Source organism: Thermobia domestica, chromosome 7 (assembly GCF_964235325.1).
Source record: "Thermobia domestica chromosome 7, izTheDome1.hap1.1, whole genome shotgun sequence".
In the NCBI taxonomy this organism is placed as follows: Eukaryota; Metazoa; Arthropoda; class Insecta; order Zygentoma; family Lepismatidae; genus Thermobia; species Thermobia domestica.
In genome coordinates this window covers 297,905,202-297,977,290 of record NC_137460.1, presented here as the reverse complement: position 1 = coordinate 297,977,290, position 72,089 = coordinate 297,905,202, and the positions used below count along the sequence as shown (strand labels likewise).

At 34.7% G+C, this 72,089-nt stretch overlaps 1 long non-coding RNA gene across 1 annotated transcript; it reads right to left on the bottom strand.

Moving 5' to 3' along the window:
• Positions 1-47,141: 47,141 nt before the first annotated feature.
• Positions 47,142-56,237, bottom strand: LOC145689099 (uncharacterized). Its single transcript, XR_014132096.1, has 3 exons — positions 56,096-56,237; positions 50,217-50,355; positions 47,142-47,576 (listed from the first exon to the last, which is right to left on the bottom strand). It is a non-coding gene; the product is annotated as an uncharacterized LOC145689099 (long non-coding RNA).
• Between the last annotated feature and the right edge of the window lie 15,852 nt (positions 56,238-72,089).

Sequence of the window (72,089 nt, the reverse complement as noted above, 5' to 3'; positions counted from 1 at the left end):
GGCAAATCCGCCGTTTGCATGCGTGGGAGCCAATTTTTTAGTTTATCATCAGTGATTGTACGATATTTTCATACGCCTTCGTGTAAAATATATTTTCTAATATTGTGCAGAAATCAGCAGTGAAGTGACTAGTACAAATGTGTTAGCATCTTAACATTCGTTTGTAATTTTAGTTTTGTGTGACAAACTCTGGCTCCAAATGATTGAAAAGGAAGGAATAATTGTGCCTGCTTGGACGATCACTTATTACTATCACCAGAGGACTCCAGAGGACCATTGGGATTATAAGACGTGGAACGTCTGAGATCGCTATAACTGCAATGCCCGTGAAGGAGTTGAGCGGTCGAAGATAATTGTAAGTGAAATCTTAATTTATCAATTGTGCCACACGGCCACCTGTGTTCAAAGAAAATAAGATAAAGAGGGAAATAAAAGAAGTTAAAACGGTCGTAAACATATACAGTAAAATCTATAGTAAAAGTAACCTTTTCATGTTTTTTTTTTTTTAATTTGTATGAATTACATTCAGTATTATTAGATTTTCTATACAGTTTAATCAGTTTTGTGATTTGCACCGCAAGATAATTTTAGTTTTTTAATATCTGAGCTTAATTTCATCATTTGCTCACTTTTCCATCTTTACGATATCTACGCTTTGTCTACCGTTCTCCCCAGCTTCAATTTATGATAAAACGTAGGTACGGAAGAAATCTTCATTTGCCGTAGCAAAGCTGGGATAAACGGAATAAACAAGTGACAGAGAGAAGAGGGATATGTAAACTTTTGGGAAAAAGGTGAAAATCAACGTGAACGTTACGATTATATTTACAAGATTCTAACAACGACAAAAAACACGGTCTCAAGGCCACAGGAATAACCCATGCAGTCAAAAGAAAGAAATAGAAGTATAAAAGTATTTGACCAAAGCTTGCCTCCACTAATCACTGGCCAATAAAATTTAAGATATCTACAAGATATACAGAAAACAAATTATTAATAACAAAACAATGTGTTTTGAGAGTAAAGTATAGCTTGTATCAAGCGATATTTGAACACGGATTATTTCAGAAAATAACACGACATAGTTCCGATGTATTCCTGCGAGAGCTTGCACATATGATTTTGCAAGTTTTATTTACACTGCACGAACATTACCTTACAAAGCTACGAAATGTCATTCTCGCATGGATTATTGGTGAGGACACCCCCTTCAAGAGGTAGAACTGGCTTCGTAGATTTATGAAATCAACTTTCTAATCATTCTCAAGGGAGTAGTGTAGATATCGTAAATTTGGAAGATCACTATTTAAATCATCGGTTCCTTCCTGTTCCCCCCAACCATAGGTAGGTGGGCAACATGGAAATTATGAAATTTTTCTCTACCATGGAAGATCAGTTTTAAAACTTGATAACGTCTCTTCATCTTAACTGTCAACATACTATATTCTTAGTCTTCGTTTTCCTGGTATTCCTTTTGCATTTCCCGCCATCAGCATGGTGATAAAATCGGAGTGCGGAATAAGATGGCCAAGCATGCTCTTTTTCCTTATTATTTTCATAATTTGTTGTTCTTCACTAGCGTCCCTTAGTCCTTGTTTATTTTTTTTTCGGTCCATGTTATACGCAACATTGTGAGCCAATACCAAATTTGAAGTGCTTCTATCTTGGATATTTTAGCTTTTCTCAATGCAGATCCTCGATTAATCCTACATATATATAGACGGAACAGTAATTTCTCAAGATTGTGGATTAACTTTTGCCTGTCCTTGATTTACAGATCCAAGGATTTTTTTCTGAAGCCACATGTTTAGCCATAGACATCTAAAAACCATAAATAAAATAAAAAATTGAAATGGAACCGCGGGCAATTATATGGCAATGTGCAGTTATATGGCTGTTTTGAGCATACAACTTAGATTGTGCCCCTACTTGGATAGCGTGTGAGACTCATTCTAAATATTCTCCGTTCGATTAACCTACAGTTTGTTTTTCAATGAATTAAGCACTATAGATTATGTTCGCTATTGATACTAAAAGCGATTTATTCCATAAGGGAAAAGAAAAACCCAAACAGAAAGATGGGGCAGGAGGGAAATCCAGACTGTCCATGCTTAAGGGTTAAAACTTCGTTGTTCTGTCCATCTTTCTCTGTCTCAGCATAATGCACATTATTATATTCATTTTGTTTGCAATAATTTTCATCTCTTAGAACTCAACGTGAATCAAATTTATCCTATCTATCTAGTGCTTCTCTAAGTGATGCCGAAATATGCATTCTTTCTTGCTCCAATTGGAGAAATATCCTGGCGTGTCATGTTCGGTGTCCAGCTATAAGACATACACTGAAACAATGAACCTGGATGAAGGAGCTACTATATCTTAGAACGCCAACCTATTTAAATGTTAGCTGACTAGGACAGGTAATAAAAAAATATTAAAAAGAAATAAGTGAACATTTAAGAAATCATTGTAAAAATTCCGACTAGTAATGTAGCTAAACGCAATCATCAAAAGAAAATGCATAACATGTTGAAAATTAACCATAAAAGGAAAAATTGGAATAATACATTCCGACTATTAAAATCAGGAATGAGGAAAGAGACGATGGAAATTGTTACAGGTCATGGTTTCTGTAATGTTTATACTAGAAGATTAAATATCGAATATGATTAAACATGTTACTGCATGGTAGACCAAACGCCGGACTAACCTATCGGCCATGGGTTTACGCTCCCTACAAACAACGGCTTTTGGGCCAAATATAGTGAAATGCCACATGATCGTTTTTCTCAAGTTTTTCTGAGTTCAGATATAAAACAATCAATCTATGTGAGTACTCCATCTTTGAATTATGCTATATTCAACTTTTCAATTTGGAATTTATGCTAAAATTTGTACATGTTTAAATATTTGATTCTGTAGCTATATTTTGCACATTTCAAGTTGGTAGCATTGTTATCCTGGATGTGAAGGCCTGAATCAGAAATATTCGATTAAACTTTTCTATGCAAACGTTATAGAATTGCCTTCTGCCAATTTTGATGACTCACTACGGTACTTGTGTTTCGAGCAGGTGTGTTTCCAAGCCTAGTAACTTATTGTGAAATAGCTATCATTTTTTCTTTTTTTGGAAAAAGAATATAAGATGAATATTGTGTAGAACATGTAACGTACACTGTATGAATAGTGTATAGAAGCTGTACCATATAAAAGATGTAAAGAGTAGTTACCAACCTTATCTCTCAAGATTTGTGTGTTTTTAAGATTCCTAAAGGCAAAGGTTTCATGATAAATTCAAGATCGAAACATAATAGCGTCTGGAGGAAAGTAAGATCATTATGTCGTTTCATTAAGTTTCTGGTTTCAAGTTTGTTAAAGTTCAGTTCTGCGCTTAAATACAACTACTATTAATGCGAATACAGTTACTATTTCTCCGGACATTCCTGACTGGGTATGTGCTGTCATCTCATTATATTATTGCCACTTCGCATACTGTCAAATGGGCTGAATAGAAACATGGGAGTCAATAGAAACAAAACTCCCAGATTAGTTTTGGATTTATCTGAACGATAAATTAATCAACAAAACTGAAATTTCTTAACATAGTCTTATATGGCTAAAGTGTTCACAGCAGACACAAAAAGTTTTAGTGAGTTGGGAACACTGAGGTAACGGCAGCAGCGTTAATATGTTACTGAAATCCTACACGGTATTTTGGCGCTCCACAAACTTTCTTGGCAAGAATGACATTTTCATATTTGTTGCATTTAAACATAAGCCAATTTTGTAGTTTGTTGTTTCATTTAACCCTCGAGAACTCGCAGCGCAGTCTTTTCGATCACACCTATAAATATTCTTTGATTTTGTTTAGTGACTTTGAGAAAACTTCCCCTCACCTCCTCTAATCCTTCCCCAGACTGTATTGTTGCAACACACCACCGCTTTTGGCAAGTATACAATTCATTTAAAAATATGTAATTCATTCCTGAACGTCAAATTTACAGCGCGGTCATTTCGACGGGTGCGAGTTCTCGCGTGACGGTCTGTGCGCGAGTGCTGAAGGGTTAAAGAGGTTCATAGTAAACGTTTTCTTTTCGTAAATTATTTGTAATCAAAATTTAACTTTACTAGGTTATTGTTACGATGTTTAATTAATGGTGTGAATAGAAACACTTCTTGCGGAGTGGAAAATTTTTGAGGAGCGGAAAAAAGGACCTGATAGGAATGAATCAACCATCTCTAAGAACAAATTTCCAAGGCTTCTCAAAAAAATGTGAGACAAACTGAAGGAGGTAAATATCAGGGCTGAATTTGAAAAGTGTGGAATTTTTCCCCTTTGTCGAAACCAAGTACTGAGGAAGCTGCCGAAAAGAGACACTGAACGAGAAGAAACGGAACAGCAAAGAGACATCTCAGACTGTAGACCGTTCCCTTATGGATCTTCTCAAGAACATGCGAGAAGATGAAAAATTAAACAACAGAAGAAGAGGGAACGAATAGATGTTGTTTCTGGTAAGAATTTTGGTTTGTATTCTGGAAATGATACACTTTCATCAAATCACAACTGGGCTCTCTTACTCCGACAGCAACGAAACGGATTTCTCACGAACAAGAAAGTTGATGCACGTGGAACAATCGTCATCAGAGAGCTCAGACTATTATTGTCTTCACGACAGTGACAAAGATGAGAAAATGTGAACATGGTGGGTATGTGGGAGTGTTTTATAACCCGTGTATTGTCGGAAAAGGAGTGAGACAACACTCCAGAAGACAACATTCCAGACAATCATGAACTAGATCATGGTTTTCTAAAGCTGGTGATTTTGCTGTGGTAAAGGTTTAAGGGAAGCTAAAATACTCGGTGAGGCTATTCGCTACCCAAGTGCGAAAATGTGAACATGGTTGATATGTCGGAGTGTTTTATAAGAGGAACAAAAACAATGAAATTTTTAGAAATTTCTGAAGAATCGTTCTTACTACATGAGGATATTCTGACGAAACTGTCGGGTCTTTTTAGGAGTTCGTCAGCACGCTTTAAGTATACGATAAGTTTCCCTAGTGATTTCAGTGGTTAACTCTTTTTTCAAATGTCATAAAAATTATACGGTCGTTTGTACCTACTTTGTATGTACATTGTATTGTTTTATAAGTTTGTAACTTATGTAATACTGGTCTTATTGAACTTATATCTTGCAGGTATCAAATAAATAGTTCGTATCAACAAATACGCTGTTTCTTTTTACCTTCCCAATAGTACAAAAGAAACAACAATGAAAATAAAGTAGTTGTTTCTATTCACCCCTAACCATGGGGTGAATAGAAACATTAAAAAAAATCAAGGTGAAGAAAAGTGGAGATGATAAATTAATATGACGTTTACTTAACTTCATTAGCATATTAAGACCGTTTTCTTGGAATAATCTGATAAGCGAAATCTTTAAAATCACCAAACTTATATACTCATATAGCCAAAAATGTGTTTATATTCACCCCATTTGACGGTACAGTTTTGATATTTCGTGACTTTTCACGTCACACTCAGTTAAAATATAAATTAGTTGTTTAACAAATTGTTCATTACTATAAACAATTAATAAAAATTTCATTTAAATTACCTTGAAGATTCTCATACTACTTGGAAACAAAATAGAAAATATCTATGTTGCAAGTGCTATGTTGCTACCTGCTAGTATCCTACGAGCTTTGAGCTCTCTGCAAGTGCTAATCGAACAAATGTCAAGAATGGAATATTTAGCTGGTAAATTATCCTCTCAGCCTTCCACTTTTTTTTCGTCAACTGACAATACTATTTGAAATGTAAAATTTAACTCTAATTTTTGAGGCTTCATACGTAAACTTCCTGATTTTATACGTAGTAGATCAGTGTTTACATCTTGAAGTGCAAAAATAAGGAACTGTCCAAAAAGGCAGTATGAAGTATGATAAAAGCTATTAATACACACAAGTACTGAGTACCACCAATCTCTGAACTAAGACGTCACACCAAAGGCATGAACAGTTCAAACAAGTGACTCACGCAGAAACAGTTCCGGGAAGTGACTAAACCTGTAAAAACCGATAAAAGTCACTGTTTTTGAGTCTAATCACAGACTTGCCGTTAAAAAAAATGCGATTTTGAGTGAGTTTCAGCCTGAAAGTTACAAACCGCGTAAATCTTGAACTGATTAGTGTTCGGATCATATTCTTGGACAAAGGAAATAACCAAATCAAATAAGTTTACAAAAATGATATTTTCTGTTCATCAGTTGGCACTTTTGTGGGACATATGTTAAACTATTAGAATGTGGTTCCAGAGTCGGTACCAGAAAATACATTATTTTCTTTACAAATATCGATAAATGCAAAGTAACGACCAATGTGCAAAGTAACCCCGTGTTACGGTATCCAGTAACCACTGAAAACGAAATGGAGTATCAAAATTCAATGTGTCAAATCATGACACGGAACCAGAAAAATGTTAGGGAATGAAGGAATCCATATAATTAAGAAATTACGTCCCTAATGTATTGTGGTACTTCGGAACACAAATAAGCAAGAAAAGAAAACATTTCAGAATGTTACCTATAAAATACTTAGGAACATTCAAGTACACATTCAACACGCAAGACATGTAAGTTTATCCTAAATGAAATGTTTTGCGCTATCCTCGTTTACCAACATTCTGCGTAATGCCCTAATCTGCATAGCAACCTTCTTTTTACTGGTCATCTAGCGCATGCTCGTTAGACTTGTTTTAACAGTAATTCATATATGATGTACGTTTACTATGCTCTTAAAGGGATCCTATATTGAGAAATGGAGGTCCATACCCTAGAAATACTTGCTGGGAATATAAAAAGTTGACTTCCTTGAAAGAAATGAATGCAAATATGAAATGGATTTGTGTATGGACCTCTACAATTAATGAACATCCATTGTTGGTAAACATATTCTTTATGTTGTATTTGGCTAATGTCTTTCTAAACCCTCCGGAGAATTGAGGCTAGACTCATTTGAGCTAAATCCTGAATAAAATTACAAACGTAGGGAGTAATAGACAGGAAAGTAACCTGAACAAACTAGTTATATTATCAGATAGCCAAGGTCGTGGGTTAGGTACACTTATGAACAACAAACTAAATAAGGTAAGAACAGTTAACTTTGTTAAGCCAGGAGCTCGATCTGAGCAAGTGTTGAAGGACTGCGTACAAGAAACAGAAAAACTCACAAAAGAGGATTATGTGTTAATAATCACTGGAACTAATGATGTATCTAAAAACGAAGCAAAGAGTGTAATAGCTGCTTATGAAAGTGTGTTAGGTGAATTAAGTAATACAAATGTTCTGGTTTGTACAGTCCCTCACCGGTACGACTTAATTGATAAATCATGTGTTAATTTAGAAGTGAGGAAAACCAATCAGGAAATTAGGAAATTATGTAAGAAATATACTAATGTACATGTTATCGATCTTGAGTCTCTCGACCGAACGCACCATACTCAGCATGGTCTACATTTAAACCGCAGAGGTAAGCTTTTCATTGTAGACAAGGTAAATCAATTAATAAGTAATAAGTAAAGTGCAAAATCATATAGTATAGTACAGTACAGAAATGGGAAAACAAAATCTTTAGCCTGCAAACAGGTTACTAGTAATACAAATGTAACCTCCAAATGCACAGTTGTAAAAGATACCTCTAGAGTTCTGAACACATTTCAGTTCTCCAACGTAAGTTTTAGTTTAGCTATGGGGAATGGATTGCTTGAAATGCGCAGTGAGGATAGCCAAATGTTATCAGTAGCAAAAAAGATGCTACACAATTTGGGGCGTACATCAGTAACACTAGTAAATCTTAATAGTGGAAAGACAGTACACAACCAAACATGTAACTTTAAAAAAAGGAGTACAGATACATCAACTGTGAGTTCGCAATCCATGGCTGCTTTCTTTAATGGTAACGCAGAAGGCAATGAAAACGTTTCGGAACAAAACAAAAACGTAAAAGGCAATGAAATCGTTTTGGAACACAACAAAAGTAACGCGGAAGTTATCCTACCAATTTCTCAATGCATGACACCACAAAAGAAACATACACATTCAACAGTAGGCGTCCCGAGTAGTAGTATGCGTGTGGCCAATCGACAAAGGCGATTACCCGAAAAACTCAGGAATAATGATTTTTTATGCGACGAGACTATAATATCACTTCTAAACTAGTTAATGGGGAACACGTATCTAAGTTAGATGAAAATCTAACCATCAAAGAGGTAACAAATGCTCCACTCATCGACATAAATACCTCTTCTAGGTCAGTATGCTATCAATCAAACCAATGTAATACAGTTGAACTAAAGGTACTACATCAGAATATACAATCCATTAGAAATAAAATAGATGAACTAGACATACTAATTAGAAACGACAGTGAGCTGATGAACCCAGATGTAATTTGTATTACCGAACACTGGTTGTGGGAAGGTAAAATAGAGTATACAGTCCTACCAAATTATATATGTGTTGTGGATTTTGCCGGACCTTCAGTAAGTGCGGTGGTGTTTTAATGTTTGTGAGAAAAATATTAAAGTATAAGGTAAAAAACAACAGCATGTATCTAAATGAGGAACAGACATTTAAGCATGCAGTGATAGAAATCGAAAAATTAGGATATAGGTTCATTATAATTGTCATGTATAGAACACCTGACAGCTCCTTTCCCCGTTTTATTGAAAAATTAGAACAACTGTTAACTCTAGTTAAGAAAGTAAACCAATCGTATTATGTGGGGATCTAAACATTGATTTCCTGACACCATCAAATCACCTAACATTATTATCAAACACTTTGCAATCCTTCGGCCTACAACATACTATAAACACTCCAACCCGCATTACAGAAAACTCAGGGCCTTATGCAGAGTCGTTTTGATGTATGATTAGCGTCATACTAAAAGCCTGACTACTGCAGGAAACATATGTTAGTCGAACGCTTTAGTATGGTACTAATAACGCGTCAAAACGACTCTGCATAAGGCGGTCAGAATCTTGTATAGATCAAATTATAATAGATAATGAAACTACTTCCTTTAAAGCAAATAATCTTAACACATCACTCTCCGACCATAATGCAGTTCAAATAAACATAACACTTCAACCCCAAGATCGGAAAATTGATAGAAAAGAATGTAAGTGGGCAAGAAACTTTCATGAAACGAACGTTAAGTACTTCCAATATCTTCTTAGCAAGGAAGACTGGACGGACACGTTACTAGAAAATGACGTAAACAATAAATACAGACAGTTCATTAATACCGTTAGGCACTATTTCGAAATAGCCTTTCCACTTAAGAAGATAAAGGTATATTCTCACAAAACTAGATGCAACTGGATAACACGAGGCATAGTTAATTCCTGCATGAGAAAGAAACAACTACATACAATTTTGAAAAGGACGAATAATAGGAAACTAAAAGAATATTTTAATAAATATAGAAATATTCTTAAAGGAGTAATAAAAGAAGCAAAGAAAATGCACACATCAAATAGGATATCTAAATCTGATAACAAGAACAAAACACTATGGCAAGTAGTAAACGAAGAATCAACCGCATCAAAACCGCAAAATATAGGAATTAAAAAAATAATACACCATGGCCAAGAAATAACAAATAAACACCATATTGCAAACCTACTTAATGATTTTTTTGCCAACAGTGTGAAAACATACTCAAGTTCTGAGTCTGAAAAGACGAACAACATAAATATTTTTTACATTACTAATAGTTATTTATTAGAATTAAAATAAGTCATAACAGTTTCAATAACTTAACGTTATCTTCTACAGACGTTAACCAGCAGAAAATTTTGATTTCTTCCTTATAAGCACATCTAAGAATACATAGATTATCTGTAGCTATCATATTTGTTCCAAAATAAACATCGGACAAATAAACAATATCATTCGGGTCTTTAACGATTTTGAGTAACAAAGTAGGCTAAAATCTGTAGATAATGTTGCTACCACTCCCAAATTTACCGGTATTAGCCATGATTTCCAACAATGTATATTTATCCAAACTGGATTCAAAACATTCTTCATGAACATAGTCAAAGTGGTTGTCAGCCTCCTCGGATATGTCTCCTTCCGTCTTATTGTGTGTTATAGAAGAAAAATCTCGTCCAGTTCTTTACCAGGAGGTAATGTGCCTAAGATCGATGACACATTCCCGCGCTGGATGGCGATGCTGATACGTTGGAAAAGGAATGCAGTAGCTCGGGGGTCACCAGTTTTGATTGCTATTCGATGACCAACTTCATTAATACATAAAATTATCTAGTAATTCTGTATCTATATACTTAATACCTACCACAGAGTTAGAAATAAGATCGATTATTAAAAAATGAAGATGAAAAGATCTTCTGGGCCCGACGATATTCCTTATTATTTGCTTAAAATGTGTGCCGAATATTTTCTTATACCGTTGACTGATATATGCAATTTCTCTCTTGAAACGGGAACATTTCCAGAAGATCTTAAACTTGCTAAAATAAGACCTATACACAAAAAAGGATCAACTGCTGACCCAGGAAATTATCGTCCTATCTCTATTCTATCTGTTTTCTCCAAAATTTTAGAAAAAGTTATGTATAACAGATTGGTGCCCTTTTTGGAAAAGAATAATATCTTCACGAAGAGCCAATTCGGGTTTAGGAAGTACAAATCAATTAACAATGCTGTAGTTGCTTTTCTAAGTGATATATATATAAAGCGAGATAACGAAGAAATAAAATATATGGAATTTTTCTGGATCTCACAAAAGCCTTTGACCTTGTTAATCACAAAATTTTATTGAATAAATTGCGTAGTTATGGTATTAGAGGTCATGCTAATTTATGGTTCCAGTCCTATTTGACTAACCGCATGCAATATGTAGAAATAGGTGCAACCAAGTCAGAGGTAAGACACATTAGGCACGGAGTTCCACAAGGATCAATATTAGGTCCTATACTTTTCCTTATATACATTAACGATCTTCCCGATTATATAGTTCCAAACAAAAGCGTACTTTTTGCGGATGATACAAACATTTTAGTTGAAATTCCAAATAATATTTGCACCGAGGATTTCATATTTAAGAACACGACAGATAAAATTACAGAATGGATAAAAGCAAACCAACTTAACTTAAATACAGCGAAAACAACTATAATGAGTTTCAATGAAGGAAAACTGAACTCTCTAAATATACATCAAATACGTATAGACGGGGAACTCATACAGGTATCTGACACTTGTAAATTTTTAGGGTTAAAATTAGACTCTAAGTTAACATGGGATGATCACGTGAATGATTTGTTGAGGAAACTAAGCGCGAAAATATATCTTATACGTAAAGTTAGTAAGATTCTAACTACAGAAACATTGAAAACAATTTATTTCGGATTGATCCAGTCAGTTCTATCGTATGGAATCATTTTCTGGGGTAATACCTGTTATGCGAAGAAAGTATTTACAATGCAGAAGAAAATGTTACGAATAATGTTATCAGTTCCGTTTCATACACCAATTAGACCACTGTTTCAGAAACTTAAAATATTACCATTGCCGTGTATATACATTCTCGAAACAACATCATTCATACATATGAATAAAAGTAACTTTCAACTCAATTCGGACCTACACCAATACAACACAAGAACAACCAATCATATTCATATACAAAATTTCCGCCTAACAAGAACTCAAAATTCGTTACACCACATAGGAATAAAACTTTATAATAAATTACCAGATCGTGTCAAACGAATGCCAAACTTGCAGTTTAAAAGGCACCTCAAGTTACTGTTACTTAAACATCTTTTCTATGGTTTAGATGAATATCTTCAGTGTGATCTTTCTTTGTAATGTAAATATTAAGATTTATTTGAATTTTGAAATATATAAAACAACATACAATTTATATTTTCTCTAAAAATACACTTTTAGTTTTATTGTTACGTATATATTTTGTATTATTATTATTATTATATATATTTTAAATAATTGTATTATTAATTGTAGCGTTTTCTCTTGTAATTATGATTATTATTAATTGTAATAGTAACTGTATCTGTTGACGAAGCCATGAATGCTAAGTTCTTACGGCGGAAATTGAAATAAATAAATAAATAAATAAATGTTTAATTTTTTTTCAATATAATACGTTCCACGTTTAATTTGGAAAATTTTAGGATGAATATCATTCTAGCGATTTGTTATTTTACAGAAGTCTCTATATAAATAAAACAATATCGTCGAGCACCTATATTTTAAATATGTGCAACAATTAGTGAGTAATATGTAATCAATAATAAAAGAATCAATTATTTATCAAGATATAAACTACGTAAGATTTGTATGAGTAGTAGTTTATATCTTGAAAAAAAATATTACTTTATATCTTTAAAAAAAAATCCCTTATTATTTGATATACAGCTAGTGTATGTGTGCCATGCCATTTCCAAATTGTAGATTACCAACTTACGTTCGAGATATCTCCGATATCTAAATACTTCTTGTGAAGCATTTCTTTTAACCGACAATTTTCCGAACCCTTGTAACCATATTGTCAATCCGAGCCAATTAGTATATGAAAATTGAACATTACCTTTCTGGCCGAACTGAATTTAAATGTTTTGTGGTTAATTGTTGGGAGTCATTAGAGTACCGGTACGACGCACAAGTTTCCTGAACCACTATTTTTCTTAGCGTTTCTATAGTAAGGGTGAGGGGGATAAGAGTACGCAGCGTCTAAGAGTGCGCGACCGTGTTTCCGGGGAATTGGTAGCACTGATCGAGATATCGAATGCATCACGTGATTGAGTGAGTCCCGCCAGTTGTATGGAAGTGTATTGAAATTGGTCGTCAGAATGCACAGAAGAAAAAGAAGTAAAGATTTGTTTTGAGAAGTAGAAAGTGGATCGATCTGGAACAACATAGAACAACATTAGCCAACTCAGGAGCCCCTGCGAAATGGACAACCGTACACCGTGAGCCCACGGTCTTTTACGACCTCCATTTTAGGGGTGAATTAAATCCCTTTTATGAGCACTTTTTAGGGGGTGTATTCGTTCTCTTTTACGAGCACTTTTTAAGGGGTGAACTCGTTCCCTTTTACGAGCCCCCTGGGAAATTGACCACCGTACAACGTGAGCCCATGGTCTTTTATGACCACATTTTAAGGGGTGAACTCGTTTCCTTTTATGAGCTTATTTTCCAACCCTTATTTTAACATAGCAGAAATTACACTGAGATTATGAACATACAGCAGAACAGATAATACATAAGAATACGTAACACACAAGGATGTACTAGTTCTCTTTTATGACCACTTTTTAAGGGGTGAACTCGTTCCAACCCCTATTTGAACATAGCAGAAATTACCTGAGACTATGAACATACAGCAGAACAGATAATACATAAGAATACGTAACACACAAGAGTGTACTAGTTCTCTTTTATGACCACTTTTTAAGGGGTGAACTCGTTCCCTTTTATGAGCACATTATCCAACCCTTATTTTAACATAGCAGAAATATAGCGAAGATTAAACATAGTCCATTTTAAAGGGTGAACTCGTTCTCTTTTATGAACACATTTTCCAACCCTTATTTTAACATAGCAGAGAATAGGGGTGTATTCGTTTTGGATTCCACCCTTAATTGAACATAGCAGAGAGTACGTTCCTTTTTAAGGGTGTATTCATTCTCTTTTATAACCACATTTTAGGGGGTGAACTCGTTCCCTTTCAACCCTTATTTTAACATAGCAGAACTAGTAAAAGAGTATGACTTATTTTCCAACCCTTAATTGAAGATAGGAAACGGGGGTGTATTCCATCCCTATTTGAACATAATGAACATAGCAGAGAATAGGGGTGTATTCGTTTTGGATTCCACCCTTAATTGAACATAGCAGAGAGTACGTTTCGTTTTAAGGGTGTACTGGTTCTAATGTAACATAGCAGTTGGTTTATTTTTCAACCCCTATTTGAGCATAGTCCATTTTTAAGGGGTAAACTCGTTCTAACCCTCTATAGTAAATATAATCATTTAAGGAGTGAACTTGTTCTAACCTATATTTGAATATAACAAAGATTATTTAAAGATTGCAGAGGAATGCGAAACTTCCGTGTTTTGTTATCAGTTACATAATAACTTCCGCCATATGTGGTTAATTCTCATTACGTCATTCATCCGGATTTTAAAAACATTGAACTAGTTTTTTCTTTAACAGACAATAACTTGTCATTCAACGATAGGAATCCCTGAACGTAATGTAATCAATCACAAAGGTATAAAAAAGAGGGGAATCCCCGAGCATGACTCATACCTATTGCGCAATATGACGTAATGCGGTCAGACAGGTATAAAAGACTGACCGACATGTTTTTTGTAATCACTTCCTGTTTAGTGTTTGAAGCGTAAAGTTCAGATATTTTTTGTGTGTGCGCGTTTATATTATTAGTGTGGTTTATTATTAGTGTGGTTTTGTTTTCTTTTGTAAGTAAGACATTTTATAATAATAATATTATATTATAAAAACTCAGTTCAGAATTATTATAGTAACTTTGAGTTAGTTAAAAAAATGGCAACAAAAAAGGTTAAATCAAATACTATCAATTCACCAACTGATACTCTATTTAATAATAATTTTAAAAAATCATTTTAAAACGTGATACTGATTTAAATGAGGATGGTGGATGTTTTTTAAACAATAAAAGAAAAGACTGTTTAGATATATTAAAACAGGAACAAGATAATTCATATTTTAAAGTAAATTTTTCTTTGGCTACAACTTTTGTAAAACCAGTAGATTTAGAAACATGTAGATTCTTTGGAAATAGTGGTAACGAAATTATTTTACCGTGTACAGATGTGAATTCTATAATAGAAAAACTATTTAATAAAATTTTAGTTGAACAAGAAAATAGAGCAATTAAGAAATCAAGGTGGTCTTTATGTTCTGAACCAAACCATCACCTAGAAATTAAAATCAGTAAATATGATCCTCTGTCCGCTTCTTCTTTTATAAAATTGTCTCAATGGATTTTATCCAAAAAGAATTGTGTTTTAAATGTTCAAAATAACGATAATAGAAGTTTTATGTATAGTATTCTAGCTGCGTTGCATCCCGCAAAAGATAATCCGCATCGTGTGAATAATTGCATACAATATATTAATACTTTATTACCGTTATTTGAAAAAACGAATATAAAATTTCCAGTCGAAATAGCACACATAAGCAAATTTGAACATATGTATAATTCTGTATTTACTAAGAAACAAATTTCTATTAATATATATGGCATTGATTATGATAATGAAACTATTTTCCCGTTACGTATGAGCGAAAACACGTGTAGATAAACGTATAGATTTACTATATTGTGAAGAAAATTGCAACAGTTATTATTGTCTTATAAAAAATATCAATGCGTTATTGAAGAGTCATAAAGAGAAAGCTTATGTAAAATTGCCTCAATGGATTTTATCCACAAAATGTGTTATAAATATTCAAAATAACGATAATAGATGTTTTATGTATAGTATTCTAGCTGCGTTGCATCCCGCAAAAGAACAACCAAATCGTGTAAATAACTACATACAATATATTAATACTTTATTACCATTATTTGAAAAAAACAATATAAAATTTCCAGTCGAAATAGAACACATAAGCAAATTTGAACATATGTATAATTCCGTATTTACGAAGGAACAAATTTCCATTAATATATATGGCATTAATTATGATAATAAAACAATTTATCCGTTACGTATAAGCGAAAATACAGGTGTATTTAAACATATAGATTTATTATATTTAAACTCTCATTATTGTTTAATTACAAATTTAAATGGTTTAGTCAGACATCAGTTAGGTAGTCATCAAACATTTATTTGTAGACGATGTTTAATATCTTTTTATAACAAATCAAAATTAGATGAACATGACAAACTATGTAAAGAACACACTCCAACCAAAATTAACATGCCGAAACAAGGAGAAGTTTTAAAATTTCGAAATTTGAAATTGTTATTACAGAATGATGTGTTAATAATTGCAGATATGGAAAGTTTATTAAAACTTATAAATAAACAAAGTGGATCTCATTCAATACAAATTCACCAACATATACCATGCAGTTTTGGTTATATTGTATATTGGAGTAACAACTTTATGAAATCAGATTTAGTTATTTATCGGGGAGAAAATGTATCGATGAAGTTTATGTCTGCTATGGAGAATGAATTAAGAAAAGTCATAAACATATTCGATCAACAAAAACCATTAATACCATTAAATAGTTCTCAGTTACAGGAGTTTAACCAATCCACTGTATGCTCGGTTTGCGATAGTAAATATACGAGTAACAATAGAAAAGTTAAACATCATAACTATTTAACTGGTCAGTATATTGCCACGGTGTGCAACAATTGCAATTTACAAATTAAACGTCAAAGTAATTTTATCCCTGTCTTCTTCCATAATTTGTCTGGGTATGATGCACATTTATTTGTGAAAGAATTAGGTTGCACCCCTGGAAATATTTCGGTAATTGCTGAAAGCACTGAGAAATACATAACATTCTCTAAGCACTTTAATTTTAATGGTAGACCTATCGAGTTACGTTTTGTAGACTTATTTAAATTCCTGCCGTACAGTCTCGAAAATTTGGTGTCAAAATTAAAACCTGAGCAATTTGTCTATACAAAGCAATATTTTTCCGATGATAAGTTTCCTTTAATTCTCCGTAAGGGAATTTATTTTTATGAATACATAACAAATTTAGATACATTTAAAGAAACTGAATTTCCTGGAAGAGAGGCGTTTAGTAGCCAATTGAATGGAACACAAATTTCCGAGACTTATTATCAATATGCAAAACTGATTTGGCGTGTGTTTAAATGTGAAACTTTAGGGAACTACCACGATCTATATTTAAAATGTGATGTACTTCTCACAGCAGATGTGTTGGAGAATTTTAGAAAGACATGTTTAAATGCTTTTTGCATTGATCCGATTAATTGTTTTACTGCACCTGGGTTGGCATGGCAAGCCATGTTATATAGAACAAAAATTGAACTTGAACTTTTATCAGATATCAATATGTATATGTTTGTAGAAAAATCGATTCGCGGAGGTATTACTCAAGCTGTGTTAAGGTATGCCAAAGCTAATAATCTTTACGTACATGATTTTGATGCGGAAAAAGAAAAATCTTATTTACTGTATATAGACATGAACAATCTGTACGGACTATCTATGATTGACTATTTACCATATGGTGGTTTTCGGTGGGAGGATAAAATTGACAATTGGCAAGATAAAAATAAAATTATCAATTGGCCCACGGATAGTGAATGGGTTTTTTTCTAGAAGTGGACTTAGAGTATCCAAATTATTTACACGAATACCATTCTGATTTTCCGTGTGCTCCCACTAATGAAGTTCCACCGAATGGTAAATACTCAAAATTACTATTGACACTTAAATCGAAATCGAATTATATCTTGCATTATAGAGTATTACAATTTTATCTAAAACAAGGTTTAATATTGGTAAAAGTACATAAAATATTATGGTTTCGTCAATCTAAATGGCTTGCATCTTATATTCAAGAAAATACTCAACGCCGTGCAAATGCTACAATTGAATTTGAAAAAGACTTCTATAAGTTATTAAATAATTCTATATACGGAAAGACAATGGAGAATGTACGAAAACGAATTGATATAAAATTAATTAACAATGAAAAAAGTGTAAAAAATTAGTAGCGCAAAATCAGTTTCAAAATTGGGTAAAATTGGCTGATAATTTGGCATTATTTCATATGGTAAAAAAACGGTAACTCTAAATAAACCAATTTACGTAGGAGCGACAGTTTTAGAATTATCAAAATTAGCAATATATAACTTGCATTATAATATAATGAAACCTCGATATGGGGATAAAATTAGAATTGCGTATATGGATACTGACTCTTTCATTTACTATATTAAAACTAACAATACTTATAACGATATAAAAGATATGATTGAGTATTTTGACACCTCAAATTTTCCTGAAAATAATTCTTTATATAGCACAAAAAATAAACACGTTTTGGGTAAAATGAAAGACGAATTAGGTGGAGTTCCTATGATTGAATATATTGGGTTACGAGCAAAAAATTATTCAATAAAAACTGGTGAAAATAAAGAATTGAAAAATGTAAAGGGATCAAGAAAAATGTAGTTAAAGAACAAATTACGTTTGACGATTATAAATCATGTATATTTAAAACGAAACGATTCATAAAACACAATTTGAAATTAAAAGCAAATACCATAATTTAACAACAAATCAGGTGACAAAATTAGCGTTAGATCCGTATGATGACAAGCGATGTATCCTTAATTGTAACATTCATACATTGCCATGGGGACATTATCAGTTACCATTGAAATATTGTAATAAGTGTAAAATGTAAAATAATTTTTTGAATCGAAAACAGCATAATGATAATCAATGTAAAATATGTAAATAATATTTTAGGAGAAATATATAGAAATGATGTCACAATCAGTTTGAGAACAAATAGTTGCAGAATTACATAAAAGTGCAAGACGAAACTATCCTCGAATACCCGTTATAACGAAAGGGATTCATGATTTATGGCAAGCTGATTTAGTTGAAATGAATAGTGGAAAATTGAAAGGTCTAGCAAAAATTAATCGAAATTACAAATATTTATTAACTGTGATAGATACATTCTCTAAATATGCTTGGGCTATTCCTGTGAAAAATAAAACTGGGAAAGAAATTACACAAGCATTTATAACAGTACTGAGAAAAGCAAACAAAAGCCCTAAATTTTTACAAACTGACAGGGGTCGAGTATTTTATAATTCAGAGTTTCAGAAGGCGATGAACCAAAATAACATTAAACATTATTCCACGTACAGTGATGTGAAAGCAAGTATTATTGAAAGATTTAATAGATCATTACGTAATTTAATGTGGAGACAATTTACACTGCAGGGAAATTATAAGTGGATTGGCATTCTGTCGGAATTACTACGTAAATATAATAATACTATTCATTCCACTATTAAAATGAAACCTATCGACGCTATTAAAAAAGAAAATGAAAAACATCTATTGACAAACATCTATTGCAAAAAGTTTTCTGTGATAAAAAGAAAAAGTAAATTTAAGATAGGTGAATATGTAAGAATTAGTAAACTTAAGCGTCCTGGTTTTGATAGAGGTTTTACACGCAATTGGAGTACAGAAATTTTTTGAATTGCTAAAGTTTTCTTCACTAATCCTCCGACATATCACTTAGTAGACTCAAATAATAAACCTATTGAAGGAAGATTTTACGGACACGAATTACAATTAACGAAATTCCCAAAAACATATTTAAATGAAAAAGTTTTGCGAAAGAAAAATAATAAGGCCTATGTGAAATGGTTAGGTCTGCCAAAAAGTGAAAATTCTTGGATTGATTTAAAACATACTATATTGTAAAAAAAAAGAGAAATCAACAATTTATAGGTGCAGCATGTCGTCACAAGTATTTCTTGTAGATTTTATAATTTCAAAAGGTGAATTTTATATTTTAAATTCTAGCAACACTGTAAATTTTCGTTGCTTAGTTAAATTGTCATCATCATCATCATCATCACGAGGTCTGTCAGTATCACAAGTTCTTCCACAAACGCTGTTTCTTATGTAAAGGAGAAAAGAAAACAAAATATTTAAAAACGCTATTTAAAATAAATGCAATATATCTGTAATAGAGATGGAATGGAAAATTCCTTTTACATGTATGGTAGCAGGTCCTACAGGTTGTGGAAAATCATATTTTGTTAAAACATTTCTTGACCATTATAGTAAGGTATTTAAAAATATTGTATGGTGTTATGGTGAATGGCAACCGTTGTATGATACTCTTTCAAACTGTACGTTTAAAGAAGGTTTACCTCAAAATAATGAATTTCAAGCACATGAGGGTCCACATCTTGTTATTATTGATGATTTAATGCGTGAGTGTGACCATCGGATTGTAGATATTTTTACTAAGGGTAGCCATCATAGAAATATAAGTGTAATATTTATAACACAGAATATTTTTCATCAACAAAAAGGAATGCGGGATATTTCGTTAAATTGTCATTATATTGTTTGTTTTAAAAATCCTAGAGACCAAGCTCAAATTAATTATCTCGCACGACAATTGTATCCAGGTAATACAAAATTTATTCAAGAAGCATATCAAGATGCAACTCGAATTGCACATGGTTATTTACTCTTTGATTTAAAACAAAATACTCCTGATGAGCAGCGAGTTCGAACAAATATCTTTCCAACAGATTCTTTTAATTATGTTTATGTACCAGTAAAAAAATAATTGTAATATGGTTTATATTCTAACAACTATTTAAGCTTTAATAGCCGTAAAAAGATGATTAGTAAGGAAAATGCACATTTGTTAAAACTTTTAGCAAAGTCAAAACCGAAAGCACGTAAGGCAATTTTACAAAATGCAGATCCTGATTTAATTCGCTCTATTTGTGAATGTTCCTATAACGTATTACAGGGAAATGTTCCATTAAATAAAACAGAGATAAATAAGCTAAAAAATATAAAAAAGGAACTGAGATATTTGGTGAAAAAAGGTCCGTCATTAAAACAAAAGAAAAAACGAATAATTATACAAAAAGGTGGTTTCTTACTGCATTGCTTGCACCTATTATTGGAGGTATACTATCTAGTTTAATTAAATAATTATGCAAAACGCACAAAAACTTATTTTAATCTCACCAGAAAAATTACATCATTATCAAACGATATCTAATCTTGATGATGAAATGAAAGAAATTTTAAATAATAAAAGTTTAAATGCAGAAGAAAAATGGACAAAATATAGAGAAGTCTTACAAAAATATTTAAATATAATTCAAAAACGGGCAGCAGTTACAACAACAGCAACAACTACTACTATTACTACTACGGAGGAAGAAGAAGAAGAGGATGAGGAGGAGGAGGAGGATGATGAAATAATATCTACTCTCCCTGAAATTTGTAAACGTAAAGCAAGACCTTTATTACGTAAATTGAAACAAAATCCAAATATTCAATGGGACGATAATGGAAATGTGAATATTAATAATAAATTAATTCCAGGTGCAAATATAGTGGATTTGATATCCAAATTTGTTAGATGTCGTAAGAAAAATATATCAGTTGCCGGCTGGAAACCTTTTGCTACATTATTAGCAAAAGCCAATATACCCTTAGAGTACATTGCTAATCCTCAACGAATAGCTTATATTAGAAAACTAACAGAAGACGAAGAGGACGAAGAGGATGGTCCTCCACCCCGTAAACGCAAATGGTGTACTTATAAGCAATAATACTAATATTCTATTGTAATCTATTGATATTTTTAAGTATATAGAAAGAAAGAAAGAAAGAAGAATGAGCCCTACCTTAATTATTACATACATCAAGCAGGAGGTAATTATAACGTGTATAGAGGTACAGCGTATCAAGAAGGTTATGGCATTGGTAGTTTTCTAGGAGGTTTATTTCGTACTGTATTTCCTTTATTAAAACAAGGTGCAAAAACTGTTGGTAAAGAATTGATACGTACAGGAATTAATGTAGCAGGAGATGTACTAGATAATAATAGACCTATTGAAGAGTCTTTGCATGATCGATGGCAAGAAGCTAAAACAAATTTTTAAAATAAAGCTCAAAATAAATTAAATCAGGTGTTGGAAGGATCTGGAAGAATAAAAAGAAAGAAAGTTCATTTTAGTGGTGGTGGTGTGAAACGGATAAAAAGATCCAAAGATATTTTTGATTGATTAATTATGGACCAAAGTGATAGTTTTTATCTCACACTTCCTAGCAATAGTTCTATGAAATATTTTCCTCAAAATACTCTTGCTTGTTATACTACTAAATTATATCAACCTATTGTGCTGGAGAAGGGAGTGTGGGAAACAGCTGTTGTTGAAGTACATTATACAAGTTCATTTCAGAATGTTTCCAAATATACAAATAATATTTATTATCGTCTCATGAATACAAAAAAACTGGAACATAACTCAAATCTTACCAGGCCACTATTATAATGTTGATGATATTCTATCTCAAATTAATCATAAAAGTGATATATTAAATTTACAATTAAAAGTCAAAGCATCAGTGAAACGAATTGAGGTTAATAGAGTAATAAAAGATCAAGAGAAGCATATACAAGTACGCCTATCTCCTGAACTAGCAGAATACTAGGTTTTGATAATATTCAACAAGAAGATATTGCAGTTGTTCATCATGCTCGTTATCCACCTGATTTACAAAAAGCGCTACCTACACTTATGTATATTTACAGTGATATTGTAGAACCACAAATGGTGGGTGACACCGTAGCTCCATTGTTACGTATTATAAATACAAATATTACAGATCATGGTATTAATAATGTACATATTTTTGATAATCCTCATTATGTCACCGTGCAACGTAAACAATTTGATCAAATTATTATTGATTTAAGAGATAGTACAGGTAATCCACTTCCTTTCCAATATGGCAGTGTATGTGTAAAATTACATTTTCGTAGACGTAATACGGTATGTTAAATTTTACCATGTGTGAATATTAATAGTAAGAAAACAGAAAAAATGCAGTGTGAGTGTATGAAATCAGAATTAGATTTATTTGCTGGTTTACCCACTCAAACCAGTATTATAGGTAATAAAATAGTTCCATATAAGCCTGTGGCTTCAATAGCTGATAATGCACCAATAGAATTTGTAGTCCCCGGTCATGGGGATGACTATATTGACTTACCGCACACAATGTTATATGTTAAAGGTAAAATTACTAAATCAGATGGTTCTAATTTAACTTCTGCCGATAAGAAAATCGGCCCTGTAAATGATTTTCTCAATGCAATGTTTAGTGAAGTGCAATTATATTTAAATAATCAAATTATTTCCTACTCTTCACATACATATCCATATCGATCGTATATTGAAAAACTACTAAATTATAATGCTGAAGCTAAAACAACGCATCTTCAAACATCAATGTGGTTTAAAGATACTGCAGGGCATATGGACAGTGTGGCCGATGCTAATGTAGGATTTAAACAACGTTTTCTTCTCACTGCTTTAAGTCAGTCATTTGAATTATTGGGTTATATTCATGCTGATATTTTCAATCAGGAGAAATTTTTACTGAATGGTGTACAATTGCGTATTAAACTAATTCCAGCTAAACCTACATTTTGTCTAATGGGTGATGCAGATGCTGATGGAAAAGTTGTAATTACAGATGCAACATTACTTATGAAAAAAGGTTGATGTATCACCAGCAGTTAAAATAGCACAAAATAAAGTATTACAAAATCCTAAATTTAGAATAAAATATCCTATAACAAAAGTGCAGGTGAAGACAGAAACTCTGCCACAAGGAATTATGGATAGTACACTTCCAGATCTGTTTTCAGGCATAGTGCCTAAACGTATTATTATTGGTTTTGTTACTAATACTGCTTTCAATGGTACTTATCAAACAAATCCATTCAATTTCCAACATTTTAATATGTCATTTTTTACACTGTATGTTGATGGAAATCCAATGCCCTTCAAACCTTTACAACCAGATTTTGATAATAAGCTATATGTACAAGCATATTCCACGTTATTTACAGGTTCAGGTATTTATTATTCTAATCAAGGTAATAATATTTCACTCGCCGAATATCCTAATGGTTATACTCTACTGGTGTTTGATTTAACTCATGATTCAAGCGCAAGTGCTGCATTTCATACTAGTCCGCAACGGCAAGGAAGTCTACGTTTAGAGGTTCATTTTAAAGAAGCACTGTCATCTCCTGTAACAACAATTATTTATGGTGAATTCTCTTCAGAATTAGAAATTGATTTCCAGAGAAAAATATGTATTAATTAAAGAAAATGTTAAATACAATTGAGCTTTATGAAGCATTACAACAAAATTTGCCTAAAGATCATTTTATTGGTGTATATGCTGCTGATGAGTTACCTTTGTTTATTCATACATTTCCAGCCGCCATAATTATAAATACTGATTCTAGTGATAAGCCTGGTGAACATTGGGTTGCAGTTTATATATCTAATATGTGTGTGGGAGAGTATTTCGATAGCTATGGTATACCTCCCTATATACAACATCATATAAGGTTTTTAAAACGAAACTGTCTGTATTATACATGGAATAATAGACGTATTCAAGGTGATTTATCTCAATTTTGTGGACATTACTGTTTCCTATATCTAGCATGTCGTGCATCTGGTTATTCATTGCACGATTTTTTAAACAAATTCTCACTTACCACTATTGATGCTAATGATATTATGCTTTATTCATTTATGAGAGTATGATGATGTTATTTTTTTAAACTCCGCCATTGCCGGTCCCAAGCCCTGGATGAGAAAGGAGGAGGGTTGGGGGTGTTGCTACCCCCGTAAAAGAAAATAATGTTACATTAAAATAGGGGTTGGAAACGAGTACACTTCTATTCTCTGCTATGTTCATTATGTTCAAATAGGGATGGAATACACCCCCGTTTCCTATCTTCAATTAAGGGTTGGAAAATAAGTCATACTCTTTTACTAGTTCTGCTATGTTAAAATAAGGGTTGAAAGGGAACGAGTTCACCCCCTAAAATGTGGTTATAAAAGAGAATGAATACACCCTTAAAAAGGAACGTACTCTCTGCTATGTTCAATTAAGGTTGGAATCCAAAACGAATACACCCCTATTCTCTGCTATGTTAAAATAAGGGTTGGAAAATGTGTTCATAAAAGAGAACGAGTTCACCCTTTAAAATGGACTATGTTTAATCTTCGCTATATTTCTGCTATGTTAAAATAAGGGTTGGAAAATGTGCTCATAAAAGGGAACGAGTTCACCCCTTAAAAAGTGGTCATAAAAGAGAACTAGTACACCCTTGTGTGTTACGTATTCTTATGTATTATCTGTTCTGCTGTATGTTCATAGTCTCAGTGTAATTTCTGCTATGTTCAAATAGGGGTTGGAACGAGTTCACCCCTTAAAAAGTGGTCATAAAAGAGAATTAGTACACCCTTGTGTGTTACGTATTCTTATGTATTATCTGTTCTGCTGTATGTTCATAGTCTCAGTGTAATTTCTGCTATGTTAAAATAAGGGTTGGAAAATAAGCTCATAAAAGGAAACGAGTTCACCCCTTAAAATGTGGTCATAAAAGACCATGGGCTCACGTTGTACGGTGGTCAATTTCCCAGGGGGCTCGTAAAAGGGAACGAGTTCACCCCTTAAAAAGTGCTCGTAAAAGAGAACGAATACACCCCTTAAAAAGTGCTCATAAAAGGGATTAAATTCACCCCTAAAATGGAGGTCGTAAAAGACCGTGGGCTCACGGTGTACGGTGGTCCATTTCCCAGGGGCTCCTGAGTTGGCTAATGTTGTTCTATGTTGTCCCAGATCGATCCATTTTCTACTACTGTTTTGCATACATTTGATGTAAGTTTATGATTTTGGAACGTAAGCTTTTTTTCTCTGTAGAATAGAAATTACACCAGGGTTGTTATATCACAAATAACTGTAATTCTCTTGTTAGTGCCAACACTTTGCTATGGAAGCAGCATAACATGGACTGTCACGTAGGGACGATTTTAGGAAGCAAGTGAGGTGCGGGTAAGAATCCGCATGCACGAGACGGGTAAGAGTCCGCATGCGTACTCTTGCCCATCACTCAATATGTTTCAGGTATATTGTCTCAGACTAAAAATTTGACTGTAATATTAAAAGCGATCTATTTCGGTTTTATTTTTCGAACTTACATGGAATGACCTAGATATTGCAACTACTAAATTAGGGGCGGGGTTTATGGCATTTAAAACTCTGCTGCTATTTTATTGTTCGCTATCATCTTTGAGCTTTAAGACAATTAACAAGTTATGTAACTTTGTTACAGGTATTAGAGAATGGGGAAGTATAAAAGAAAAACAGAACCGAAGTTGTATTTACCCAAGAACTATTGGAAGAGGCACGTCAAAGAATAGAACAAGGAGAGTCGAAGAGAAAAGTCGCGAGAGATATTGGCACTAAGGAAAGCACTTTAAGGAAGAGATTGAAAGTTGTAAGTTGAAACTGAAAATACTTGAAACATCTCTGAAGAGTAACTTATATACGAGGGTAAATCTAAAGTTATCCGTACTTTCGTTTCTTTAACGTAATATAAAATAGCACTTTTCCCATCAGTCCTCAAGTTTTCATATCCCATTGGTTGCACATCCTTGGGTGCATCACTTCCTACACGCCTATAGCACAACTACAAGGGTACCACATTGCAGCATGAGAGCGCAGAAGCCAGTGTCACCAACGTAAAAAAAAATATGGCGAAAGTGGGATATTTTTAGTTTTACGCTCGTAAATGTCAATGTTAACATCCCTTATTATCTACCTATATAAGTATAGTATAAAATACGAACTCTCGATTTTATTTTAAACATTCTATGATCAGTAAAATGTATTTCAACTAAACGTTGATAAGACACAATAAACCTCGGAGAAAAACGTTTGGGATGCCAGTTCTCACATCGAAACGGGAAGAAAGTTCCTCTAACAAGTTTTTGAAATGTGCATAATTATATCCTAAAGGTACCTTGTAACGCATTTATTGATGTTCAAACCACTGCTCTGATTGATCTAGCATTTATGATGTTTTGAAGACTAATTTGATTCTGTCTTAAGATAAGTTGTTGTGATCCAAGCATTACAGCGAATCGTGACCAAATTGTTGGCTACAATGGTTTCGCTGGAGACGGAGTCAGATGTCTCGGAATCGCCATAAACACTCGTCCCTTGACAATAGTGGTTAAATACCCACGAATGTATTTTAAGTTTATTACACCAGTGATATATTACAGAGAAGAATCGTAAGGATAATATACCTTAAAGTATATTAGATGATACAGAATAATGCTTTCAAAACTTGTGAGTATTAATAATTTCAAATAGAACACTCACAATGTTACATGCCTATACGTTGTATAAAACGTAAAAAAATACAGTTGTAATTAGTAAAGATAAATTGAATTATAAGCTTTGAATATCAGGCATCATTCAACTATTGTAATATTTAGAGCCAATTATAATTATGTTCAGTTTCTATTACGGTTTTCATAAGATAAAAGTACAAGACAAGTTAATTAACCCATTCAGACCTGGCGGTCACAATTGTGTACATTAAATTTCTATTGCATTAATTCTACTTAAAGCATTGTTGTGGGCATACAGGCCGATTGTTTACATTTGTGTAGCTTTGCTTCACTGTTATACAAGTAGCTGCTGCGCTCTAGTGAGTAGTATGTGATAAAAGTATTGTAAATAGTCCATGGTGTTGCAGTTTTATCAACAGGTACTACCTAGTCGATTTTATTACAATAATTAGAAGTTTATCGTTTGTGATCTATCTTTTTGAAGTGCTTGCGTGTGTTTGTTAATATCTGTTATCTTTTGTGGTAAAATTACAAATATGACAAGCAATTCGTTATAACTTTATTTGTTGTTGAAATATAATGTACACAATTGTGCCCAAGAGGATCGTAATGAACAGATGCGTTAACAATGAAAGCTCATTGAGTATGTGTTTTTGGGTGATAATATTAGTAAGAATTGGTTTGTTTTAGCTTCGATCGGACTTATATCAACGACATGAGACCAAAATTTTCTTATAAATTATATGGTACATTGAGGTAGTGTGTACACGAATTAGAATCATGGATAAACCATCTGGTAGCAGCCCATCTCTCTCCACGGAGAAAATTTTAGATGTGTTGGAGAAAGGTGACATTCCTGATTTCGATTTATCTGAAGATGAAACTGAGGAAGATTCACCGGTTATTTATTTTTAAAAAATATCAGTGTGACCGATAGCCTTCTAAATATTTAATGTACACAAATGTGTACAACGGGTCACAAATGCTATATAAAAACTAAAAATTTATATGACAGTTGAGTCCAGATGTACACATTTGTGCACATAAAATATCTGGAGGACTATGGGTAACAAAAACAAAATTTCAAGCAAAATGGCATCAGAAGACCCCAATGCGTTTAAAAACCACAACAAATAATTTTTTTCAAGCTTAAAAAAAATTCAGGTCTGAAGGGGTTAAGATGAATTGCTTATATTTTGTGTTTCCATCATTGTTCTTCCTCTGTTTAGGTTTACATTAAACATAATTTATTTTCTGTTCTGTTTCGTTTCAGGGTACTATTCCGGATTCCTTGGGAAGATTCCGCAATGTGTTTGATATGGAAATGAAGAAAGAATTAGCGACGTATATTCGACAAATGGATGAAAGTTTTTATGGCTTAACTCGCAGACCACTCATGGATTTAGCTTATGAATTCGCGGAAAAAATGGTATTCATTCCAGATTCAATGCAACTAAGAAGAGAGCAGGAAAAGACTGGCTGCTGAGTTTCTGTAAGAGGCAAAGTCTATCATTACGGACACCGGAACAATATAGTACTGCCAGAGCTGTTGGATTCAACGAAGTCCAATGCAAAAAGTTCTTTGCCAATCTAGAGAGATGCTACAAAGACTCAAAGTTTCCACCAAACAGAATTTTTAATGTAGATGAGACGGGTATTTTGACTGTTCCTAACAAATTACCTAAAGTGTATTCGGGGAAGGATAAACGCCATGTGAGCAAAGTTACATCTGCAGAGCGTGGTGAACTAGTGACATCCGTTTGCTGTGTTAGTGCTTCGGGTATATATATATATTCCTCCTGGGTTAATATTTCCCCGTAAAAGAATGAAGGCAGAATTGTTCTTTGGCGCCCCAACTGGAACTTTACAAATGGTGTCTGATAAAGGGCAAATGACAAGTGAGTTATTTATAACGTGGCTCGAACATTTTACTAACTACGTTAAGCCATCGCCAGACGACCCAGTTCTCCTAATTTTAGATAATCATGTATCTCATTGTTCTCTTGGTGCAGTACTGTTTTGTCGAGCTCACTATATTACTCTTCTATCGATTCCACCTCACGCGAGTTATAAAATGCAGCCACTGGACAAAGGATTTTTCTGCTCATTGAAAAATGCTTATGAGCAAGAAGCTGACAAGTGGCTAACATCTAATCCTGGAAAAGTGGTTACAGTAATGCAAGCTGCCAGGCTTTTCAACGCTGCGTATACAAGAGTAGCAAATGTTCAGAAAGTAGAAAATGCCTTCTCAGCAACTGGCATCTACCCTTTCAATCCTGATATATTTTCCGATGAAGACTTCGCCCCATCAGAGGTAACAAAAATTACAGTCACGGATGATGATAACGCTACTGAGTGCGAGAATCTTTTACCTGTTCAGTCTACAGATAAACATACCAATATGAATGATGACATAATTCAATCATCGTCTCAGACCAGCAAGCATTGTTCTGCATCGTCAAATTCTCCACAGCTCTCAACGTCTGGCAATTTCTGGAATCAGCCCTTCAAAGTCCATTTGCACAGAAGCGTCTCCACGTCAAAGTATTTTTGATGTGAGTCCATTACCAAGAGCTTCGATCACTAAGAAACGAAAATCTAGAGGGAAACAGTTTGAAATATTATCATCATCACCGTACAAGAACAAATAACTGCAGAAGATTACAGAAAACAAAGCGAACACTACCAAGAAAAAGAAAGATTTAGAAAAAGCAAGGTCAAAGTCCAACAAGACTCCAGAGGAAGAACAACTAACAGTTCCAGGACCATCCTCAACCCAATACATACCCGCACTCTTGTCCATTGTCTGCTCTCCTTCCGCTGTAGATAATATTACCTCTTTGTTGTCAGTCATCAGTTTGTTATATCTTTTAGATATACGTCAGGCGGTCAAAAGTGGCATATGTCCAAGTGATTTATCAATTCGTGATCCCGGACCACTTTCACATTCCAGATGGCTCACTTGTGCAAATAAGAGTTCTCAGACTATACATAAGTGAAGCAAATCCTTCAAATGAGTTAAAAACCATAGTGACTTTCATTTTGAAATCTTAGGTACCAGTGTGGTTTGAAATTAAAAACAGCAATACCTTCATAAGTGGACCTATTCATATATATAGAACAATTGAAACATCTCGATACTTGCCTGACAATTTGAAGCAAGTTGTTTCCCCGCCATTGAAAGGAACTCGTTCTTTACCCACCCCGAAAATATTTTAATAACCATGATTTTTGATGAGAGGAAGCACATTAGAGAACTAGGGCTTAGAAGAGTGTTGAAAGCCAGGCAGTCTGATTCGAAAGGAAAAACCATCAGAATATTTCTTACTCCAACTGTACATTTTGAAGCCTCAGATTACATTGACGTGATTGACTGGAGTGAAGCCAAGTATTCTTCTCCACCTCTTCTTCGAAAAGTTTCAAACGACGACATCAACTCTTTCATTCAACGAGGTGAAATACCAGATTGGGATATCAAGAAGTTCCCCTGCCATACGCAAGCCGTGGAGCGATGCGTGAAGCTAGTTACAGAAGTTTCGCTTAAACTATGCGGATCCAAATCAAGAGATGGCTACATTAGAGCAACGTTGAAATCCAGATCTTTGATGCCTGAGCTCAGAACAAAATCTGACTATAAAATCGCTTCAATTTTGTAAGTCTTTCAAAAAAGAAAAACAAATTTAAATATGTAAATATTGTAAATAGTACACACCTTTTATGGCTGGGTGGATGGGAAGAGTGTGGGTGAAACTCGAAGTGCAGCCTCCTCCTCTGGGTTGTTTTTATATATAAAAACAAGTGAAGAGCTGCACATTTGTGTTAGCTTTGGAAATTATATGTCATAATCTTGGAACTCTCTCATTAAAACATAAACATTATAAAACATATTAGAACGCATGTTATTACATCAGCACTATAAGGCATTAAAAATATCGCAGTTTATAATTTTTGATTTTTTTTTAAATACGAACAACAGACATTTTTCTTAAACTTCATGGGCTTTGCGCGATCGGAAGATATTCTCTAAAATCATAAAACAACTGTTTTTATTATTAAATAAGGCATGTTGTAACGTTTTATCACTATAGCGTAAAAAATACGAGAGTATTTTATTTTAATAAAGGTTACGAGAAAATTAAGTTTTTCATGTTTTTAAAAATTTTTCAGACGCATTGCGCGATCGGAAGATATTAACCGATTTCGACACTTCTTTTTTTTATTTTTCAAGTCATCACTAACCACAACTTTTCCGCGGTATAGCAACTCGGAAACTAAAAAAAAAAAAAAGCTTCTTTCGATCCACCCTAATCCATAGCTGTTGAGGTTTGTGACTTGAATTATGATATTCCCGATATCGTTCATATCAAAGTTTAGCATTATCGGCATGAAAGTTTAATGGGAGGGGTGAAAATTAAGAATTTCTAGTTGAAAGATATGAGTGTCTATTCAATAGTTTTTGAGGTCGTTGAAGTGAATAATGACACTCCAGATACCATTAAAGTCCAAGGCTTTATTCTTCGTTAGGGGCAAGTTTATTCATTTGCTTTTGCTGGAAATGGATTCATACTATTTTATTCCGATTCAAATACGTATTCCACTGGGAAAAACTAATCTCAAATATATCTTCGAAATATAAACCCATTCTCTCCGTTGAACACCGCGTATTTCAATTAGTAAACAAACAATTCAAGAAAGAAAAAAAATGAAATGAAATCTTTAAGTTTTACGTCCCATGATTATGCCGGCTAGGCTAAAGGAGATGGTGATTATGAGTAATGAATGAAATGGTGGAATGAAGAAAGTGGGAGGAAACGGGAGAACCCCGAGGAAACCCACGCACACGGTGTTTTTTCACCACAAAGTTTACTTGGCGGGGGCTGGGATCGAACCCGCGACCCCAAGCACCAGAGGTGAACGCTCTACTACTGAACCACTGCGGCCTTAATTCAAGAAAGAATTAGTATATTTAATGGAAATAGACATATGTATTTTTGAATGTTGTATATGAATTGCTAATTCATGCTTTATCTAGTAGAATATGGTGCACCCAGGGCATATTCTGAAGCAATAGACAGAACTATGGAAGGAATATTTTATTTAACTACTGTCAAATTTAGTGTGAAATAGTTTCACAGAATTTATTTCGAGACTATCGAGACGAGACTGAGACCGCTATTTGTGGATCGAAAGGAGACTAATACTGTAAGTAGCCTCGTATTCTCTCGTTTTGATACTAGTCCTACTTCGGGGTTAGTTCTCTGGTAACTGGTTGCGTGGTGCACCTACATAAGAAGTCGTATATTTAAAAGTTTGAGAACTTACCCCACCTCTACTTGACGGATCGTTCTAACTAAAACTATCAGGCCATTTATGTAATTTTGCGTTTAAGCACAGGTACTATGCTTATGCCAATTCTTTTCCTGGAACAGTGAATGAAAAATGTAACAGTTATAATGTTTATCGCGCATAATCCTGTACACATAAAATTCACTAGAGTGTCGGACTCCGTGGCGTAAATAGTTACTGCCTAGGTAAATTCATCAGCGAATTGACGTAACCTTCGACACACGCTTGGGACAGGACCACAGGAGTAACGCTGTTGTCTGCTTGCTCGCTTGCTGTTCTGTATTCTCCTTGGAGCCTAATGTGAAGTTACTATTTTCTCTTTACTTTCAACTGTCTTTGCTATTTCTAATTTAGATGTCTATTATATTAGTGGAATTTTATTCCGTCATGGAAACATATTACATTTCTTTTTAAATGCAAACAAAAAAGTCTATATAGACAAGTTTCCCCATACTCTAGACGTATTGTTCGTGGTGCGTTTTTCTTTTTTTTTTCTTAAATGGTATCCCCATTAGGCCTAATCCACTTGCGTTTGTCACTCAGAATTTCTTTACTGAACTTTTAATTCTCTCACTTCACCGCTTTCTTCATTTTTTTGTAAAATGTTCATTTGGAGGAACAACTTTTCAGTTGCTTGTTTTTATTCTAATGTATGTTCTAAATCGGATCAAATATTAAAACCTCTGGATCACACTTGCTAACAAATTCATTTTTTATGATATCTGTTAATTTTCTAATGATGTTCTTTCATTTGCAAATAAATTTTCCATTACACTCAACAAAATATTCGTGAGCTATTTTGATTGTGTGTAGAAGTTCCTTTGACGAAAATGTTAATGCTCGTTTTGAGATGAATTTTGTCTAGTTACACTGTAATCCCTGAAAAGTTTCTTTGACATAGAGCTGTGAATATTTTGACTTTAAATAGAAAGCTAGCTTCTAAGCTCTAAATTCAAAATTTTATTCTTCAAGATCATGCGTATTAAATGAATATATTTTAACTTCATTTCCATTTTCATCTTCTGGTAAAATTGAGTCAGCAGCTGTACTGTTTAGTGATGTCACCGGGCTTGGCTCCGCTCGGTTCAACTGAGCCATCGAGCCGGCTCTGTTGCGATGAACCATCGGCTTTGTACGGCTCGGCTCAGGTGAGCTATCGTCTCGGTTCGGCTCGACTCAGGTGAGCCAACGGTTCGACCCAGCTTGCTTGCGATGAGCCATCGGCTCAGTTCTGGTCAGTTCAGGTGAGCCATCGGCTCTGCTATGTTTACCCCAACTGAGCCGAGGGCTCGAGCCGGACCTGTTGGCTCGGCTAACTTCTCGACTCGGAGGTGACAGCCGTGAGCCCAGCCACTCGTACCGTTGACAACACTAGTTCCAGGAAACTACGATCTCAACCTTGAAACTCCAATTGCTCATTGACCTACACTCGGTTCGATTTCAAACTCTGAACTGCAACTACGATTCATCCTCCAAACTCCAACAATCAATCAATCTTCGTCAACCTCAACCTCTGAACACCAACTATGAATCGACCTCTACCTCCAGTCTGGAGGTTGAGGTCATATAAGCGTGAGTCCTATGTATGACTGTGTGGGACTGATACAATGCTAACTTGGGTGAAAACTCCCTGGTTTGTAGACCACGACCGAGTATTTATATGCAAGACCGAGACCAAGATCAAGTGTGCAAAAACAATTCCAAGACCAAGTCCGCAAGACACGGGCAAGAATGAGACTAACTTACAAGAGCCTTGCAGTCTTCAAACCTAAATACCTTTATAAATAGACGAAGAATACAAAGGTTTTATGTCTTAAGTTATCATTTTTTAAATTATGTTCTCTGTTTAATCTATGGGGATAGATGGGAGGTTAGGTGAATTTAAGTTCTTCTTAAACAAGAAAAAGTGATAATCGTAATCTTTTGAAATAACCCAACTGAGGAAATAATGATGGGTTTCCTATTGAATTCCCTATGTATATTGATAGAGTTTATCAACCCAAAAATTACTAAGAACGAAACGTATGGTACATGGGGCCCCAAATTGGATAATCAAAAGTTAAACAGGGTCAGGCCATTACTACTTCCAGTGGCGCATTTTATGGACTACCAAAGCTACCGGCGGTAGCTCTAGAATATTGCAAAATAAAGGTATTATAATAAAAAGTAATATATATTGATAATTGTATACTTTAGTATCTTCTTTCAATGATACAAGTTTCTGAGAAATATATAAATTTAGAAACATTCGGTAGTTAATTTGCACAGTGTGTGTCTCGCTACTTAGATGATCTTCGACTGGGCAACACAGCAGAAACCTACCTTCTCTTTCAGCAATAAACGTGTAGTTATCAGCGCATTCTTTTTTCCACCTCCAACAGCAGCTTGCGAACGGGCTGCAGGTATCACCAGTTGCCTACAGAGAAATCGGTTTCTTGGGCGTGTGCAAAAGGTAAAGGAAAGGTAGAGGTCGCTTGGAATTGTCATGGACATCGTGAACTTCGTTCCGTAGCGGTTTGCGTCAAAGCAAAACAAATTCTGTTTTACAGTATTTTGCGATAGTGGAACTACCTGTTATAATTACCTGTTACTTATTTGCGCTACGTTGTGAGGCTTTTACAAACTGAGGCTCCTCCTTCGTTGGCCAATCACCTATTTCAGCGTTCTTTTGCAAACTTTCATTTACTCTAATGGGTAGAGTTACCACTTATCGAAAGCAAAATATAGGAACACTTCACGCAGCACATGAAGCTAGAAATGTACGATCCTTTTTCCGTAATAACTAGTAAGATAAAAATAAGTATTTCTAATAAGCAAATCATATTTATCTATTTGATAAAATATAAGTATGCTCTAAGGTTTTCTGTTATTTTCGTGACTGTATAATAACGTGGAAACTAAACTATAATAATAATAATAATAATAATAATAATAATAATAATAATAATAATAATAATAATAAAACCAATATACGCCGACTTGGTGCTTATGGGCGAAAATCACAGAGCTGCCAAAATTGGAAAGACCTCAATATGTGGGAGAACCTACCAAATAGACTTGGACAACGGGTTGCACAACGGAATTCTCCATCCTTGACACATCAGGACCTGAAAACTGCAATCAGTGGAGAATGGAACAACTTACTCCTGAAATACACGAACTCTATAGTGGATAACATAGCAACTATATGGAATATGCCTTACTGTTCCGCTCAGGACCAGTCGGTATTAATGACAACTAACATTTCATGTTATTAGTCAATTTTTAAAAATTGTGTCTTTCCACAATGACGAATTCCTACCATATTTGATCGATCAATAAAACTAGCATAATATTGGCACTCATATTTTGGCCACTTACTGTACCCTGACTGTTATGAAAATAGTTAAAAATGAATTTGAGGCCCAAATATTACCAACCAGTATGTATCAACCAAAAATTACTCATACTTTGAAAAACAGTCACAATAATAAGGAAGTTACATTTGTATGTATCTTTTCAATAAAAGTATAAGTGCATATGTCCTTTTGTGTAGAAGAATGCATGATATTGTAATTCAATTTCTCCTAGATATTGGGTGATCTGTGATTATCACTTCAGCTCCCCTTACCAGTTCCCCAATTGTCTCACAATGCTTGATCAATACCAGAAAATCTAGCTCAGGATATAGAATCCGATAGTAGGTACGCCAATAGAAACACATTTGTGCAACAAGAAGAGGTTATTTTAAATTCCCATATAGATAAAGAATACTTTTTAGTAGTGATTTAGTATAAACACTTTGTTACGCAGTTAAAAATTGTCAAAGTCAAAATTGGATTCTATTGTTAGAATATAATGTATACACTGGTCTACTAGGAAGCTAAACATCATTTAGACTGGTAGCACTTTGTTTTGAATATCCAAGATGGCATCGGTAGTGACATTTACACAACATCGTAAAGGTAATAGGATAAACTTTGAAAGCAATCAAGCATTTAGGAATGGGCACGAGCGAGTTTTGTTAGAAACTCGACTCGACCTGAAAGATACATCTTTGAGCTCGACTCGAAAAATTTCCTCCAACTCGACTCGAATTTAGATCCAGTTTCGAGTCAAGTCGAGCCAAATCGAGCTGAATCCTATTTGTAGTTTCAAGCAACCTATATAGTCAATATAATTGCCAATAATATAATTAGACCGACAATATAATTAGACTACTACCACCACTACTACTACAACTTATTATTATTGTTATTATTAGAACAGGGTTTTTAATCATGAAAGATAGGCGATTTGTATCTGAATACTAAAAACTAGTTGACTGCCGATCTCCGTTGTGGAAAAGTCTAAATCTTCAGGAGGCAAGGACATTGTTCACGAGGTTCTGGGTTTGAGTTACGGAGGACGAAGTATATGGGCTCACGCCAAACATTGTTAAAAGTTACAGAAAGCTGGCCAAACATGTTCAAAACTGCTCGTCCCGGGTTTATGGTTCTCAATGGCTCGCCACACAGCCGATGGACTCGTTTAAACGAAGCTGGCTCGAGCCGATGGCTCATCTAAGCTGATTCAGTGGCTCATCCCAACTGCGTCAGCTAGAGCCTGCGGCTCATCTGAAGCGAGTCGATGGCTCGTCTCAAGCGTGCCGGGAGCTCCTCCGTGGCTAAGCGGTTAGCGTACGCGCCTTTGGCGTGGAAGGCCCGGATTCGATTCCCGGCGGGAGCTCATGTGGTTCGGATTCCACGTTAATCAGTAGAACCACGTCTCATATAGCCTCGCTGCTGAACGGGACGTTAAACTCAAAATCAACTCAATCAATCAACTCAAGCGTGCCGGCTTAAGCATCGCCTCAATTGAGACGAGCCGATGGCTCATCTCAACCCAGCCGGTTGACATCACTACCCGGATGGGCTCCTGCTTGGGTTCAAAACTTCGATCGTACAAGTCTCAGCCTTGATGTTAAGAAATACAGTATATACTTATTATATTGGTGCTCATGCCATTTGAGGCTGTCTCGTTATAAAAATATATTGTCTCATTGTCGAGACGAAAAGAGATGCGAATAGTGTCCCCTGTCATGAGCAACTGTAGATATATTCCACATTACTGCTTACATTTCTCACTGATTTCGCTTTTGAGTCTACTCAGGCCATGATTTCAAAACAAGTTAAAAAGAGCTAAAGAGCGAGCCATTTATCAAACTCGACACTACTCGAAACTCGACCTGGAAAAAAGTAACTCGACTCGAGAAAATTACCTTTGACTCCACTGGAAACTCGGGTCGAGTTTTATTTCAACTCGTGTCGATCCCGACAAGCATTACTAGCGAAGGGGAGCTGATGTGATGACCACGTACTTCCCCTATACGAATGTCAAAGCATAATAATAGGGTCTGCTCTTATTCACTCTTGTGCCACAGATTTTACATTATTATTATTATTATTATTATTATTATTATTATTATTATTATTATTATTATTATTATTATTATTATTATTATTTCACACAGAAAATTTATCTGTTACGTGTGCTAATCCTCAGGTCACTCAGCATTTCAATATGTACAAAATGTAATTTATAACTATATAACCCATCACCAAGTAAGACCTTGAAGTATTTGAGATGCAAAGGGCCCTTTCTAGGTTTGAAACTGAGCATAAACATTTTCTAAGGTGGTAGTGAGTTAGCTGGGAACTGAATGAATACACTGAACAGTGAGGTTGCAGCAGAAAGACCATACGCACCAACTTCTTCTTGCCAGTGTCACAATTATCATTCATTCATTTGTTCTTCTTGGAGAAGACTAGCACAATGTCTGTTGTACACCTGTGATGTAGACAGGGTTTAAAACCTGTTTAAGTATCTCGCACCAATTCCTCGCACACCGCTAAAAGGGATATAAACAGACACTACCTTGTTGCAAATCCAATGCCAATAACCTGATGGATAAACGCCTGTGTTCTTGCACCTGCCTTTGCATCTCGAATTGGCACCCATAAACAGTGTTTCAGACAACATTATCCGTTCTTGAATGGTTTATTGATCTTTATGCAATTCAGAGACACAAATTGATGATTTGTTCTTTGTGACAAGAATACAACATTTATAGAGATATATGTTGAAATAAAAGCTATAAAACTCAAAGATTTCTCAAAAGCTATAAATTTCAAGACTGTAAAAGCTGAAACACATCGGTTTTCATTTCTTCGTTCAAACGTATAACTCATTAAAATCAAATTTCTTTTAAAAATTGCTTGTTGACACCGCCTCAAGAATTTTCTTTATGATGCAACTAGGGGTGAATGAGTTTTCGTTACGATTTGTAGATATTAGCTTGAGTCTGTTGACGCGCCGTGTTATTAAAACTCCGTCAAACTGTCCTCTGTTGGTAGCTATGCGCCCCACGAATCCCGAGATAATGCGAAACTACAAAATAAAATTTGGCGACTACAAAGTTTAGGCACAGTATGGAACTGTCTAAAAATGGTTATTACTTTAAAGAAATTGATAGTGACAACCTACCTCCATAGGAAAGAAAGGAATGTATTCTTTGATCCGACAAGACGTTTGCAAACGAAATATCTCTCCCTCTTCATCTTTGTAAACGGAACCCAATCGGTATTACAAAGAAAATTTCATTTACCTTATTTCTCCCTTATTCCCCCTATATGTTTAACCCTTTGGGGAACCCATAGTCCAATTAGTACTATACGGGTGTTTCATGGTACATTGCGTTATAATTCTTCTGTTTGAGCTTTTTCGTCCGTTTTTTTTTTTTGTTTTCCAAGTCCATAGGCAATGTAGAAGACATTACGTACGGTTTCACACCTTTCCGCTTCCAGACATAGGAGGTGATGACGTCATAATTTTAAAATATATATTTTCCCTTATGAAGCCTATGTTCATGATTTTTTGGCGGGCTTATTTTTGCACGTCGAAGATTGAAATTTCGCACAAACATTCAGTGCACCGAGTAGAATTTATCAGATTTTTTCTCAGATTTCTGTGTTAAAACAGGGGGGATCCAGAGAGGCTAAAAGTTGAAAAAAGGATATTTTTACCCAAAAAATCCCGTTTTTCCTCATTTTTCCGCCTTAGATACATGATGGAGTCATACGTTAGTCATACCATGTGAAAGACAGTTCTATGCTGAAGAGAATGGTGTGCAAATCATGATCTTAGGGTAATTAGCGATGTGTCAGGGAATATTTATCAAAATATACTTCTCTACAGGGGAATATGTGACAGTTTCTGAATTTTTTTGGCGTTCTTATTTTTGGACGAAGAAGATTGAAATTGTGCACAAACATTCAGTCCAACGAGTAGTATTTACCAGATTTTTTCAGATTTCTGCGTTGAAACAGGGGGTCCAGAGGGGCTAAAAGTTGATAAAAGGGATATTTTTACCCAAAAATCCCGTTGTTCGTAATTTTCTCGCCTTAGATACATGATGGAGACACGTGAGTCATACCGTCTCAAAGGCAGTTCCATTCTGAAGAGAATGACTGTCGAATTATTATCCTCGGGTAATTAGAGATGTCTGATGGGATTTTTATCAAAATATAATTCTGTATAGGGAAAAATGGGACATGATCGGTATATTTTTTGCGAGCTTATTTTTTCACGTAGAAGATTCAACTTTTGCACAAACATTCAGTCCACCAAGTAGTATTTACCAGTTTTTTTCGATTTCTGCGTTAAAACAGTGGGGTCCAGAGGAGCAAAAGTTGAAAAGAGGGATATTTAGAGCAAAAAATCCCTTTCTTCGCGATGTTCCCGCCTTACATACATGATGGAAACACGTGAGTTTTACCGCCTGAAAGGCAGTTCTATTTTGAAAAGAATGATGGTCGAATTATTATCCTAGGATAATTAGAGATGTCTCAGGAAATTTTTTCCCTGAGATCATGGTGTTTTGCGGTAATTTGGGGCATTGTGGGGATTCTTGATAAAATTTCTCCCGCCCTTACTGTTCAAGATAGAAACTTGAAATTTGGTGCACACATTTAGTTTACCAAGTACTATTTATAAGATATTTCAGATCTCTAAGTTCACACAGAGCCGCTGCAGAGGGGCCCAAAGTGTGAGAAAAAAATTCCTTCCGAAATTTTCCGTTTGACATAAATTTTCCCTCTTCTGGTATATGATATGTGCATGCAAGTCCTACCATTTGAAAGCCAGCTTCATTCTGCAGGGAATGAGGTATGAACCATGATCCTAGGTTAAATAGTGACGATGCAGTAGCTGCTTGACTGAAAGTTTAAAAAATACCCCAAGAACCCAGGATCCCCAAAGGGTTAGTAAATAAATATTTTATATAAATGCACTGCACATCCATTTGTAAATATAGTTTACTGTTGAGACGTGGTTAAGTTGTGGGTATTTCTCGTAGTTTAAAAACTTGTGTTTTAACGTGTTTCTTTTGTGCTTTTTTCTGTTTATCAAGAGGAGATATCATATTCAAGTAAGTTTTATATTGTTATTGTTTTGCTGTATATTTGTATTGAGAGTGGAGGCAACACCCAGGAAATTTACATACATTTAACTGTTCGACACAAACCTATTTGCACAAGGATTGAAGCGGGAACCCTTTAGAAAATTGAGACACATTCCGCCTTATGCAGAGTCGTTTTGACAAATGATTAGCGCCATGCTAAACGCCCGACTTCTGCAGGAAGCATATGTAAGTCGAACGCTTTAGTATGGCACTAATCACAGGTCGGAAGGACTCTGCATATGGCTCATTGTCTTTCTTATGAAAATAATTAACGTGGTGTAGAATTGAAGTATGAACTCCCACCCCACCGTAGAAAACTCTGACACTGAGCCATTATGTTTTTAAACCAAGGGAAATCACCTTTGTATTAGCGGGCTCCCCACGAACGAGAGATATTTGCTTTAGAAAAGATTACTTGTGAGCGCTAGCGTTATCTATGTTTTAGTTTCGTATTGTTACACGCTTAATTCAAACTATATTGTTTGAACAGTACATCTTTTCTAGGTTTTGTGGAGAACCTAATCAAGGAAGACTGAAGGGTGAAACTATTGTTTTTATTATTATAACTAGGAATATGTGAAAATCTAAAACTTCATCATACTTTTCTAAGAATATTGAAATAGTTACGAAAAGAAGTTAGTCAGTCCTTTTAGAAAATTCTTCGTGATGTGACTTAAGAGTCGCCAATGATAGAGTTCATAGTTTAATGGGAAATCAAGTGTGAATTAGATTAATTATCCATTTTGCTTGCGAAAGAGGTTAGTTTTTTAAGAAAAGCATGGTGATGTGGCCGCCAATGACGGAGTTCATAGTTTATTTCAGACGCAAGTGTATTAAATTTGTCGGTCTCTTTTAAAAATGTTTGTTGACCTTTCTTAAGAACCCCCACTGATGCAGTTCATAGTTTACGGCAGAAACCAAGTGTGGAATTTGTCTGATTTTTTTATAACTGAAAGGGAGATTAAACAAAATTCCGTAGTGTCAATATGTTTCACTTTTTTTTTTTTAATTTTTAATGGATTTGTATGGAAACATTGTTCCTCTGGGTGATAATTATCTGGTTTCGTTTCTTTTTCTTAATTATTCAATGAACAATTTTTAATTTTGTGATTTACTAAAAAGTGTTGAAATGTAAATATAGAGGTTTCAGTGTCAGTGAAGCAGTTTCGCGAGATAGATTCGATTATTGTAAATTTTGCGTTGCGTTTGCGTTTAGGTAGATGTGCAGAATTTCCTGTAGATGTGTGGAACTTTCCCACAGTTAGACTCGAAAGAGAGAACCACGTTTGTTTATTTTTGATCATAGAACTATACGGTAGGCACCCCCTTTGGATTTGCGTTAGAATAGCATAGGCATCGCATATCTTGAGAAGGTAACGAATATCCATTTGTTTTCCAAGACATGAGGAATAAAGGTTTGTAATTTAGTAATAAAAATTGATGATAGATAATGTGTTATGGATTGTTTGTCTTTGGACAAGCATTGGTGAGAAACGCTTTGAAAATGTAAAAAATATTCCATTGCGTATTTTAAACATATGGGATGGTATTCAGAGAGAATTCGTTAATCTTTGGTTAGTCACAGGCTTGTTACATATTAGCTCTTTACTAAGGTAGGTACAATGCCTTGAATACTACTAAAAAGCTGATTTGAGTATGATTAACCCCAATACATCGAGTGAGAAAAATAAATATTGCAACTACAGAAAAGTAAATGATCGCAAACGTACTCTGTAAAAGAAAAATGAAAATACATGAAATACAAACCATTGTGTTCCACGTTAAACCATGGGTAAAACATTAGCCTCTGCTTTAGAGTAATTAGTCATATCGAATTTGATTAATACAATTTTGATAAGCATACGTTAGTAAGGTCATAGTATGGTTTTAACACGGTTTTAACTCTGCATAAGGCCAATGTAATCTTGTTACGCTTAGTTTTACAATATGAAAGAAAACGTAAGAAGAGCAGCCATTCATCGTTTTAAGAGAGGGACTTTACCCTTGCTTTAAAGAGTAAGTCCCCCTAGACTTTCCCATCACTGAACGCTATTTGTTTTATATTTGGTTTCCATAAAGCGAACACTTCTCGTTTCGCACTGAGAAGAGGAGACTATGCCCGTGGCAAAACTGCATTCTCCCGTAGACTTTTCCATTACTGAACGCTATTTTCTTTTTGCTAGATGAATTCCCCAAAGCGAACACTTCTTGTCTCGCACTGAGAGATGGGGACTTTACCCTTATTTGTTAGATAGTATCCCTAGGCTTTGCTTCACCAAAGAACATTCACTCCATTTTTTTGGTATTAGGGTTTCAAAGTGAACATTTACATCAATACCGCTAGAGGAGATATCCCCCGTAAATTATGTGGGTAGGGTCCCCCTAACTAAATATACATTGCGTTACTGAAAGACTGGTCTTCATGCCCCCTTATTAAACCCCATAGTTCAACTTCTTATGTTTACTCATATTGGTACTGCCGCAATACTTTGACGGAGTCTTAAGACCGTCAGAGCATACACACATATGTATTTGAGTATTGAAAAATGTTTGAATCGTATGGGTGAGAGAAAACTTAACGCATGGAAGACATATTTTGCTTTTGCTAGTATTAACTAGTGCATGACATTAAGATTGAAATAGTAAATATCTTCTAGGGCTTTACTACACACTGAAAACATATGTAATGCAAATATACTATACCTACCTTTTAATATATATATATATATATATATATATATATATATATATATATATATATATATATATATATATTGACAACAAATACTGTGCTTGGGTCTAAATATAGGGATGTAAAATATAAATAACACAGTATCCGTTGCTTCTACCTACTATCTGAAGCAGGTAGGAATATCTTAAACTCCTTCTATCTCCACCAACCTACAACGTAGGATTTTTATAGCACAGCATGCGAAAGGCGATACAATGATAATTACTACTGTTTATCTTTATGGTACTCATTTATTCAATTAGCGTTTAAAATAAAGTTTATAGGATGTTGTGATGTTTGATCTTTAAGTAAAACTGTTAACTCACATTTCATACAACTGTTTGTGAATTGGTCAACGCTAGAATATCAGAGATGTATTAAACATACCTCGATGGTCGGGACTCGAACCTCTGGCTACGAAGTTCGTCTTCTGACTTCCTCACAGTGGATGGATGTCCACTGGAACGTAGTTCACAGCTGATTCCAAATAGTGACTCTTATCGAGAATAATACTTGGAGACTATTCCAAGACTGCTCATGGAAACTCCTACCCACACAGCAATGAAATATTTTCAAAACGTTTCTAAAACGTACCATAATTTTCCTTCAGAAAATGTATCCTACTTCCCTTAAGGAAATATATTCCATATGTTGTTGAAAACATTTTCCAAATAATACTGAAAATATTTTCGCAATATACTCAAAAACGTTGTAGAAATATTTTATACGCCGTTAGAAAAGTTTTCCAAAAAATGTTTTCTGAATCATTTCCACACATTACTGAAAATGTATTTGAAACGTTTTATACAATGTTAACGGAATGGTTTTTAAAATGTTTCGCATGGAATATTTTAAAATCATTTGCCAATAACATTGAAAATCATTTGTCTAAAATAAAGAAATTTTTTCTAAATATTTTTAGAATGTATTTGGTACTTAGTTGAAATGTTTTAAGAAGATTTCTAATCCATTTTTAACAAAAATTAATGTTCTGTAAAATAACAATTTAAAAATATTTTCCACTCATACCAAAAAATATTTTCTATACATGACAAAAAATATTTAGTGGATATTTTCCGTACACCACAGAAAATATTTAGAGAATATTTTCTGTACATGACAAAATATTTAGAGAATATTTCCTGTACAAGACAGAAAATATTCAGAGAATATTAGGTACACATATAAAAAACATTTTCAAATTATTTTCCTTGGTGTTTTGTAACAGTAGAAAATGTTTAGAAAATAATAAACTAGTTTCATATATGAATTTGTGCTAAGAAAGAAAATATTTACGATTCATTTTTTAAATAGCAATTGATATGTTTTTGATTTGTTATTGTATGTAGTTTCAGAACGTACTTAAAATACTTTCTAACGAATTCTGGTTTTCACATAGAATATTTTAAATTATTTCTGAATATTTTTTCGTCATTACCACGATAACACCTACAGTTTGAAATACATTTCTTTCTTCAATACTGAAGGAAATGCATACTGAACAGTTTTCCAACTCTTGTAAGTTAAAATATCTGGATTTCATTTTTACAAATTGATGGAGTGGTAGAAGTCTGTGTATGTTGGAACCGGTTTAGAACACACGGAAACTTCTATCATCACATAAATTTGTGGAAATAAATTCTAGTATTCTAACTTATAGGTTGAAGAAAGAAATGTACTTCAAACTGTAGGTATTATGGTGGTAATGACGGAAAAATATTCAGAAAGAATTTAAAATATTTCTCTGCAAAAACCAGAAAATGTTAGGAAATACTTTAAGTACGTTCTGAAACTACATACAATAACAAATCAAAAACATATCAATTGCTATTTGAAAAATAAATCGTAAATATTTTCTTTGTTAGCACAAATTCGTCTGAAACTAGTTTAATATTTTCTTAACATTTGCTACTGCTACAAAACACCAAGAAAAATAATTTGAAAATGTTTTTGATTTGTCTACCTTATATTCTCTGAATATTTTCTAAATATTTTGTCATGTACCCGGAATCCCTTAATATTACAAGGCGACACCACAGGGGGCACTGTGCAGTACAAGTGGAGAAAACTAAATTATCTCGGACACACATTCTATATCTATGCCAATATTCATTTAAAAATATGGAGGAACAATAACAATCGGAACAAATCACATGCATTTTGTGAAAAGTATTCTTAATGGAACTAAAAAAAAAAAAATGCTATAGTACAGTTTCTTACAGAAGTATTAAAAATATACGAAACTTACAAACACGTGTATATAATGAGTTTTTCTTATAAAGAATCACTATAAAACGTGATCATATCACCATGAAACCATTTTATTGCACCATGACTCTTAACACAAGGACGACGTGGACCACTCAGATGTCCACAGTGGAGGTGTCTTAATTGTGCTCTTCGTTGTATGTTTTACATAACACTAAAACAGCTATTGTAGTGCGTAGAATAAATGACAGAGCACAAGGAAGACATCCCAATTATCAACATGTGAGTGGTTCATGTCGTCCTTGTGTTGAAAGTCATGATGAAATAACTCGAGTATAAAGAAATCAGGTCTACTAAGCTAAAGTACATAATTACAAAAAGAAAGAAAATGCAAGACTGGACTAAGATTTGAACCTGTAACTTCAACTTACCGTGTCGATGCATTAACCACTAGGCTACTCACTGTTTCCGAATAGTCATTCATTCTACCACTTCTGAAGTCAGTGCTCAAGCAACCAGACTGCATTGACTATACCGCAACTTGTGAAGTACTTGGGCAACCAGTGTCTATACTACAGAACCCCACTGGTGGTAAGATTTATACATGATAAATGGGGAAAATAACTTATTTTATATCATGTAAATGTTTAATGCGATATACAATCGATTATTTCTTTGAGTTATCGTATATAATAGAGAAATTATCCTTAAAATGATCTAAATTCCACCATCCTACATTACTTATGATTACATAACAAACCGAAAGCCAAATAAAGGAATGAACCTTTAAAAGACAATACATAAAATAAAATCCTGTAGATTTTACTGAGAATAATTACAGTAATGATTTATTAAATTTTACATTAAGTATACATTTGTAGTACACAATATATTTAATGTGAATACATAAACAAAAAGTCTATATTAATTTAAGTCTATTAATTGCATACCGTACATTATAATATATTGAAATGTATATACACCTCATCAGTGTATCAATTTTAACAAGTTTTATTTATTAAAAAAAAACTTACTTGGTAAGAAAAGTTTGAAAAGAGTTGCATCTTACAAACTCTTTCCTACACCCTAGTATTGTAGTTCAGAAGATGACGGTACCAATCACCGAAAACCAAACAGCAGAATCATGCGTTTACTTACGTCCCCCCTCCCCTCAACACACAGAAAATAAGTTAAACTATTTCTTGAAAAGTTCTCTGTCACCTTCCTCTAAGAATATATTTAACGATACGAAGTAGGTATATTATACATTACTTTAGAATCTGAAGTGTCATTTAACTGCCATAAATTAAAACAGCATAATATGCACGCAAATTAGCTTAAATGAGTACCATACACATCACACGAAGCGAGCTACGCCAATAAAAAAAAATCACAGTCAATAAGAATTAATTAGATCTTCAGTCTATATTTTTAAATTGGTGTTATGTTGACGCTATGAATTTTGGGCTTCCTATACTAAATGTCTCTATGCCAAACTCTCTATATATAAAACGTTTTTCGTCGAATCTGCAAATTGAGCAAGCCACGCGCTAATGATGGGAGGCTGATGATAGTTCATCACATAGGAAGACACTTTGAAATGCTAGGTGAGTCACAACACTTTCTTCCTTTTTCTGGGATTCATCCTTACTTACGGTCAAATTTGGTACCGTCTATGTAGTACCTGTGTGCGGCGTACCTTGAAATCATCTCGGTTGATAGCCTCCAAACACAGTGGACTCCTAAAATAAAGCAATTGTCGTAAAATTACTATTTGTAGCATGTGGGGCAAAATTTAAAAACGAAAGATATCTCAGAATCAAGGTTAAGTCAAACGAAGCGTTTTATGCGGGTTCTTTTTTATCTTACCTCAGGCTATCCAAAATACTAAAACATTGTTTCCTATACTTTTGGAAGTTATATACTAAATATCTTAATAACTATCACTCAAATTTGGTACGCTGAATAAAGTTATAGTGTAGATATAGAATTGAAACTATGATTCAAACTTAAAATAATGATATTACAGAACACAATAAACTTAACTTAGGATGAAAATGGAAACTGTAGATGCATGAGTATTACTGAGCGAAGGAAGGAAAGTAACTCAGCTGGGTTACGAGTTTGACAGAGTTCATACACAGAAATCGTTCGGTGGTTTATATTTCCTGCTTCGACTTAAAAGATAAAGAAGATAAGCTCGCTTTAAAAAGAGTTAAAAAGAAAAAAACTTTTAAAATATTTAATTTATTCTGAATTTTTGTTCAGTATTTGTAAATAAATAATGTAGAAAACCGACACAGAGCTTGCCTGCTCGACTCTGGCGCCCTAATCCCAACTCCGCTATATGCATGCCAGCCATAAGGTAATAGAGATATAAAGTTTTTTAAAAAAGTGCAGATTAAGCCTATCTTAATATTTACATTTTTTTTACGATACCTACAGTATGGCGCTAAATTCGTCGTACAAAGCAGAGGAGTGTTTCCTGAGAGTAAAACAAACAAAAAAGTTCCAATAAACTTAGAGCGAAAAGCCCATAGTTCACGTGCTATAGGCTGCCGAAAACATGAAACAATCAATTCTAAAGGTCCATAGCTCCAAAACTATGGGACCTATCAAAGTCGGGTCAAGACTTCACTTAGGAACTAATATGTGCTCTATCCAAAAATACATGTTTTAGAATCCTAAGGTACTCACGCAACAATTTTTATGGAGGTACTTTATCATAAGCCCGTAGTCAAACTCCCTCGTTAAACATTGTTGTGAAAGCACCTCAGGATTATGAAACACGCATTTTTGGATAGGGAACATACTACGTTCTAAGTGAAGTCTTGACCGGACCAAGGTAGGTCCCAGAGTTTTGGAGCTATGAACCTTTAAAGTTCATTTTTCCATGATTTCAGCAGCCTATAACACATAAACGATGGGGTTTTCGCCCTATGTTTATTGGAACTTTTTTTTTAACTCTCAGGAATCACCCCTCTGCTTTTGTACACCGAATTTAGCGCCATACTGTATAAATTAATAAGGTAGAAGTATATGTGGTCCTTCTCACTATGCTCACACACACACACACACATATTATATATATATATATATATATATATATATATATATATATATATATCTTAAAGGCTAGTGATAAATAACACCAGCCCTCTGCTCCTATACCACCCTGTGATACCGGAGCTGGACGTTTGGACGCAAAGCCGTATATCTAAATAGGTTAATCTACTTAAATGGGTTATAATGTACTTCAAAAATAGAAACCGGATGATTACGTACTAAAAGCCTTAAAAATAGGCATTAATATCACTAAAACTCAAAAAATAACTGCACAACCCAAAATTAAGAAGTTCGGAAAGGTTAAATTTGATCCACATTTTCTTTAAAATGCCATGGCAAACAGGCACTGAAAGGCTCAGTTGCAACAAATGCTTAATTTAGTTCTAATATTTTCTTGTATAATGCAGAAAAATGGGTCTAATTATTTTGTTTTTAGAATGATATATCCTAATTTCAGGAAGATCGGAGACAATGACCTGCAGAAATTTTTCTCAGCATGAATCTATATTGGGCTAAAATAAAATTTGCTGTAGGCATCCTACAGCACCCCAAAGTAAACTTCTGTGAAGTTATCTTTACAATATCTCTAACGTAAAGGATATTCATAACTTCATAGCAATTCATAACACTGCATTACTGCTTATTACTACGTATTTGCAACACAGATAATTGGAAAGGAAACAACAGTGAAATCTAATATACCTATTGAATAATTTACTTTGTCTTATGTTACAATTACCATGACTTTAACATTCCATGACGGAATTATGGGCCAAATCCAGCATTATTCTGCAATGTCAACAGTTTCAAAATTCTGTACGGCGAATTCTTTCATCAGCTTGAATCTATTTTCTTCTTTCAGTTCAGTTGAATTTGAGTTTAACGTCCCGTGAACAGTGAAGCCTTACAAAACGTGAACCTACTGATTAACGTGGAATCCGAACCACGACGTGAGCTCTCGTCGGGAGTTTTCTTCTTTTCTTGGGTGGATCGTCTTCTCGAAGCATTGCCTCGTGTCCTGCTTCTCTTTTTTCCTTCGAAATGCATCAATAAAGCGCCAAATCAACCAATGTCGTTTCTTTACGTTTGATATATTATAGAGAACAGAAGTTTATTTATTTTGGGGTGTCATTGGCTGACTACAGTAAATTTTATTTGACATATTCTTCCTATTTAAATGTATAGTTAGTGCCTATTTCTATGAAAATTTATTAATATTATAGTGTCTCAACTTTCTATCAATACAATAGAGTCTCAACTATATGGTTTAATGGGTATATCGAATAATAATAATAAAATATTCAATAAATACTCACTTCCTGAACTACCCAATACATAGCATAAAGAACACCATTTTCATTCCAAAACCAGCTCGTATTCATCTTTTCTGATCTCTCGGAACAGGTCAGTACTTAATAAACATTTCTAATGTTTTGTACCATGTGTTTTAATAATCTATTATAGAAAAAGAAAATGCAAAAAATTAAAATATGTACAGTATTTTACAAATTTTAAGTCACATCTTTATAGTAACTAAAAATTAATGAGAAACGTACATTGTTTTTAACTTAAATTAGATATCTGGTGCCTTCCATTTCAATTGAGGCAAAAATAAATAAATAAATAAAAAATAAAATTGTACCATCACCATTTCAGATATCGTTCAAACTTTTTTTTAATAGAAACTAGACATGTTTTTAAGGGACCCGTATTTTTTTTCGAAAAAAAAATCCCACCAAGTAATGGGCCATCAAGGACGGGAAGTACAATTCATGAATTGTAGAAAACGTGGAAAATGGTCAAATTCGGAGCCTCACAATTCAGCAATGGAGGCATGTAGAGTTATAATTCTTGTTGTGATATGCACACAGGGATATGAATAAACTATATTTTATTATAGTTTGGTTTGCGTATGCGTATCTTTTTGTACATAAATTAACAAATGAACGTAAGTTTATGTGAAAAGTCGAAGTTTATGCTTTCTTTCGAGCACTTCCGGTTCCAATTTTAAATTCCGCTTTCAAGGTTGGTAAGACCTAGTCACCCGCTTATCCCCCCCCCAAAAAAAGTATCGCTTCTGTGTGCAAACGTTTTATCGCAAAAAATTCGAGAAATCGTAAAATTTTCAAAAATCGTCATTTTCTCGAAAACATCATAATTTAAAACTCTTAAATTTTGTCAGATGATTCAACTGTACATGAATAATAAACACCAAATAGCATTCTCGACCAATGCTTCATGAATGAACTACAGCCTTTTTAAGTTAGCGAACTTTAACTTTGAAGTCACAGTTGGCAACAATGAAAGCAATGAAAGTGTAAAAAAATGTTACCGCAAAGCATCGTGTAAAATTTCAATATACAAATTCTATTTTACTGCATGTGGACTTCGCTTAAATTGGACTGTTATTCTGCAAAGGGAAGTTCAGAATGATCACTGGAGAAACGAGCAAATGTCCTTCTTTACGGGAGTGATATATTATTATGAAACAACTGACAGTTTTGCCGTAATAAGCGATGACAAAACACACGATTCGGCTCGTACTCATAGTTATGAATAAGATTCTAAAAATACTCGAAGAAAAGCGATAATATACGTTATAGAAAAAGGTTCGAACACGTGAAAATAAGTGTCTACAATTTAATAAACCGTTTCAGTGATTTCCGATGGTGCTGCATTCCACTTTAAAAATTGCTTTCAGATGTCCAAGATGCAGACAGGTCCGATAAAGCAGTGGCTTTTCAGTGAAACCGGCCGTGGTAAGGGTCTCTGCGACGTATTGGGGAGAGGGGGGATAAGAATGTGGCAACCCGGGAAAACGAAAAAAATTCTCAGTATTAAACCTGCAGAAAAATTCGTGAGTATAGTGCAAGTACCAACTCCGGGTATTACTCTCGCCTTGTTGCCAAAAACCGAATTCGACAATTAAAAAAAAAATTAAAAAAGTGGGAAAGTGTGCGACCGGTAACTGGTATTTACCGAAGTCATCTTTGGCTTTTATGACAGTAACGGGTCACCATGGACTAACTTCATGCTTTCCCCAAAATCGAGCTGCTGCAAGTCAAAGTGCAGATTTAAGAAATCTGCTAAAATGAACTTTTGTTACATGCAGAGACGATAACCAGTGATGGATAGCAGAAATATTATCAATAAATCATAAATTACATGAAATTGCACTGTTCTTTGTGTTTCCAGGAGGCGCGGTAGCTCAGTGGTAGAGCGTTCACCTCCGGTGCTTAGGGTCCTTGGTTCGATCCCAGCTCGCGCCGTGTGGACTTTGTGGTGGACAAACACCGTGTGCGTGGGTTTTTCGGAGTTCTCCCGTTTCCTCCCACTTTCTACATTCCACCATTTCACTCATTTCTCACAATCACTGTCTCCTTTAGCCTAACCGGCATAAACGTGGGACGTAAAACTCCCAAGATTTCATTTCATTTTCTTTCTTTGTTTCCACATGGACCTTCAACAGGGTACAGGTTTCCAGAAGAGAATAAGAGAAGAGAATATAAGTGTTTTGTGACTATCGACAACGTGCTAGGAGTTGTGAGTGCACCAACACCTATTGGAGCATCTACCATGGTGACATGCTATTAGCGAAGAAGACACTAAGCAAGCAAATAATTACTTCAGAGTGGAAAAAATCAGTGAAACTTTGTTTCCGAAAACCATTTCAAGTAAGTTTAAAATTTGTTTCGTAATCGTAATTATCACCTCAGGTTACATCGGTTTAAGAAAACGGAATAGGGGGAGGCTCATATTATTTCAGAGAGCCTTTTTTATCAAAATAATAAAAAGGAGCCAGGAAAAACTTTTATTCTTTATTTAATGAATGTGAACCACAAACACCATCAAATTGTTGCACTTTCATTGTTTTCAGTGTTGCCGACGGTGATATTGAAGTTTATGAAACTTCGCTAACTTCAAGAGGCTGTAGTTCATTCATGAAGCATTGGTCGACAATGCTATTTGGTGTGTTTATTATTCATGTAAAGATGAACAATTTGATAACATTTCAGGATTTTAAATTATGGTGATTTCGAGAAAGGTGATTTTTGAAAATTTGACGGTTTCTCGAATTTTTTTGCGACAGAACGGTTGCACACACAAGCAATACAATTTCTTTTTTCTAGAAGCGGGTAACTAGGTCTTACCAACCGTAAAATAGAATTTTAAAATTCGAACCGGAAGTGCTCGAAAGAAAGCATAAACTTCGACTTTTCAGATAAACTTACGTTCGTTTGTTAATTTATGTACCAAAAGATACGCATGCGCAAACCAAACTATAATAAAATATATTTTATTTATATCCCTATGTACACTCATGTCCAAAATGATTGTCGCATATCTATAACTGTCTTCTTGTAAGAATATAATTTGATAATGATTTTCCAGGGTACTATTGATACTGATACTACATGTATTTAATATAATCGGGAAATGTATACTTGTAGTAAATTTCAGAAGAAGAAAATTACAAACACGAAAATTAGAATGAGTAAAACAAAATGTTGCTAAATTGGCAAAGTTTTATTTTCGTTTTATTGTTCTTATTTACTGCTCTTTTGACATGAAATTTGCCACATACATCATCTTTCCCGATTATACACATACTACATTATAAGAAATACCGGACGAATTCGTTTGGTCTTCTTTTGATGTTATGAATCATACTACATTATAAGAATTTTGTCTTCTTTTGATGTTATGAATCACCTCTTGACGTATGTGCACATCTTTCCGGTACTCCCAGTATATATGGAATGCATAACAAGCTTCGTTTTTATATATACAATAAAAGAAGATATTAACAAAGAAGTATGTTTCTATATTCTTTGAACATTATCTATGACTTGAATCTAGTTTTTAATTATATTGAGTATTTATCTTCATTATTTCGAGTTACATTTTAGTGCCTATTTTACTGCCTATTTTTTAAATTTTTAGTGCCTATTTTCCAGGTTTTTAGTGCCTAAACATCCGGTCTCTAGTTATCACGTTTCACTCCCATTATTCGTGTTATACTCAGACCTAAATTCCCCATTCATTACTCAAAAAGATTATACTACAAAAGCAACTTTTTTTAAGCTTATAAATGTTTGTGATTTTTTTGTAGTTGTTATTATTGTTATGTAATTGCAATCAAAGAAAAATACTAAATATTGTTTCGTTTCAATGTTTACTATTGATAAAATACTTCGAAACGCCGTACTTCGTGTGTGTGTGGGGGGGGGGTCATACAGACCCCACGAGAGGCATTTAGTGAAATGAGAAGTATTTTTGGTATCTATTTATGTATAAATGAGTCTGAGCCAAAATTGACTCAAATAATTCGTATCTTTATTCATTTTTCTTACTGATATGCAAATTAAGTCGTTGTATTTCTTTACTTTGGACCAATAAAAGTCATTGTTAACTAACTTGAACTAAATTAGTTCTTCTGTACTCCGTAGTACTTTGAAATTGTTCATATGTAATTCTGTATAATAGTTTCACTTGTGCAGCTGTTTATCTTTTTGCTCTTCTGAAATTACTCTTGACAATTATATCAAGAAGCATGTAAAGATCAGTTCAACGTATTTCTATGAGGATTGCTTCGTGAGTGAGTCGGCAGACGTATCGCATTTGTGGCCAATTATTCCTGGTTCCGAGTTCAAATGGAGGACAATTTCTCTCGGATGTAACTCGAGAAGCGGTTTTTATTCCGCATTAAGCTTATGTGACCCCTTCCAACATAACCCAGTTGTTGCATAATAACATCAAGATGAAACAAACTTATTTCTGTCCATATATGATATGAATATATAGAACAAATTATTTAAACCAAACAAACCTGGTTTAAACCCCCCTCAAAAAAACTTTTTTTGTTTTTTTTTTTCAATAAAAACCATGTTTTTTGCCAACCCTGATATATACTAATATAAAGAAACGTGGAGAAAGTTATATTGTCTACTGTAAAGGGTTAGTGACATAACCAAGAAGGCATCAACCTTCAAGAACATAGGCCCATCTTCCCATTTAGCAGTAATAAAAACAGAAAACAACCTGCCCTGCAAGGCACTAACCCGTCTCCACTCGCTAACGCTCACTCGGCATTATTATGTGAATTAAATGTAAAATTTTGGTAAAGAAAGAAACCAATTATTACACTTTTAGCCAAAAAGTAGGCGACGACCAACATCGGAATAAATACCTGTTAGTGTGCTATTCCACTATCATCGTTTATGCGCGTAACCCCAGTCGCTGACGCGCCTGCTCCCTACGGGCGCAACCGTATCACTCGGGCTTTCGTGCTGCACTTCTGCCCTGACTCAGTTAGATAGCACTCGCGCTTTTCAGTGGCCACCTAGCACAAACTGGGGCTTAAGATTAGAGTTGCCTCTCCAGTCTGTAGGTGCTTTTGGACTTTGCAACAAACAAAAAACAGTGCTTAAAGTATTAAAAATTATTACATTTCACTTAACTTTAGTACTCCGTTGGCTTTACAAAAATTTAAAAGGTTTTCTTCATTATTTTTGAGCATCCATTACACACGTTCGCCAAATCTTACAACTACCATGCTGCTGAAACCTTCCGCGAATGCTTCCGCATCCGGCGAATAGTACTAACTTCCACATATCTTTTCTCGTATTAAACATAACTCTCATGCCGAACTTAAATTCCTCAACATCAAATAAATAATTCAAATTATCATTTCTTACCTCATTTCTCCTGTAAATTTTCCTGATTTTTATAAAAAGCGGAGGGGTAACTCTAAACTTAACCCCAAACTGGTTTGTGATTTATGCACGGGTTAATTTACAACGCCCACTCCAGCAGATCTCTCACTCAGAAAGGAGAAATTACACATTAATAATTCTATGAAAATGAATCAAAACTTACCTAACCTTAAGCTAACCCCTACCCTACTTATTTATATCTTACTCTACTTTACCTTACCCTACTCTACTATATTTTTTCAAAGGGCCCTACTTATCGATGCGCAGTTGGGGCGTGTCTTGTAGTAAAGTTTACCCTTATGCACTGGTTTTTATGTTGTACGTCCATACCGTCCTTATACTGACCTCTCCTTATGTCAATCTGCAAGTAGTAATGGATCTCCTTAATTATTGCATGCTCAGTTAACAGAAATACAAAGCTTTACCCTAACCTGAAAATGGAAGAAATTTGTCATATATATTAATAAATAAACACTTACTTGTTTCAAATGTTAGCTTCTTTGCTTCCATTACATTCCATTCGGCATCTGTAAAATGCCGTGTAGTTTGGCCCAAACAGATTTAAATGGCCTGTTCCCTATAATTGTCCAAAATTAGGTTGTATTAATTTCTTTGCTTCACAAACGAATTGTCCACCAATATCTAACACTCATTTGTTTTCAAAACTCGCTGGTTCAAATCAGCGTTGCCAGGCTGACAGCTTGGAATTATTCCAAAACCTGATCGAAATTATGCTAGATTCGGTCAAATTATGCTAGATCCTCATAATTACTATTTCAGGAGTTTTAAAATAAAAAAAGGACGAAGTTGAGATACGATAACGTAACTTAAAATATGCAGAGCTCAAGAATGCGTGGATAGAACTCAATACTTCACGCACCAAAGCTTTAACTCAACTAAACTAGTGCAGTCGTTGCCAGACTCAATGGTGTATATATCGTATAAATGAATGCAAAGTGTTTGTTTACATATTTTGAAAGAAAATTACCTAGCAGCATAAGCGGAGTTAGGAAGCGGAGTTAGGAATTGTCTGCTGGGGGGAAGGGCAAATTTTTGGTCGGTTCCTGACCTTTCATTTCAGGAATAAAGGTGGTCATGAAGTCAGAAATAAAAATGGCGAAATTGTCAAAAAGTTGCGGGGTTAATGGCTCCCATAGCTCCGACCATGCCTCGCAGTTAAAGGATTAGAAAACCGTGGTTGGAGAAACACACACACAAAAAAAGAGCCCAAAGCCGTTTTTAACTTACTTCGGAAAATAAGACGGCCTGTATGGTTTACCTACTATATGAATCGATGAAAGAGGATACATTTCTGCCGTTCTTTTTCTTCCCACGACCAACTTGTTTCTCATCTTCAGGTTTTACGGCTTTTTGATAAACTTGCTGAAATTATGCTAGATTTGGGTAGGATGCTAAAAGCAAGATGCTAGATCCTAAAGAAATGCAAATTATGCTAGATCTAGCATCATTATGCTAGATCTGGCAACGGGTTCATATACTTGCCCCTGGCGCTGCATACTACAGGTAATAGAATGACGTGTAAGGCTGCGCCTCCATTCTTTCCGAATGCGATTCAAGTTGCAATGTCTCTTTCAACGCTTCAATGTGAAATATTTTGGTTCAAAATTCGTACCTTAAAATCTTGAGAGCACGAAGAAGACGAATGCGGATAAATGACATATTTTGGACATTCAAAGGATGAATGGCATTTCGTTTGTGTGCAAAATAGACTGAATGTCGCTCCCTTTATTATTATGCTTTCGTGGTAACCGCTACTATTTTCACTTTAAAATAAATTAACTAAATAAAATTAGAGATTACAGAATCAATCTACTTTCTAAGTAACTTTTCTCCATGAGTAAAAGGAACCCGTTTTTGCTATTTCAAACATATTTGTCAATAATTACATATATTCCTAAAATCATTATTTAAGGAACAGAAAGGAAAAATAAATTGAATAAAAAGTTGGAGTTCATGTATTAATTAAATCTTCATATTTTAAAGACAAAACAAAGAAAAATATACACACCTTCCACGCCAAGTTCCTTGCTTACATCTGCCCATAATTTGTTCACGACGTGTCGTTTGTGATAATCTGGATAAGCTTGGTTCCACAATGCATCTTTATCAAAAGCACAATTTATTACACCATGAACATCTACTTCCATCTTAATTTTTATTTTTTATTTTATCTCCGCACCTTGCAACGGCGTCTGCTTTCACGCAAAACAAACTTGATTTCTCTCGTAGCGCTCAATTCCTCTGCAGACAAATCTCCTTCGCACGTATTCGGACGAACAATCCCAACGGGTTGGGATCATTCGTATCTTTTCGTCGGGTTTTTCACAATTTGCTGGTCGCCTCTCCAATTTATTTACACGTGCTGGGAAATTCGCATTCGCAATCGCATTCGGAAGTAATAGAGGCGCGGCCTAAAAGACGTCCACATTTAGTTCGGATTCCACGTTAATCAGTAGGTCCACGCCTCGCTGCTAAAAGGGACGTTAAACTCAATATCAACTCAACAATATATATATATATATATATACAGATGGTGATCAGAAAAATGGAAACACCTGTAGTTGGCAACACGTCAGATGTATGGGTTGGCAGTGGTGTCGTGGCGTCCGCTGGTGGTGGTGTGTTAGGTCGGTCTCCATACTACGTCAGGCGCAGTGGAACAGCAGTGTCCAGTGTCTGCAGCAGACGGATGTAGTGTAAAATCGGAGACCTCTCAGATTTTTAAACAGGGCAAATTGTTGGTACGCGGTTATGTGGAGTGAGTGTGACGTCAGTGGCTACTGTGTTAGGTGTGTCGCGTGGGACAGTGTCGAAGGTGATGACGGCCTACACAACACACGGGAAAACCACATCGGGGAAGCGGAACAGTGGGCGGAAGAAAATCATGAGTGACAGGTCACGCCGGGTATTAAAGCGCATTGCCACGCAGAACCGTCGTGCCATTGCGGAGCAAGTGACGGAGGAACTCAATCAGCACCTCCCCCACCCTGTTTCGACAATCACAGTCCGCTGCGAATTACATGACATGAACTTACGGGGTCGTGTTGCACGGGCCAAACCGCTCATCAGGGACCATAACGCTTTCGCACGCCGCAAATGGTGCCGCGACCATGCCACTTGGAACGTTGAAGACTGGAAACGTGTGATATGGTCGGATGAGTCATCCTTCACCCTATTCCCAACCACGGGCCGTGTTTATGTGTGGAGAACGCCCAAAGAAGCTTATGATCTGCAGTGTCTCCGCCATCTTCCAGGATGATAATGCACCCACTCACACAGCTGGCGTTGTTGCAGCGTGGTTTGAGGAACATCAGGATGAAGTTCAACACCTCCCCTGGACCGCCCAATCCCCAGATCTCAACATAATTGAACATCTGTGGGCCGTCTTGGAAACACGACTCCGGCGACGATTTCCACCTCTATCCTCTCTCAGAGAACTGGCCGATGCCCTGCACGAGGAATGGTGTAAAATTCCACTTTCTACCATTCACGACCTCTATGCTTCCATCCCACGCCGCATCAAGGCTGTTCTGAAGGCGAAAGGTGGCCCGACATCATATTAATCTGGTAAGTTGCAATTTCGTTCAGGTGTTTCCATTTTTTCTGATCACCATCTGTATATATATATATATATATATATATATATATATATATATATATATATATATGTATATGTGTGTGTGTGTGTGTGTGTGTGTGTGTTTGTGAATTTCTTTGCGTTTGTATGGTTAGCATTAGTGATGAGCAAATGCAAGACCAAGACCAAGACCCGGGTGGTCTTGGTCTTGGTCTTGGTCTTGCACATGCGGTCTTGGTCTTGGTCTTGCACTGGAACCCTCGGTCTTGGTCTTGGTCTTGGTCTTGCACACCTAGTCTTGGTCTTGGTCTTGGTCTTGCACACTCAGTCTTGGTCTTGCTTGCAAGAGTCTTGCAAATTTTGCTTTTAAGAAATCTATGATTTTCATAAGTAAATTTTACTCTGGATATAAGGGATAATAAATCCTACATTGCGCCAATAGTGAGGGAAATACAATGTATGTTTCTAAATGTAATATATTTAACCTTCGTGTAAGTGTGATGATACTGTACAACATAGGCGATGACCTTTACTTTTTTTTTTCAATGGGTGATCACGCTTCACTACTTGTAAGATAAATCACAACATTTCGTAATATTTTTAAATGTTTTAACAGATCCAATACTCCACTGGTTCCCAAACTGGGGAGGCTGCCCCTGACAGTGAGACTCATGAAGGAAAACCAAGACGGCACAAATACCATAAATTGCAAAATTATTTTTACACTCTAAAGGCGTCAGATTTTTTCTTTCCAACCACGATTAGCTCATCTTTGTATTGAACAAACTCCGAATTAAATATTGAAATTTTGTTTTACTGATTCTAGTATGTACTGTATGGGGCAGAAACAAGGACATTACGCAAAAACGATGAAACAATTAGACTTTCGAAATGTGGGCATAGAGAAAAAAGGAGAGAATCTGCTGGGTTGAACGGAAAACGAATGCGAAGGTTTTAGAAATAGTAGCAGTAGGGGAGAAAAGAAGAATTTTAGATGTAATTCAGAGGAGGACATTGGCTGAGGAGAAACTGTATTATGAGGGACGTGCTAGAGGGAGGGGGCGAAGGGGATTGTAGTTGAAGAAAGTTATTAAGACAGAAAATTGCTACGTTAAGACGAAGAGACTAGCTGAGGACCACAGTCATCGAAGCTTCTCAGCTGCAACAAATGGCCTGCCAATAATGCAGGGGTGCCCACAAGGGAGGGGCTATGACGCAAACTGCGTCATTGAAATATTTGGGGGGGTTAAAATCTATATAAATATGTTTGAGAGGGTGTAAAAATAAATCGAAAAGATTTTTTTTCATGGAAGAACACCTACGTATAGGCAATTGAGGGGGGGGGGGTGCGTCATCGACACGAGGGGGGTGGGCACCACTGCAATAATGGCAGAATAGCTATTATTATGTCGATGATGATATGTTTTGCAATATTGACCAAAAAAGAGAGAAAAAGTTAAAATAATAATAATTAAACCTCTTAATATTTTAGAATATGAAATGAAATTAAATTTGTGAGTTTTACGTCCCACGATTATGCCGGCTAGGCTAAAGGAGAAAGTGATGATGAAAAATGAATGAAAATGGTGGAAAGAAGAAAGTGGGAGGAAACGGGAGAACCCCGAGGAAACCCATACACATGGTGATTGTCCACCACAAAGTTCACTTGGCGGAGGCTGGGATCGAACGCGGAACCCCATACACCAGAGCTGAACGCTTTACCACTAAGCCATCGCGGCCCCAATATTTTAGAATAATTTGAGTAAAAACTGAAAACGACTCAACTGTGTATGTCTTTTGTGTAAATTCAATTTATATAAATACTTTTGACCTACATTAGAAATACATAATAACGGCATCAAACTTCAAGTTATTTGAAATAAGTACGAAATCACTCTCAGTTGTGAATATAGATTATTTATTGTGGTATAATGTTATATCGTTGAATCTTAGATATGCCGTATACCTAAGGGGGCTATAAGTTATATTGATAAACATTTATTGAACGTATAAGCATCCACCTATGAAATCAAACTTGCGGTCACATGCGCTAAGTTTTTGTCAATGTCATGAAAATGTTATTTCAATATTAATTTTATAAGTACACATTAAAAATTTCCAACGGATGCTTATTGAACCTCAGAGCCAAGGCCATACCCATGTAGTCAGCACCTATGGTGTACGGAATCGCCGATGTTCAATACTACATTTCTTTACTTTTGGAAGAAGAACACCACTAATATGTTTTGAAATGAAATGAAATATCTACTTTAACATCCTACGATTATTTCACTGACTGTGAGGCTAAGGGAAACAGTGATGATGTGAAATGGTGGAATGAAGAAAGTACGAGGAAACGGGAAAACCCACGCACAGGGTGATTGTTCACCAAAGAAGCTCACATAGCGCAAGCTGCGATCGAACCAGGGCCCCATGTACCAGAGGAGAACGCTCTGCCACTGAGCTACCGTGTCCATAACATGCTCTAGTTTATTTTTGCTTATCCACTTCTTATGGACACAACTATTCTTCGTATGATTTCCCAAATTCCAATCATGGGCCGTCGTGAATGATCAAATGATGACCAAAGTAAATCAGACACTGAAGTTATTATAGCTTGTAACAATTCATAGAATTATGCTGTCGGTCGTCTCGTGAACAACCGGTTCAAAAAACGACATACTGTAGCTATATGTTACAGGAGCAGATCGACACACATGGATTGCATAAACTACTGAGAACACATTCACTTCGCGGTATTTTTACTGGAGCCAAGAAGTTCACGTGAAAGATGTAATGATTTTCCCCCTTCCTTTTTACATTCTATAAAAAATCAAGTAGTACCATACTTGTGCAAGACTCTTGCGCAAGAGTCTTGGTCTTGGTCTTGGTCTTGCAGGTATGGTCTTGGTCTTGGTCTTGGTCTTGCACCCCTTGGTCTTGGTCTTGGTCTTGCATCGGGATTCCTGGTCTTGGTCTTGGTCTTGGTCTTGGTCTTGCATGCAAGACTCTTGCAAAAACTGCAAGACCAAGACTCTTGCGCTCATCACTAGTTAGCATATACGCCTTGAGCACGGAAGACCATGGTTCGATTTCATCTCATGTAGTTGTTATACCACTTTAAACTGTAGCGGAAACAAACGTAATAGTTTCGCAATTAAAGCTTATAATGTATTACTAAACACCTATTTACTTCCTTTGTAGTTCCTTAATTAGCTACTATAATGAAAATTTTGCCTACCCATACTCCTTTATCGTGAAACTTCAGATTTCTGTGACACTACTAAAACTTGCAAGTCACTCAAATCACAATGCCTACTGATTCTCAGCCCCCAAACTTTGTAGGATTACTTTCTAATATCAGCGCCTTTTCTTAGTCGGAGTAAGTAATGTGCCCAGCACAATACTTGGCTGTTTATGCATCATACAGACGCTAGAGACTGGGGTGCCGGATTAGGGATAGGGGGCTGGTATTGGTAACTTTCTCTCTCTCTCTCTCTCTCTCTCTCTCTCTCTCTATATATATATATATATATATATATATATATATATATATATATATATATATATATATACACATTTGTGTGTGTGTGTATTCTCCAACATATTTAAATTAGAAAAATGTTTCAGAAACATTTCCGATAAAATTCATTTTAGGTATAACAAGGAATATGTACTTTTATTGTAACAGAAGCATATATTACGAGAATAATGTAAAAGTATTTCTTTGATATATAATAAAATACTATTAGCTAAAAGCACAAACTATATTTCATAAACTATATTTCATAAACATCAAACTATATTTATTTTTAATATCTGTTTTAACTTTTTTAATTAAACATTAGATAAAATATTCTGTAAATAATTCTAAAATATTGTATGAAAATATTTTATTTAACCCTAGGAAGTCCAAGGGAGGGGCTTCTCGAGCCCACTCGTTTGTATTTCTTGAAAAAACCCCGTCGTAAGTCTTGATGAAAATATTGAGAATTTTATTTATTGTGTATTATTACTTCTTTGATAAATCCACATCATTAATGTGCATTTTTATTTAGTAACTTGTAAGTTAAAAATTATTTCAAAGTAGTGGGCTCAGAGAACCCCCTCCTTGGACTTCCATGTGACATAATTTCTACAAGTATATTTCCTGAAAAACTCCGTCGTAAGTCTTGATTGAATATTGAAAATTTTATTTGTTGTCTATTATTACTTCTTTGATAAATCCACATCATTAATGTGCGGTACTATTTAGTAACTTGAAAATTAAAAATTATTTCTAAGTAGTGGGCTCATCGAACCCCCTCCTTGGACTTCCATGTGACATATTTTCTACAAGTATATTTCCTGAACTTAGATTTTTTCGTTTGTATTTAACAAGGATTGTGTTTTTATGTTGGGAAACAACATATCAGCCACGAGTAAGTTCTGAATGCTTATTCTATATTCATTTCTTGTTAGATGGCATTATGTGAGTTATAGTATGTTATACTGTGGGTTCGAGGACCCCCCCCCCCTTGGACCTACTTGAGACAAAAAAATCTTGGACTTCCTAGGGTTAATTTACAGTAGAAGGTAACAAAAACATTTCCATACAAAATTAATAGGTGTTTCAAAAATATTTCTGGAAAATATTTCTCATATTACGAACGAATTTATTTTTAAAATATTCGAAACATTTTTAAAATTATATTTCATACGTTTTCTCGTAACAATAGAAAAGATTGCAAGTAACACGTTGGAAAACATTTGTAAAATCTATGAAATATATTTCCTATTCTGTTTTTTATATCATGTATGTAAAACATTTTCAGCATTACTTTGAAAACATTTTCTCTCTCAACATTGAAAACATATTGCATTACATTCAACACAATAGTAGAATTTGTGAAAATTTTCCTTAGATTATTTTCCTTCTAACGTTCTAAAAATATACTTATTGTACTTCATAAAATGTTTTCCAAACATTTTCTGAAATATTTCCGGTAAGTATTTGGGATGTTTCTCAGATATAACAAGAAATATATTTTTTCCAGTAACGGAGGAGTATATTCTGAAAACAATGTAAAAATATTTCTATAAGATATCAGAAAATGTTGTTCACTAAAAACAGAAAATATTTTCCAAAACATATCGGAAAACATTTTCTATTCATTTTTAATATGTTTACTTTTCCTTGTTTTAGAGTTTTATATTCAAAATCCGATAAAATATTCTGGAAATTAGACTAAAATATTGTACGAAAATATTCCATTTAAGTTATAACAGAAGGTTACCAAAATACTTTTGTTAAAATTAAGTAAACCTTTTTAAAACATTTCTGAAAAATATTTCTTATATTACGAAATAATTTATTTTTAAAATATTCTAAACGTTTTAAAAAATATATATTCAATATGTTTTCTTGTAAAAATAGAAAATATTGCAAATAACCTATTAGAAAACATTTTTCAAATATATGGAATATATTTCCTTTCATTGTTTCCCATATCATATATTGAAAACATTTTTATTATCATTTCGAAAATATTTTCCTTCTCAATAGTGAAAACATATTAGATTACATCCAATAAAATATTTCTAATACATTTTGTGAATATTTTCCTGGATATACTTTCCGGCTAGCATTCTCAAAATGTACTTTCGGTAATTTCTAAAATGTTTTCTAAACATTTTTGGCAAAATATTTTCCGGAAATATTCGGAATACATTTGGGAAACCAGCATGGAAATCTCCAGAGAAGGAAAACCTTTTGGAAACAAAGGAAAATATTTTCTTTTGGTTGAGAAAATATTCCTTGCTGTGTGGGTACACTCTGCTACCAAGGCTCCCTGAGACTGATCCTAGAGACTCCCTGAGACTGATCACAGAGACCGCCTGAAACTCCTCCTAATTCAGTCCAACAATAGCTTTTTATCATCGTCTTCACGATGACGAATTTTGTTGTTCTTGATTACAAATTCTGAAGTTTTACATCTCTGAGCCGAAATTGTGCTTATTCACAATTTCTGCATTTTCTTTCATTGACCGAATTCTCCAGACAGCTTATGTCTGCGAAATTCACACTTTTACCTAATTTTGATTATGTGTTTGTGTTGACATAATTTCTACAACGTTTTACATTTATTTTGTTTCGTATTTGTTTTTGTTATTCTTATGACACTGCAGACTCGTGTCTATTCCATGAAGAAACAACAAGCATCAGCAATGCGTAATACGATGATATAACATGTCTGCAACCTAATTACAACAATTTAATAATAAACAAACATTTTAATATTTTCTTCTGAAACCAATTAATAAGATGAATAAATTTAGAACTTAGAATTTTCCATAATTTTGCGTACCATATAATAACGACTAGTGGGTATCTAATTCCTCTCTGTACCGCCTTAATGTCGCCGAAGACTTATGTGTTCCTATTAAATAAATATTTTCGTGAGAGGTTTGGTGCACTCCCAGTTCAACGTCACGAAAATGTGATTTCTAACCTACCTAGTTTTCCTATCAAGAATTTCCTAATTATGATGAATATATTTACTATATTTAAAACTTAATCACTATACATTTAAATTTCATCAATCATTTTTTTTTATTCTATCTTGCCTTTATTTCCTTATTTACTAATATGCTCTTCTTCTTCTTTTTTTAGATAGCTTCTTAGTCATAAAAATTCTTTATCCTTTATTATCTCGTTATTTACTCATATTTATTAACTTTAAAATCCTTATTACTTTAATAATGTATCTTTTATTATGTCGTAAAGACATCTTTATTTATTTACTTTAAATTCTAATTATTTATTCACCTATTTATTATTTATCTAATTCTAGTATTTACTTCCTTTTTTAAGTTCATTTTTAATTTCTAATAATTAATAATTACATCTAAAATTAATAACCATATACAAATCCTACACCCTGTAATCTAAATACTTATTATAATAATTCTTAGTAACTAACCTATTCTTAAAACTACTTATCATTACTCTGACTATAATCTTACTTAACTATTTATATGTATATATATAACCAAATCCCATGATATAAAACTTACAACTATAACTAATACTAATACTATATACATTCTAATGAGTTCGTCTATCTTTCATTTACATGTCTAAGTATGAATACTTATCGTAGCATCCAAGCATGTCGCTGGATGAATAACAATGATGACTACATTGTTACCTTATAAACGACATTTCTAAGAGTATTATGCTTAATTTTATCACCCCGTGAGGGCGGGTGGTGCGGGTTAAATTACCCTTATGGCCTATAGCCATGATTATAGCCTAGTGACTATACTATGTCCCTTAATATCGTAACGAGAATCAAATCCGTTGGTTGTTACCCTAATCATGATGGCTAATCAACCTAACGCATGTTATTACTATTTCTACCATAATTACTCTTGGCTTGCGACAGGTAATTACTATTACCGGGAATCGAACTCCTAAGCATCTGCACCATGTCAACAAAGTAGTGATAGTCACTAATTTTGAGGATATTTTAATAGATTAGCATATGAGCGTTTCAATTTTAAATAAACATTTTATTGTACTATATTTTACGTAGTAGAGAGTACGATGTTGTTATGTTAAATTTAAGAAAAAACTGTTGAATCACATTTCATAGAACTGTTTGTGAATTGGTCAACGCTAGAATATCAGAGATGTATTAAACATACCTCGATGGTCGGGACTCGAACCTCTGGCTACGAAGTTCGTCTTCTGACTTCCTCACAGTGGATGGATGTCCACTGGAACGTAGTTCACAGCTGATTCCAAATAGTGACTCTTATCGAGAATAATACTTGGAGACTATTCCAAGACTGCTCATGGAAACTCCTACACTCTGCTACCAAGGCTCCCTGAGACTGATCCTAGAGACTCCCTGAGACTGATCATAGAGACCGCCTGAAACTCCTCCTAATTCAGTCCAACAATAGCTTTTTATCATCGTCTTCACGATGACGAATTTTGTTGTTCTTGATTACAAATTCTGAAGTTTTACATCTCTGAGCCGAAATTGTGCTTATTCACAATTTCTGCATTTTCTTTCATTGACCGAATTCTCCAGACAGCTTATGTCTGCGAAATTCACACTTTTACCTAATTTTGATTATGTGTTTGTGTTGACATAATTTCTACAACGTTTTACATTTATTTTGTTTCGTATTTGTTTTTGTTATTCTTATGACACTGCAGACTCGTGTCTATTCCATGAAGAAACAACAAGCATCAGCAATGCGTAATACGATGATATAACATGTCTGCAACCTAATTACAACAATTTAATAATAAACAAACATTTTAATATTTTCTTCTGAAACCAATTAATAAGATGAATAAATTTAGAACTTAGAATTTTCCATAATTTTGCGTACCGTGACACGCATACCGTGACAATATATATATACATATACATATATATATATATATATATATATATATATATATATATATATATATATATATATATATATATATTCATAGAAATATACGGAGTACTATTACACACGCGTGTGCACTGTCGAACATTCAACGCACAACTACCTCTAATTTAGAATTCTGCTGCTAGGTGTCACTGGTAGTTCTATTAAAATAGTATTGAATTAATATTGCTAGTGTAGTGTACCTGAAAATTTGCTTGGAAGACATATAGGTAGTAATGGTATAAAACTTTAAGGAAACATTAGACATAGTGTTTGTTCAGTTGGCACGCCCGGGATTAAACTACAGATTGCCTAGACATATGAAGTGAACGCTTTACCACTTTTAAATAAATAATTTTGTATGAACTCTGTTTTATAGCATCAAAATTGTGTTTGTTGTTGGGGGAATCATTTAAGTTTTCACTAAGATTGGAATATACGATATCTTTTGAGCTTTAGACATTGAAGACTTTCTATCCCTTCACGTTCTGAGGGATAACATCCGTTGGCTAGCTCAGTATTCGGGGAAAGAGGGAAGCGATCTCTAATCTATAAGCGATCTGTAACCAATAAGCAAGACATTTGACAGGTGTGAATGAGAAAAACATCATTCAGAATACCCTACAAATTACACTTTTTCATCTGACTCCCCTACCGAAAATCGAACCCGGGACCGTTTTTACCACAGCCCCTGTCGAGAATTTAACCAGGAGCGTTTGCAACATGCGAGAGAGCGTTAGCAACTACACTACGCATAAGCAATAGTCCCTCAAAGGGAATCGGACCAGGGACTGCTCGCACTGAACTCGAGAGCGTTAGCGTGTACGCTGTGGGGGACGAGTATTCTCTATGGAAATGCAACCCGGGACCGTTTGCAACCAGCGAAAGAGCGTTAGCGGGGATATTGAAAAATTTTCAGAAAAAATACACTGGTCGACATCTTTTCAAAAGTTGAGCGATGTTTTGTAATGAATAGGTAGCTTCGAATGGATTTTTAATGCTGATTTCAAAAATAACATCAGTTCCTCTCTATCACGTCACATTTTTTTCACAAATCGTTAAAATATATTGACATCAGCAGGTGCATTGTTTTATTACTAAGCTTATAAGGGACTTAACGAAACGTATTACATATTAAGTTCAGGCATTTCTCACAATTTTTGTACAGTTCTTAAATGTATGCGACATGCCACAAGATTGAAAAGTTATTGCTAATGTTAATATAAATGTACATTTTCATTTACACCTACATACAAAATCACAAATACATTACGTCACTTCGATTTTCTGACATCGCTGACGCTCGAGACGGGAACATCCCTTTTCAACATCCAGCAATAATTTGCCATCATGTTAACGTTCCATCTCCCCTGGTATCTCCTTTCCATCTCTGCTATGTCTTTATGAAATCTCTCTCCATACCCCTCGCTGTAGTCTCCGAGATTACGAGGAAATAAATCAAGATGGGAGTTGAGGAAATGTAACTTTAGGCTGATTTTGCTTCCAAGTTTACATAAAGTTTCCAAAAGGTTTTTCACGTAATGTTCATAGTTCTTGTTTTTCATTTCCCAGAAAATGGGCAACTACCAGTTTGAAACTAACCCAGGCCTCCCTTTTAGTTTCTGACATTATTTGCTCACATTCACGGTCAAGCATCAACTTTCTTATTTGAGGGCCAACAAAAAGAACGCATCTTTTTGTTTCCCATCACTGATTGCTGGAAATAAACTTGCAATTTATTTAAAACATTCCCCATCCGTGTTTAATGCTTTAACGAACTGTTTCATGATTCCTAACGTAATGTGAAATGGAGAGAGTAGTATTTTAGACGATGGCATCAATTGCTGTTGTGTCACATTCTTCTTTCCTGGAGAGAGAGACTTTCTACGTGGCCACATTTTCATTTTCCAATGATTCTCCCTGTCCCGACTGTTCCATTCACACAAAAAGCAGTGAAATTTTGTGTTGCCGGATTGGAGACCTAACAACAATGCTATCACTTTAAAATCGCCACATACTGACCAAGCACTTTCTTCATATTTCACTTTTACGAGCATAAGTCTCAACGTTTCATACGTTTCCTTCAAGAACACAGAATATGCTATGGGAATCGATGGTAATACATTACCGTTGCTCAACAAAACACCTTTCAAGCTGGCCTTCGATGCATCAATAAAGAATTTCCATTCTGTTGCATTGTATGCAATACCATAGAATTCTATCACTTTTCTTATGTTGTTGCAATACACTAAATTTTCTTCTTCAGTGAAGTATGGTAGAAGTTCTTTCTCTCGGTGCCTGTACCATGAGAAATGTGTTTCAGGAGACAAGAGACAATTTTTCTTCAATCGGGAACAAAGAAGTTGGGCATTCTCTTTTGGTAAATTTAAATCTCTCACAAGAACATTAAGTTCATGTTGTGTAAGTGGCTTTGGGGTGCTCGTGTTCGTACTAGGATACAATGCACCTTCATCACGCTGTTCTAATTCTACTTCTACTTCACTGTCACTAGAACAACTTTCTACAATAGTAGGTACACATGGTACAGGTATATCTGGCCCATGAGCTACAGGTCTGATAGCTGATTGTATGTTGTTTGGATAGTTCATCTTATTTTTGTTCTTAGCACTAAAACCACTAACGTTAAGAGCACAGAAATAGCAGTCTTCAACGTGATGTTTTTTTTTTTCACGCCATACCATTGGGGTTCAAATGGCAGGACTTTCTTCTTGCCACATGTCCACAATCGCAAAGCCTCCACACAAGTCTTGCAAACTGTATGTGGGGCCCACTTTTTGTCCTGGTCACCTAATTTCATTCCAAAATATGCATTGTATGCATCCCTCACAAATTTTGTTACACGTCGTCTTTGTCTCTTCACTATATAACATCACCAAATGTAAGAAAAAATGTCTGGGAAGTCACACACTTTCACTGTTTCAAAGCAACAAACCGCAGAGATACTTGATCAAAACAGCGTAGACTAGAGCTGTGTATACATAAATTGTTTACGTGATTTCTTACATTAAGTAATATGATACATGAAAAAAATGCACTTTATTACATCAGTTAACCCTGCAGTGCTCGCTTGCAGACTCTCAGTCCGCAGTTAATAATGGTTGAATTTTTTTTCCTTGCAAATCACCCCTCCCCCTTCCTGTTTTTCATACCTCCTAACAATAGGCTTCTGGTTATCAGTACAGAGTTGCACTTCGAAACGTGCACTAGTGTTGGAGATATTAGCTAATGCGGAGCGTGAGTCCGCTGCGACCATTAACTTTAGCTAAATATAGTGGTGACCAGAAAGATGTGGGAAAGCTCAGTGGGAAATAAATATAAATATGACGAAGAGAAAAAGCGTATCCAAGCGTTTGTTGGATGAGTGCTCAGTCGATGGAAATGATACTGTGTATGAAGATGATGAGGATGAGAGAGAAGACAACAACTTAACTACTGAAATCATGGACACGGACACCGAACAGGAAATATCTGATGAAGAGGAAATGCCACATAGCAAGCGTTAGTCCATTTTATCTGGGGAAAGATCAGAAGACAAAGTGAAGTGTGCGCGTACCCCCGAAAAACGTAAGAACAAGATCAGTGAACATAGTGACGCATTTACCTGGTGTAAAACAAGCTACGAAGGATTTGAAAGACCCACTCCAAATTTGGATTTTTTTTTTCCGCAAGAAATAATGAACGCTATTGTAGACAATACAAACAAAAAAATTGCACTTGTAAGACAAAACTATACGCGTGACCGAGATGCAAAAGAAACAGATGTTGCTGAAATTCAGGCCCTCGCTGGCCTGATATATTTAGCAGGCATTTCGAAATGTAGTAGGCTTAACGCTGATGACCTGTGGCGAACGGATAGTACGGGCGTAGAAACTTTCAGACTCACTATGTCTCTATCGAGATTTCGATTTCTTTTAATTTATGTTAGGTTCGATGACCCCGCAACTCGTGAACAGCGCAAAGCTCAAGATAAGTTAGCTGCCATTAGATTCGTTTTTGACACATTTGTTCAAAAATGTAAAACTGCTTACACACCTTTCGAGTTTCTAACCGTGGATGAAAAACTTGAGGCATTCAGAGGTAGATATGCATTCCGCCAGTATATACTTAGCAAACCTAATAAGTATGGAATTAAAGTATTTGCTCTTTGTGATTCAAAAATGTACTATACAAGCAATCTGGAAATATATGTTGGCATGCAGCCTCCGGGACCTTACCGAGTGGATAATTCACCGTCATCTGTTGTTGAAAGACTTTGTGAACCAATAAAAGGGACGGGTAGAAATGTCACCACGGACAATTGGTTTACGAGTGTGGAACTAATGAAGACCTTACAAGTAAACTATCGATTGACATTGCTGGGTACCATCAGAAAAAATTAGCGAGAATTACCCCTTGAATTTTCAAAGCTAGTTAGTCGT